The 60948-nt window shown below is 49.8% G+C and overlaps 1 pseudogene; it reads left to right on the top strand.

The window, feature by feature from the left end:
- Positions 1-787: 787 nt before the first annotated feature.
- Positions 788-57733, top strand: LOC128849161 (zinc finger protein 436-like; annotated as a pseudogene).
- Positions 57734-60948: the final 3215 nt, after the last annotated feature.

The following is a 60948-nucleotide window of genomic DNA, read 5'->3' as shown; positions in this document are numbered from 1 at the left end:
TTTGCCATGGTCCCTCTGGTTGTGGTTGGTGATTCAGAGGCACCTTTTTCCTTCTATCCACATTCACTTGTGCACATGTTACACATCTTTTGAGAAATTGTAAAGCCATTTTTTTATGGCTGGCCACCACCAGTATTCCAGGGCGGCCCTCATTTGTCTCCACCCCAGATGAGCTGGAGAGTGGATGGCATGGAGCAGTAGAGCCCGTATGCACTCCGGGGCTACCAGCTCCTCCCCCCCGGCCCATACCAGAGGTGATTTTTATACACACAGCCTTGTTTTTCCAATTTACTTTTCTCTTCTGGGCTTATGGTTGCATATAGCTTTCTTAAATTCACTTCCTCTTCTGGCACTCTAGCTGCACAAACCTTAATAGGACTTGATTGTGCAATTTCTTTGGCACGTTTATCTGCCCAAAAATTTCCTTTTTGTTCCTCACTTGAGATTTTATTGTGTGCTTTCATCTTTACTACTGCTAGTCTTGATAGTAGTTTGGCAGCTTCTGTTAGTCCTTGAACTGCTTCCATATTATTAATTGGCTTGCCAGTTGTTGTTATGAAACCTCTGCGTGACCACACGTCCATGTAGTCATGCACTACTCCAAATGCATATCTGCTGTTGGTATAGACAGTGAGCTTCTTGCCTTCCCCCACTCTTAAAGCTTCTGTGAGGGCTGTTAGCTCCGCTTCTTGTGCTGACTTTGATCCTTCCATCTGACCTGACGCTATCACTGTCCCATCACTGAGTACCACTGCCCATCCGGTGTGTGGCACTCCTTTGATCCTTCTACCTACAAAACTATATCTGGATTCTCTAATGGCTCTTCTTTAATTCTTCCCAACACTTCCTCTTCTCTATTTATAAGACATGCGTGTACCTCTCCCTTTATGTTCAGACATTTGGCTACATTTATTTTTTTGTTTTTTTACTATGGAGAAGTTAGGGTTTTGCAAGCACAATATTGATTCCCACTGACTCCTGCGGTCATCTGGTACAGATCTTAGTCGCCCTTTGTTAAGAGATCAATAAGTGTATGGGGTGTATGGAGCACTAATTTCCCTGTGAGAGTGTATGATTCACAAGCTTTCACAGCCCACGTAGCACAATCTAGAGCTGCCACGCACTCCGGTAATTCCTGGGATACAGGGGGTCTTACGGTGTCTGTCTCCGTGAAGCTGAGTTGGTACAGCAGAATACTGGGTCCCGCTATGGCTACAGTAAAGGTGGAACAGCTTTCCCATATCGGGTAAGCCTGTTTTATTTTTATAAATGCCTCCTCTTATTCTGTGCCCCATATTACTAACTAATTTGCAGGCTTTCCCCCTCTAGTGAGGTTTTGAATTGGTTCCACCATCTCTGAGTACTCCGGTATATAGGTTCTACAGAAATTAAGGAGTCCCAGGACCTTCCAGACTTCCTTAACTGTCCGTGGTTTCTTTAACCCTAAAATTGCCTGCTTTCTGTCTGTTGTGAGTGCCTTTTCTCCCTGGGAGATGTTATGCCCTAGGTATAAAACCTGCTGCTGTTGCAGTTGAGCTTTCTTCGGGCTTAATTTAAATCCTGCCTCTCGAAGATACATGAACAGTCTGTTTAAGGTTTTTAAATGGTCCTTTTCATTTGAACTGGCAATTAGCAAATTATTTACATGCTGTAGTATTACAGTATCCCCTTCCAAAAGCACTTGTGCTATTACTTCTGCCATTGCCCTGTGGAATATGGAGGGAGAATTATGGAACCCCTGAGGTACTCGGGTCCAAGTGTACTGCTGGTCTCCTACTGTAAATGCAAATTTCTCCTGAATCTCCTTTGCAAGGGGAATACTCCAAAATCCATTAGCTACATTCAGGACTGAGAATACTGAGTGTTCTGGTGTTAGCAAATTAAGAATAGTGGCAGGGCTTGACACAATAGGATGTGCCTTTGGAGTCACCCGGTTAAGGTGGTATAGTGTATAGTTAACCTCCAGATCCCGTCTGGCTTCCTGACGGGCCAAATTGGGGAGTTAGTTGTGGAGGTGGTTTTTTTTAATTACCCCTTTAGATTTTAAATTAGTGACTATATCTTTAACTGCCTCTAAGGCTTCTGGTTTAATTGGGTACTGCCTGTGGACTTTGTGAGTTGGTCCTTCTACAGATATAGGCTTTATGTTTACTAGCCCACAATCTTGTTTATCTGTTGCCCCCACTCTGGTATTATTACCCTATTACTGGCAATCATGGCTATATTTTGAGATTTTGTTTGTTTGGACCCTTTGGCACATTCAATGCAGCTAGCTCTGGGACTGATTACTCCCCCGAGCTCCTTAAGGAGATCTATGCCGCAAATTGTGTCTCCCTGCTCAGGGCAAACCCAGATTTGACAGACTGTGACTATATCTTAAAATTCTATTTCTACTGGCTGGTTTAGGATTGCTTTTAATTTTCCCCCTCCCACTCCTTCAATCCATATTGTTCTATGGGTGAGGGGGAGATCTTGGCTGGTTATCGATACCGAGGCTCCTGTGTCTTTTAACATGTTGCACCGTCGGCCCCCCACTCGTGCGTTAAGAAACATCCTGGGGTCGCCTTTGGTTCCAGCCACAGAGGCCGCTGATACCTATTTGCTAGCCAGGAGTTTGAGCAACTCCTGGATTTGTTTGTTCTTATTTTGTTCTTGGGTACTAGTTGTATTAGTTTTATTTTGCTCATTTGGCCACTGCCCTTCTTTACCCCTTCCGGGGTGGAAGCAGTCTTCCTGTAAGTTGTTGCGGATTGTGGGGGAGTTAGGGCCCTGCACCCCTCTTCCCGAGATTCACTGTGACTCTCAGCCAGCCAGTAAAGCAGAAGGTTTATTTAAGGACAGGAACACAGTCTCAAGCAGAGCGTGTAGGTACGACCAGACCCCCTCAATTAGGTCCCTCGGGGAGGTTCAGGGAGCTTGGACCCCAGCTTGGGGTTCCCTGCGTTGCACCACCCAGCCCCAACCGAAACTAAACTCCAAGCCCCTCCCGCTGCTCCTCTCCTTTGTTCAGTCTCCCGGGCAGAAGGTGTTAATTCTCCCCACCCCCGTTCCTGGCTCAGGTTACAGCTCAGGTAGCTTCCTTCAAGGGAAGTCCCACATCCCCACTGCAACCCCCCTGCAACATTCCCAGGTCAAATCTGCCCTGCTCCCTGCTCCGTCACATCTCTCCCCCCTTCGAGACTGAACTGAGCGGGGTCACTCTGACCAGTGACCTGGGGAAGTTCAGGGCTCCCTCTCCGGGACAACGCGTCCGCTATCACGTTGTCACGTCCCTTCACATGGACCACGTCCATGTCATAATCCTGCAGGAGCAGGCTCCACCTCAGGAGCTTGGCGTTGGCTCCTTTCATCTGGTGCAGCCAGGTCAGGGGAGAGTGGTCGGTGTGCACGGTGAAGTGACGCCCAAAGAGATATGGCTCTAGTTTCTTGAGGGCCCACACCATGGCCAGGCATTCCTTCTCGATGGCCGCGTAGTTCTGCTCCCGGGGTAGCAACTTCTTGCTCAGGTACACGATGGGGTGTCTCTCCCCCTTTTCATCCTCCTGCATTAACACCGCCCCCAGTCCTGTGTCTGAGGCGTCGGTGAACACCATAAAGGGCTTGTCAAAGTCTGGGTTTGCCAGAACTGGGCCACTGACCAGAGCCTCCTTCAGCGCCCGGAGAGCCTCCTGGCACTCCTCGGTCCAGACCACTTTGTCTGGCTTCCCCTTCTTGCACAGTTCAGTGATGGGGGCGGCTATGGCGCTAAAGTGGGGCACGAACCTCCGATAGTACCCTGCCATCCCAATAAAGGCTTGGACCTGCTTTTTGGTTTGAGGAGCGGGCCAGTCTCTGATCACCTCCACTTTGGCTGGTTCCAGCTTTAGGCAGCCGCTTCCCACCCGGTGGCCTAGGTAGGATACCTCAGCCATCCCCACCTTGCACTTCTCCGGTTTTACGGTCAGCCCAGCCTTCTGGAGTCGGTCCAGCACTTGTCTAACCTGGGATATGTGGTCCTCCCAGGTCTGGCTAAAGACACAGATGTCATCGATATACGCCACGGCAAAACTCTCCATCCCCCTCAGTAGCTGATCCACCAGGCGCTGGAAGGTGGCCGGCGCTCCCTTGAGGCCGAAGGGCAGGGTCAGGAACTCATAGAGCCCCAGAGGGGTGACAAAGGCCGATTTCAGCCTGGCATCTGCATCCAGCGGCACTTGCCAATAGCCCTTTGTAAGATCCATGGTGGTAAGGTACCGAGCACCTCCCAGCTTGTCTAGGAGCTCGTCCGGCCTGGGCATGGGGTAGGCATCGGCTACAGTGATGGCATTGAGCTTCCGATAGTCCACACAGAACCGGATCGACCCGTCCTTTTTGGGGACCAGCAGCACCGGCGAGGCCCAAGGGCTGGAAGACGGCTGGATCACCCCCAAAGCCAGCATGTCATTGACCTCTCTTTCCAGGTCCTGAGCAGTTTTCCCTGTGGCTCGGAAGGGGGAGCATTTTATAGGCGGGTGCGATCCTGTCTGCACCCGGTGGACAGTCAGATTAGTGCGTCCAGGCTGGTTGGAAAACAGCTGCTGGTACAGATGCAGCACCCCTCCGATCTCAGCTCGCTGGGCAGGGGTTAGCCGATCAGAGAGGGGAATTGCTTCCAGGGGGAAGCCAACTCTTGTCCCAGGGAATAGATCTACTAAAGGGTCATCTCCCTGCCCCTCCCACTGTCCACACACGGCCAACACCATATTCCCCCTGTCATAATATGGCTTCATCATATTCACATGGTACACCCGGTGGTGGTGTGCCCGGTTCGACAGCTCCACCACATAGTTTACCTCGTTTAGTTGCTTGACAACCTTGAAGGGCCCTTCCCAGGCGGCCTGGAGTTTGTTTTTCCTCACGGGGATGAGGACCATCACCTGATCCCCAGTGGCGAAGGTGCGGGCCCGTGCTGTGCGGTCATACCAGACCTTCTGCTTCCTCTGGGCTCTGGCCAGATTCTCCCTGGCCAGGCCCATGAGCTCGGCAAGTCGTTCCCGGAAGGTCAGGACATACTCCACCACCGACTCTCCGTCAGGAGTGGCCTTCCCCTCCCATTCGTCTCTCATCAGGTCCAGGGGCCCCCTTACCCGCCTTCCATATAGCAGTTCGAAAGGCGAAAACCCGGTAGACTCCTGGGGTACCTCCCTGTACGCAAACAGCAGGTGAGGTAAGTACTTGTCCCAGTCCTGCGGGTGCTGATTCATAAATGTTTTCAGCATCATTTTTAGCGTCCCATTGAACCTTTCCACCAGCCCGTTGGATTGGGGGTGATATGCTGAGGCCCAGTTGTGCCGGACCCCACATCTCTCCCACAAGCACCGGAGTAGGGCCGACATGAAGTTGGACCCTTGGTCCGTCAAGACTTCCTTGGGGAACCCCACTCGGCTGAAAATGGTCAGCAGCGCATCCGCCACAGTGTCTGCTTCAATGGACGATAAGGGCACTGCCTCGGGGTAGCGGGTGGCGAAATCTACCACCACCAGGATGTATTTCTTCCCAGACCGGGTCGTCTTGCTGAGAGGTCCCACTATGTCCATGGCCACCTTCTGGAAAGGCTCCTCTATGATGGGCAAAGGTCTCAATGCTGCCTTCCCCTTGTCCCGGGCCTTCCCCACCCTCTGGCAGGGGTCACAGGATCGGCAGTACTGCCGGACGTTGGTGAAGACCCCGGGCCAGTAAAAGTTCTGTAGCAGCCTCTGCCTGGTGCGCCGGATCCCCTGGTGCCCTGCGAGAGGGATGTCATGGGCCAGGTACAGTAGCTTGTGGCGAAACTTCTGGGGAACCACCAGCTGCCTCCTGATCCCCCACGACTCCACTTCCCCCGGGGGAGCCCACTCTCGGTACAGGAACCCCTTCTCCCACAGGAACCTCTCCTTGCATCCTCTCCTCATGGTCTGTACCACACTGAGGTCAGCCAGGCCCCTTAGCTTCCGCAGGGAGGGGTCCTTCTGCAACTCGGCCTGGAACTCGGCGGCTGGGGAAGGGATGGGGACCTGCTCCCTCTCGTCGGCTGGGTCGGAAGCCCCAGCCACCCCGTGGCCTGTCCTTGGGTGTTCCCTCCCCACCCGGGAAGGGTTCGGTGCCTCCGGTGGGACATCCTTCCCAAGGTCAGGGCGTAGTGCCCCTCGCCGGCTCTGGCTACGGGTCACGACTAAGGCGGTCTGGGGGCTGCTTGGCCAGTCCTCTAGGTCCCTCCCCATCAACACCTCAGTGGGCAAATGGTGGTGCACTCCCACGTCCTTGGGGCCCTCCTTGGCCCCCCATTTCAGGTGTACCCTCGCTACGGGAACCTTGAATGGGGTCCCGCCCACCCCGGTCAGGGTCAGGAAGGTGTTGGGCACCACCTGATCTGGGGCCACCACCTCGGGCCGGGCCAGTGTCACCTCTGCGCCCGTGTCCCAGTATCCATAAACTTTCTTCCCATCCACCTCCAGGGGAACAAGGCACTCGCTCCGCAGGGACAGCCCCGCGCCAACCCTGTAAACGGAGAACTTTGAATCCGGAGCATCTGGCCCCCCAGAGAAGCTGGCCGGGGGCCCTTCTCTCTCTTGAGCAGTTGATAAGCTGCCAGCCCCTCTCGCGTGGGAAGCCGGCCCCTCGTCCGTCTGGGCCTCTACCAAGTTAACCCGGTGCGGGTTCGGTCTGCTCAGTCTGTCCTTGAGCTTGGGGCACTGGGCCCGAACGTGGCCTCTTCGGCCGCAGTAATAGCAGCTCAGGTCCCGTGGGTCCCCTCGAGCCGGTCGGTTGTCCCTGATGCTGGGCCTTCCCCGTGGGAGGGGATTCCCCATATTCCCCCTTTGGGAGGTCCCAGGGTGACTCTCTCTCTGCATCGCGGCGGGCCTGTTCCTTTGGGGCTCCTCCCTGCCACCCCCTGACCGGCTCTTTACAAACTCATCAGCCAGCTGCCCGGCGTGTCGCGGGTTCTCTGGCTTTCTCCAACCACAGCCTCAGGTCGGATGGGCACCGCTCATACAGTTGCTCCAGTACCAGCAGTTTAATCAGGTCCTCCTTCGTCTGGGCCCCACCAGCCCACTTGCTGGCGTATCTTTCCATGCGGACGGCTAGTTGCAGATATGAGATCTCAGGGGTTTTATCTTGACTCCGGAACCTTTCCCGGTACATCTCAGGAGTCGGCCCAAACTCTCGTAGCAGGGCCTTTTTGAATAGTTCGTAGTCCCCTTTCTCTGCCTCTCCCAGTTGGCGGTACAATGCCACGGATTTGGGGTCCAGTAAGGGGGTAAGGACCCGGAGTCTGTCCGCGGGATCCACCCGGTGCAGCTCGCAGGCCGTCTCAAAGGCCTCCAGGAAGTCATCCATGTCCTCCCCCTCCTTGTATGGGGCCATGATGCACTTATCAAAGCTCCGTGCAGTCCTGGGTCCTCCCTCACTCACCGCAGCCGGGGGTTCGCTGCCCTTCAATCTCGCCAGTTCCAGGTCATGCTGACGCTGTCTCTCATTCTCCTGTCTCTGTCTCTCATTCTCCTCCCGTTCCTGCTGACGCTGTCTCTCTTCACACTGATGCTGTCTCTCTTTCTCCTCCCGTTCCTGCTGACGCTGTCTCTCTTCACACTGATGCTGTCTCTCTTTCTCCTCCCGTTCACGCTGATGCTGTCTCTCTTTCTCCTCCCGTTCATGCTGTCTCTGTCTCTCTTTCTCCTCCCGTTCATGCTGTCTCTGTTGTTCACGATCCTCCAGCTCTCTCAGTTTTAGCTCTTTCTCCCATTCCAGCCAATTCCGCTCCCCGGATGCCGAACGTCGCCGGGAGGATCCTCTGCTGGCCGGCGAGCTTCGCCGGGGGGACCCCCTGCTGGCCGGGGGGGCCACGGCGCCTTCGGTATTTGCTGGGCTCCTCCCCACCCTTCCCCTAGGCATAGGAAGGAGGGGTCTCGGGACGCCCTCAGCAGCCGGCTGACCACTCCCAGCTGGGACAGACACTGGGGCCTGCGCTGCATTTGCCAGGCTGCTTCCCTGAGACACAGGGATCAGTTCATTCGCGCGATCTTCTGCCTCCAGCTGGGCAATGAGCTGTTCTTTGGTGAGCCTCCCAATGCGCAGCTGCCTCTGCTTGCACAGCTCCACCAGGTCGCTCTTAAGCCGCTTGGCATACATCTTCCTGCTGGCCACTCACCGGCCTGTGTGCTCACAGCTCCCCACAGTTCCCAGGGGGCCCCCTAGTGTGCCAACCCTTCTCGAGGTCACCACCTCTCTGCCAGGGTCGAGCTGCAGACTCCTCCGCCCCTGGGACCACTCGCTGCGATCCCCTCGGGGGACCCTGTTACTGCAAAAGTCCTTCTCGCTGGTCACACACTCCCAGGGGTAATAACCGTCTCTCTCTCACTCTTCAGTGCGCCTGGTCCCCGTCAATCCCCCTTCGTTTTACTGCTCCCCAGTCACTTACTGCAGGAAGCGCCGTCCACGGGGTGCAGTAGATCCCGCCGCTGCCACCAGTTGTTGCGGATTGTGGGGGAGTTAGGGCCCTGCACCCCTCTTCCCGAGATTCACTGTGACTCTCAGCCAGCCAGTAAAGCAGAAGGTTTATTTAAGGACAGGAACACAGTCTCAAGCAGAGCGTGTAGGTACGACCAGACCCCCTCAATTAGGTCCCTCGGGGAGGTTCAGGGAGCTTGGACCCCAGCTTGGGGTTCCCTGCGTTGCACCACCCAGCCCCAACCGAAACTAAACTCCAAGCCCCTCCCGCTGCTCCTCTCCTTTGTTCAGTCTCCCGGGCAGAAGGTGTTAATTCTCCCCACCCCCGTTCCTGGCTCAGGTTACAGCTCAGGTAGCTTCCTTCAAGGGAAGTCCCACATCCCCACTGCAACCCCCCTGCAACATTCCCAGGTCAAATCTGCCCTGCTCCCTGCTCCGTCACATAAGTGGCCGCTCCTTTTACAATTACTGCATGTTTTGATTTTATTTTTATTTTTATAGTCACGTGCCAGATGTCCAGGCTTATTGCAAGTGAAGCAAGTAGTGGTTCTGACTGCATGAACCGCTACAATTTCCTCAGAGGGTGTGGTTGCTGCTACTTTCCTCTTTTTTTCTGTTTTCTATTTCTGTGGCCCATTTAATTACTGCTGAGTATGTCTCTCCCACTGAGATGCCTAATGCCAGGAGTGCTTGGTGATCTGCAGACAGCCCTTCCTTTAGGATTTGAAGGGATACATCATGGTCTCGGGATGTTATATTCTCCAGACATGAATGAGCTCAGAATGCATTCCATTTATTTTCAACATAGGACATGGCAGACTCCCCCTTCTGCTGAACCACAGACTGCAGAGCCCCCCAGTTAGTGGTCTGGGCTCCTAGAACAACAGATAGTGCATTCCTGAATTCTGTTACAGAGCCTGCATCTGGGTTTGGGATTCCTGCTGGTTCTTCAGCCTGATCCCCTCCCACTGGGTTGGGGTTCTGATCTTCAACCCAGCGCCCTGTCTTCCATTTATTATCTAGGTTCTCCCACACATCCCTGGGGCACTTGCACTTGACCAGGATGTAAACGTCCTTCCTATGAAGGCCATGTATTTCAGTCAGGCCATCCAGCTTGTCCCAGAACTCAGTATTCTTGTTTTCACACTTGAGTTCGGGTAAATCAGACAGTAGTGCCTGTTTTTCCTGGGGGGGTGAGGGGACAGTAAATTTTAGTTGTGTAAGCAGAGTCAGGATGAACTCTACCCTGACATCTGGTGGTGAATTATGGCGAGTGTGGAAAAGAACTCCAGGGGCTGATCTTGTTTGCATAGGCACACCCGCTCGCTTGGCATGAAACAACAGCAACTGAAAGTGGTTACTTTGGCTGGTGTGGGATCCCCAGTTTTCTCTGTTATTGGGGCAGGAAGAATGAAGTTTTGTTACCCTGATTCTGTGAATCAAGGCCAGTGGAACTGTTGTATGACAGAAGGACTGGGTGAGTCCTTCATCATTACCTAAGTAGCACTTGCTTGACAAGGGGCATGGGTTACAAAACCCAGTGAATGGAGAGAGGATGGGGACAGGTATTTGCACCTGATGGTATGGGCCCTGCTCTGAGGGCTCAACACACCAATTGCACTACCTCCTCTCTTCACTGTTGAATGTTAGAGCTAGCTTTGATTCCATTAGGAGTCTAGTTACAGGCTGCTGAGCTTAATTCACTTTGGGCCAATGGTGCACTAGCACTGGGGCTCCCCTACTATGAGCTGAAATTGCTAAGAGCTGAAATCACAAAAGAGCTAAAGTTATTAAGAGCTGAGTGCTGTGTTAACTAGTGGGGGAGCCTGAACCTATATTGTTAAGCAGCTGGCGGAGCAATTTGTGGGGACGACTGGAGGAACAGCGCGGGGCCAGTTGGAGCGGCCCAAGGAACGGCGAGCGGAGCGGTTTGCGGGGACGGCTGGAGCAGCTCACAGGTCGGTGAGCGAAGCGGAGCAGCTTGTAGAGCGGATCAGTTTGTGGGACGGCAGGAAGTGGACTGGCTCGTGGTGAAGGCTGTGGCGGAACCCCACGGAGAGACGGCCAGCTGGCCTCGGATCACGTAAGGTGCCCCTTAACACCCTGCGTGCCCCCCCTTTTACTCTGGGGCTGCACTGACCAGGGACAGAGACTTTGGGGTCTGTTGGACTTTTGGAACTTTGGGTGGTTGCTGGACCCACGAGACTTTGGGGTTGTTGGACTTTTGGGACTTTGGTGATTCTTGAGTTGCTGGTTTCAAGAACCAAAGGGAAAGGACACAGCCCAATTTGCTGGGGTGGGTTTTTTTGCTCATGGTTTGTGTTATGAATCCTGTTTGTGGTGTTTTCCCAATTTAATGCTGATGTCATTTACCTCATGTTATTAAACATTTTCTGTCACACTCAGACTCCGTGCTTGAGAGGGGAAGTATTGCCTCTTAGAGGCACCCAGGGGGTGGTATGTAATTGTCCCAGGTCACTGGGTGGGGGCTCGAGCCGGTTTTGCATTGCGTTATTGAAACGGAACCCCTAGATACAGAACCCGGCCCTTGTTGCTGCCAACTTAGATGGGCAGAAGGGTTACAGTTGTTTCTGTCCTGAGTCCCCTTACTGGTTCACCCTCCGCATTAACATTTCTGAACCTCCTTTGCTGTGTTTTGATTGGAGTCATATGCTGTACTTGCTCCCCTGGGACAATTAATTCTTGTGGTGCTTCTTTATTATCTCTGTGGGTGCTCAAATCTGGCCTGTCATGCGAAGAAATGTATGGAGGGGGTTCTGATTCTTCCCCTTTGCTTTGTGCTGCTGAGTTTTCCCACAGATAGTTAATCGGTGGAGCAGTTGGCTGACAAATGCCAGGAGTGTGCTGTTCCCCTCCCAATCTGGAGGTGTGTCCCAGGCATGGTGAATGTGATTCTTTTGCTCTGGGATTTTTTCCAGTTTCTTGACAATTACATATTTTAGAGCACAGGCTCTTATTTTTCAGAGCCTGATTTTTAAATCTTAAAATTACATTTTAATTTTTTTGTTAAGAATATTTAGTAAAACTATTACTGCTTTGTCTGTTTTGTCACTTTTCTGATTATTCCACCAAGTAACCAGATCTGCCTCTGGTCCGGCAGCAGAGTAGTTTGCTTTTTTAGCTGCTGCCTGCCGAGTTTTGACATGTTTATATTCCAAGTACTCTCGAGGACTGATTATCGCTTCTCCTTTTGACGCCATGGGTTTTTAGTCACCCCGGCTGCTGATCTTGTTGGGAACGTACGTCTTCCCCCCCTAAATGCTGTAGTCTCAATCTCCACAGCCTGTCAGCCTTGATGAGGATTTATTTCCCCCCCATTTTTATGCTATGGTCTCAATCTCAACAGCCTTGACAGTTTTTTATGAGGACGTCTCCCCCCTTTTTAAATACAGCACGGTCTTTAAAAAATGGAGATATCCTATCTCCTAGAACTGGAAGAGACCTTGAAAGGTCATTGAGTCCAGCCCCCTGCCTTCACTAGCAGGACCAAGTACTAATTTTGCCCCAGATCCCTAAGTGGCCCCCTCAAGGATTGAACTCACAACCCTGGGCTTAGCAGGCCAATGCTCAAACCACTGAGCTATCCCCCCAGTTACACACAATTGCTGGTCTTATTGGTTGGAGACTTTATGCTATTCAAAAGCATGTACGTCACATGCCTGGGGGGGGGGGTACTCCCCTAGGACTTGCAATGTTACATGCAATGAGGAAATGGACCACCAGTTTGCACTGCCTACTGCTTGCGTACCCAGCCAATCCTGGGCTTAACTCACGGCCAATCACTTGCTGGGGTTTATCCAAGTCCTCCGTAACACACCCCTTAGTTTAAATAGTACATAACCCTCTTGCACAAGTCTTCCCTCCCAAGTGGTACCCTTATTTAACCCGTTTGCTTGGACTACATGTGTCTAGGTTCCTTTATACAAATTAAAAAAAGGGAATAAGATGTGTCTGAAAGGGGATGAAAGGCTTCTATCCCTGGCCTAATGAGGTGGTAAAGTAAACATACTCACCTCCTTTGGATTTCAGTCTCAGATCCTCAGCCAGTTCACAAGCTTGAATCCCGGACAAGCCCCCAAACTGAAGGACATAAATCCACACTGTGTAGAGGTCAAGCATAGGAGTTTATTACACACAGCGCGGGCGGAGTGTCACCTTGCTTATTAGGTTCAGAGACACTGTCAATCAATTGATTACAATAGAAAATATGGATTTTCCATGGGCGGGGGAAAGTGACGGGGTAGGCAGTTCCACACTCCGGGATAGGTCTGGCCGCAAGAAAAGATAGCACAGTAGCCAATGGTTAACAGGTTACATAATGTCTCTGCCCATGGTCTTAAGTTAGCACGTTAACATTTAATTAATACTTTGATAAAATGTTATTAGGATAAAATATATATGTTGAATTCTGATTTGGGGTACATAGGAATGGAGTAGCTCCTCTGATTGTCCAGCAGATACATTCCGAGGGGTTAAAACAAAGAAACAGTGACCGTATATGGCAATAAAGATGGTCTCCTGTGTGTTTTAAGGCAGGCATCGGTCCCTGGGAAAGGGAGGTGGGAGGAGGCCATATCTTATACTGATATGTGCCATTCTTTCATAAACTCAAGGTTGGACGTGGGGGAAGAACTTCTCCCTACAAAAGAAACTAACACAATAGGTACAGGGATTCTTTGTTTTTAATCTGAAACATTGAATGAAACATAATTATTCAGTTATTGCTTCAACATCTGGCATTTCTACTGATTAAGCTGTTGCGGAGTGTGGGGGAGTTAGGGCCCTGCACCCCTCTTCCCGAGATTCACTGCGACTCTCAACCAGCCAGTAAAGCAGAAGGTTTATTTAAGGACAGGAACACAGTCTCAAGCAGAGCGTGTAGGTACGACCAGACCCCCTCAATTAGGTCCCTCTGGGAGGTTCAGGGAGCTTAGACCCCAGCTTGGGGTTCCCTGCGTTGCACCACCCAGCCCCAACCGAAACTAAACTCCCCTCCTCCCGCTGCTCCTCTCCTTTGTTCAGTCTCCCGGGCAGAAGGTGTTAATTCTCCCCACCCCCGTTCCTGGCTCAGGTTACAGCTCAGGTAGCTTCCTTCAAGGGAAGTCCCCCCTCCTCACTGCAATCCCCCTGCAACATTCCCAGGTCAAATCTGCCCTGCTCCCTGCTCCGTCACATCTCTCCCCCCTTCAAGACTGAACTGAGCGGGGTCACTCTGACCAGTGACCTGGGGAAGTTCAGGGCTCCCTCTCCGGGACAATGCGTCCGCTATCACGTTGTCACGTCCCTTCACATGGACCACGTCCATGTCATAATCCTGCAGGAGCAGGCTCCATCTCAGGAGCTTGGCGTTGGCTCCTTTCATCTGGTGCAGCCAGGTCAGGGGAGAGTGGTCGGTGTGCACGGTGAAGTGACGCCCAAAGAGATATGGCTCTAGTTTCTTGAGTGCCCACACCATGGCCAGGCATTCCTTCTCGATGGCCGCGTAGTTCTGCTCCCGGGGTAGCAACTTCTTGCTCAGGTACACGATGGGGTGTCTCTCCCCCTTTTCATCCTCCTGCATTAACACCGCCCCCAGTCCTGTGTCTGAGGCGTCGGTGAACACCATAAAGGGCTTGTCAAAGTCTGGGTTTGCCAGAACTGGGCCACTGACCAGAGCCTCCTTCAGCACCCGGAGAGCCTCCTGGCACTCCTCGGTCCAGACCACTTTGTCTGGCTTCCCCTTCTTGCACAGCTCAGTGATGGGGGCGGCTATGGCGCTAAAGTGGGGCACGAACCTCCGATAGTACCCTGCCATCCCAATAAAGGCTTGGACCTGCTTTTTGGTTTGAGGAGCGGGCCAGTCTCTGATCACCTCCACTTTGGCTGGTTCCGGCTTTAGGCAGCCGCTTCCCACCCGGTGGCCTAGGTAGGATACCTCAGCCATCCCCACCTTGCACTTCTCCGGTTTTACGGTCAGCCCAGCCTTCTGGAGTCGGTCCAGCACTTGTCTAACCTGGGACACGTGGTCCTCCCAGGTCTGGCTAAAGACACAGATGTCATCGATATACGCCACGGCAAAACTCTCCATCCCCCTCAGTAGCTGATCCACCAGGCGCTGGAAGGTGGCCGGCGCTCCCTTGAGGCCGAAGGGCAGGGTCAGGAACTCATAGAGCCCCAGAGGGGTGACAAAGGCCGATTTCAGCCTGGCATCTGCATCCAGCGGCACTTGCCAATAGCCCTTTGTAAGATCCATGGTGGTAAGGTACCGAGCACCTCCCAGCTTGTCTAGGAGCTCGTCCGGCCTGGGCATGGGGTAGGCATCGGCTACAGTGATGGCATTGAGCTTCCGATAGTCCACACAGAACCGGATCGACCCGTCCTTTTTGGGGACCAGCAGCACCGGCGAGGCCCAAGGGCTGGAAGACGGCTGGATCACCCCCAAAGCCAGCATGTCATTGACCTCTCTTTCCAGGTCCTGAGCAGTTTTCCCTGTGGCTCGGAAGGGGGAGCATTTTATAGGCGGGTGCGATCCTGTCTGCACCCGGTGGACAGTCAGATTAGTGCGTCCAGGCTGGTTGGAAAACAGCTGTTGGTACAGATGCAGCACCCCTCCGATCTCAGCTCGCTGGGCAGGGGTTAGCCGATCAGAGAGGGGAATTGCTTCCAGGGGGAAGCCAACTCTTGTCCCAGGGAATAGATCTACTAAAGGGTCTCCCTGCCCCTCCCACTGTCCACACACGGCCAACACCATATTCCCCCTGTCATAATATGGCTTCATCATATTCACATGGTACACCTGGTGGTGGTGTGCCCGGTTCGACAGCTCCACCACATAGTTTACCTCGTTTAGTTGCTTGACAACCTTGAAGGGCCCTTCCCAGGCGGCCTGGAGTTTGTTTTTCCTCATGGGGATGAGGACCATCACCTGATCCCCAGTGGCGAAGGCGCGGGCCCGTGCTGTGCGGTCATACCAGACTTTCTGCTTCCTCTGGGCTCTGGCCAGATTCTCCCTGGCCAGGCCCATGAGCTCGGCAAGTCGTTCCCGGAAGGTCAGGACATACTCCACCACCGACTCTCCGTCAGGAGTGGCCTTCCCCTCCCATTCGTCTCTCATCAGGTCCAGGGGCCCCCTTACCCGCCTTCCATATAGCAGTTCGAAAGGCGAAAACCCGGTAGACTCCTGGGGTACCTCCCTGTACGCAAACAGCAGGTGAGGTAAGTACTTGTCCCAGTCCTGCGGGTGCTGATTCATAAATGTTTTCAGCATCATTTTTAGCGTCCCATTGAACCTCTCCACCAGCCCGTTGGATTGGGGGTGATATGCTGAGGCCCAGTTGTGCCGGACCCCACATCTCTCCCACAAGCACCGGAGTAGGGCCGACATGAAGTTGGACCCTTGGTCCGTCAAGACTTCCTTGGGGAACCCCACTCGGCTGAAAATGGTCAGCAGCGCATCCGCCACAGTGTCTGCTTCAATGGACGATAAGGGCACTGCCTCGGGGTAGCGGGTGGCGAAATCTACCACCACCAGGATGTATTTCTTCCCAGACCGGGTCGTCTTGCTGAGAGGTCCCACTATGTCCATGGCCACCTTCTGGAAAGGCTCCTCTATGATGGGCAAAGGTCTCAATGCTGCTTTCCCCTTGTCCCGGGCCTTCCCCACCCTCTGGCAGGGGTCACAGGATCGGCAGTACTGCCGGACGTTGGTGAAGACCCCGGGCCAGTAAAAGTTCTGTAGCAGCCTCTGCCTGGTGCGCCGGATCCCCTGGTGCCCTGCGAGAGGGATGTCATGGGCCAGGTACAGTAGCTTGTGGCGAAACTTCTGGGGAACCACCAGCTGCCTCCTGATCCCCCACGACTCCACTTCCCCTGGGGGAGCCCACTCTCGGTACAGGAACCCCTTCTCCCACAGGAACCTCTCCTTGCATCCTCTTCTCATGGTCTGTACCACACTGAGGTCAGCCAGGCCCCTTAGCTTCCGCAGGGAGGGGTCCTTCTGCAACTCGGCCTGGAACTCGGCGGCTGGGGAAAGGATGGGGACCTGCTCCCTCTCGTCGGCCGGGTCGGAAGCCCCAGCCACCCCGAGGCCTGTCCTTGGGTGTTCCCTCCCCACCTGGGAAGGGTTTGGTGCCTCCGGTGGGACATCCTTCCCAAGGTCAGGGCGTAGTGCCCCTCGCCGGCTCTGGCTACGGGTCACGACTAAGGCGGTCTGGAGGCTGCTTGGCCAGTCCTCTAGGTCCCCCCCCATCAACACCTCAGTGGGCAAATGGTGGTGCACTCCCACGTCCTTGGGGCCCTCCTTGGCCCCCCATTTCAGGTGTACCCTCGCTACGGGAACCTTGAATGGGGTCCCGCCCACCCCGGTCAGGGTCAGGAAGGTGTTGGGCACCACCCGATCTGGGGCCACCACCTCGGGCCGGGCCAGTGTCACCTCTGCGCCCATGTCCCAGTATCCATAAACTTTCTTCCCATCCACCTCCAGGGGAACAAGGCACTCGCTCCGCAGGGACAGCCCCGCGCCAACCCTGTAAACGGAGAACTTTGAATCCGGAGCATCTGGCCCCCCAGAGAAGCTGGCCTGGGGCCCTTCTCTCTCTTGAGCAGTTGATAAGCTGCCAGCCCCTCTTGCGTGAGAAGCCTGCCCCTCGTCCGTCTGGGCCTCTACCAAGTTAACCCGGTGCGGGTTCGGTCTGCTCAGTCTGTCTTTGAGCTTGGGGCACTGGGCCCGAACGTGGCCTCTTCGGCCGCAGTAATAGCAGCTCATGTCCCGTGGGTCCCCTCGAGCCGGTCGGTTGTCCCTGATGCTGGGCATTCCCCGTGGGAGGGGATTCCCCATATTCCCCCTTTGGGAGGTCCCAGGGTGACTCTCTCTCTGCATCGCGGCGGGCCTGTTCCTTTGAGGCTCCTCCCTGCCACCCCCTGACCGGCTCTTTACAAACTCATCAGCCAGCTGCCCTGCGTGTCGCGGGTTCTCTGGCTTTCTGTCCACCAACCACAGCCTCAGGTCGGATGGGCACCGCTCATACAGTTGCTCCAGTACCAGCAGTTTAATCAGGTCCTCCTTCGTCTGGGCCCCACCAGCCCACTTGCTGGCGTATCTTTCCATGCGGACGGCTAGTTGCAGATATGAGATCTCAGGGGTTTTATCCTGACTCCGGAACCTTTCCCGGTACATCTCAGGAGTCAGCCCAAACTCACGGAGCAGGGCCTTTTTGAATAGTTCGTAGTCCCCTTTCTCTGCCTCTCCCAGTTGGCGGTACAATGCCACGGATTTGGGGTCCAGTAAGGGGGTAAGGACCCGGAGTCTGTCCGCGGGATCAACCCGGTGCAGCTCGCAGGCCGTCTCAAAGGCCTCCAGGAAGTCATCCATGTCCTCCCCCTCCTTGTGTGGGGCCAGGATGCACTTATCAAAGCTCCGTGCAGTCCTGGGTCCCCCCTCACTCACCGCAGCCGGGGGTTCGCTGCCCCTCAGTCTCGCCAGTTCCAGTTCACGCTGATGCTGTCTCTCATTCTCCTCCCGTTCCTGCTGACGCTGTCTCTCTTCATGCTGTCTCTGTTGTTCACGATCCTCCAGCTCTCTCAGTTTTAGCTCTTTCTCCCATTCCAGCCAATTCCGCTCCACGGATGCCGAACGTCGGCGGGAGGATCCCCTGCTGGCCGGGGGGGTCACGGCGCCCTCGGTATTTGCTGGGCTCCTCCCCACCCTTCCCCTAGGCATAGGAAGGAGGGGTCTCGGGAAGCCCTCAGCAGCCGGCTGACCACTCCCAGCTGGGACAGACACTGGTGCCTGCGCTGCATTTGCCAGGCTGCTTCCCTGAGACACAGGGATCAGTTCATTCGCGCGATCTTCCGCCTCCAGCTGGGCAATGAGCTGTTCTTTGGTGAGCCTCCCAATGCGCAGCCCCCTCTGCTTGCACAGCTCCACCAGGTCACTCTTAAGCCGCTTGGCATACATCTTCCTGCTGGCCACTCACCGGCCTGTGTGCTCACAGCTCCCCACAGTTCCCAGGGAGACCCCTAGTGTGCCAGCCCTTCTCGAGGTCACCACCTCTCTGCCAGGGTCGAGCTGCAGACTCCTCCGCCCCTGGGACCACTCGCTGCGATCCCCCCGGGGGACCCTGTTACTGCAAAAGTCCTTCTCGCTGGTCACACACTCCCAGGGGTAATAACCGTCTCTCTCTCACTCTTCAGCACGCCTGGTCCCCGTCAATCCCCCTTCGTTTTACTGCTCCCCAGTCACTTACTGCAGGAAGCGCCGTCCACGGGGTGCAGTAGATCCCACCTCTGCCACCAGTTGTTGCGGAGTGTGGGGGAGTTAGGGCCCTGCACCCCTCTTCCCGAGATTCACTGCGACTCTCAACCAGCCAGTAAAGCAGAAGGTTTATTTAAGGACAGGAACACAGTCTCAAGCAGAGCGTGTAGGTACGACCAGACCCCCTCAATTAGGTCCCTCTGGGAGGTTCAGGGAGCTTAGACCCCAGCTTGGGGTTCCCTGCGTTGCACCACCCAGCCCCAACCGAAACTAAACTCCCAACTCCTCCCGCTGCTCCTCTCCTTTGTTCAGTCTCCCGGGCAGAAGGTGTTAATTCTCCCCACCCCCGTTCCTGGCTCAGGTTACAGCTCAGGTAGCTTCCTTCAAGGGAAGTCCCCCCTCCTCACTGCAATCCCCCTGCAACATTCCCAGGTCAAATCTGCCCTGCTCCCTGCTCCGTCACATAAGCATATCTTAGCAAAGGCAAGGTTATCTTGTTTATTCTGCTTTTTCTTAACTAATCACTATTTGCTAGACCTCTGACCTCTTGACCAAACTCTGGACTTTGGGCCTGTACACAATCCATATGCCACTTGCATTTTAATCCTTCATACATCATTTCCCTCCATAGGTGAACTGGAACTACCCTCACAGGGAAAGGACCTCCTGTATACATGAGAACTCCATCTACTACCTGTAAATGCTGCTCATGTCTTCTGTACAAAGGCAGAAGTCACTGCTGTTAGTGACCCGTCTTTTTCTGTCTTGGAAAGCTCTAGGATTACTCTCACTATATCCCTATCCAATTTCTGCATATCTTTTAAATCTGGTATGTCAGTAAAAATTAATTGTGGCTATAGGGCATCTGGGACTAGGGGTAGTAACAGAATATTCCTGATCTTTTCCTTTCCAGAATTCCCCTAATCAGGTTCCTTCTCAGGCTAATTTATCAGCCTTCCCATTTTCTTTAGCATAAGAGTCTAATTTCCTGTGAGCTTTTACTTTTTTCACTTTAATTGGCCACCCTGGAACAGTGATTACTGCTAACCAATGGATGTATTTCATCATGATGCATACCTAATAGGTGTGCCATCAGAAGATGTAAACCCATTTTGTTTCCCAACATGGTAGAAATTCTGTGAGAGAATTACATCCCCACGCAGAGTCTAAAAACAGACACACAGTATTCCAACACGCAAGCCACTGCAGCTAATTCAGCATATTGACCTGAATGTGGAGTGCATGAATATGCCTTCTCCCAAGGCTCTCCTTTCCCCTCGGGAGGAACTGCGTAGATTCCAAACCCGGTATATGGTTTGCCTTGATAGTAATAACTAGAACCATCAACAAAGAAATGATACCTATTAATGGAATCTGTCTCCTGGATCAATGGTTGGAAAAGCTTTTGTTTTGCCTCCCCCCTTAGATCCAATTGATCAAGATCAGGACACGCGTGTGGCTCTCCTTGATACAGTAGAGCAGTTGGTAACAAGGATGGTGTCCTAATAGGTTTGACTGCAATATCCTTCCCTTGCAACAGTAATGCCGAGTGGGCTAGGTGAGTATTTGAAACTTGCCCATCTTTTACCCCATTGGACAGTAAGAACTGAAGGGGAGTGTGCGATGAGCATAATATGATTGGGCTGAGGCCAATTAGAAAAGAAAAGTGTTGTATGACCCAACTGGTGGCCAATAGGTACTTTTCACAATTGTCATATTTAAGTTCAACTGATGACATTAAATGTGAGGCATAAGCCACAGGTCTGATTTTCCCATGCCTTTCTTGTGAGGCCACAGCTGCTAACGCATTAACACTCACCGCTATCTCTGGATGATCGCGTATCTCGGGATTTGGAGTGATCAACACTGGAGCCTTGACAATGGCCTGTTTTAGCTGGGACACTTCGTCTGTGTCTGCTCACACCATTTCCATTGGGCACCTTTCTTTAGTCGTTGGTACAAGGGACCTGCAATAGAAGCAAAATTGGGACTGAAATCCCTGTGGTACCCCATTAAACCCCAAAACAATCTTAAAGCCGTTGGGTCCTGTAGTAAAGGCAATGTTTGGATTGCATCTACTTTCTGTTGTGCCGGGGTTCCACCCCATTGTCAGGGTGAGGCCCAAGAAAGAGAGACAATTGGCCATTAGCTGTGCCTTGGCCGGATTGCACTTTAACCCTGCTTCCTTTAGGATCTGCAGGAGCTCGTCAAGTCTTTCTAAATGCTCCTTTTTAGTCTGTGTAGCTAAACACATAGAATCATAGAATATCAGAGTTGGAAGGGACCTCAAGAGGTCATCTAGTCCAACCCCCTGCTCAAAGCAGGACCAATTCCCAGCTAAATCATCCCAGCCAGGGCTTTGTCAAGCCGGGCCTTAAAAACCTCCAACGAAGGAGACTCCACTACCTCCCTAGGTAACGCATTCCAGTGTTTCACCACCCTCCTAGTGAAATAGTTTTTCCTGATATCCAACCTGGACCTCCCCCACTGCAACTTGAGACCATTGCTCCTTGTTCTGTCATCTGCCACCACTGAGAACAGCTGAGCTCCATCCTCTTTAGAACCCCCCTTCAGGTAGTTGAAGGCTGCTATCAAATCCCCCCTCATTCTTCTCTTCTGGAGACTAAACAATCCCAGTTCCCTCAGCCTCTCCTCATAAGTCATGTGCTCCAGACCCCTAATCGGCCCAATCCTCTAATTTGTTTAGGTCCCTCTGTATCCGATCCCTACCCTCTAGTGTATCTACCACGCCTCCTAGTTTAGTGTCATCTGCAAACTTGCTGAGAGTGCAGTCCACACCATCCTCCAGATCATTAATAAAGATATTAAACAAAACTGGCTCCAGGACCGACCCTTGGGGCACTCCGCTTGAAACCGGCTGCCAACTAGACATGGAGCCATTGATCACTACCCGTTGAGCCCGACGATCTAGCCAGCTTTCTATCCACCTTACAGTCCATTCATCCAGCCCATACTTCTTTAACTTGGCGGCAAGAATACTGTGGGAGACCGTATCAAAAGCTTTGCTAAAGTCAAGGAATAACACATCCACTGCTTTCCCCTTATCTCATCATAGAAGGCAATTAGGTTAGTCAGGCACGACTTCCCCTTTGTGAATCCATGCTGACTGTTCCTGATCACTTTCCTCTCCTCTAAATGTTTCATAATTGATTCCTTGAGGACCTGCTCCATGATTTTTCCAGGGACTGAGGTGAGGCTGACTGGCCTGTAGTTCCCCGGATCCTCCTCCTTCCCTTTTTTTAAAGATGGGCACTACATTAGCCTTTTTCCAGTCTCTGGGACCTCCCCCGATCGCCATGAGTTTTCAAAAATAATGGCTAATGGCTCTGCAATCTCACCTGCCAGCTCCTTTAGCACCCTCGGATGCAGCGCGTCCAGCCCCATGGACTTGTGCACGTCCAGTTTTTCTAAATAGTCCCGAACCACTTCTTTCTCCACAGAGGGCTGGTCACCTTCTCCCCATACTGTACTGCCCAGTGCAGCAATCTGGGAGCTGACCTTGTGCGTGAAGACAGAGGCAAAAAAATCATTGAGTACATTAGCTTTTTCCACATCCTCGGTCACTAGGTTGCCTCCCTCATTCAGTAAGGGGCCCACACTTTCCTTGATTTTCTTCTTTTTGCTAACATACCTGTAGAAACCCTTCTTGTTACTCTTAACATCTCTTGCTAACTGCAACTCCAAGTGTGATTTGGCCTTCCTGATTTCACTCCTGCATGCCTGAGCAATATTTTTATACTCCTCCCTGGTCATTTGTCCAATCTTCCACTTCTTGTAAGCTTCTTTTTTGTGTTTAAGATCAGCAAGGATTTCACTGTTAAGCCAAGCTGGTCGCCTGCCATATTTACTATTCTTTCTACGCATCGGGATGGTTTGTTCCTGCAACCTCAATAAGGATTCTTTAAAATACAGCCAGCTCTCCTGGACCCCTTTGCCCTTCATGTTATTCTCCCAGGGGATCCTGCCCATCTGTTCCCTGAGGGAGTCAAAGTCTGCTTTTCTGAAGTCCAGGGTCCGTATTCTGCTGCTCTCCTTTCTTCCTTGTGTCAGGATCCTGAACTCGACCATCTCATGGTCACTGCCTCCCAGGTTCCCATCCACTTTTGCTTCCCCTAGTAATTCTTCCCTGTTTGTGAGTAGCAGGTCAAGAAAAGCTCTGCCCCTAGTTGGTTCCTCCAGCACTTGCACCAGGAAATTGTCCCCTACACTTTCCAAAAATGTCCTGGATTGTCTGTGCACCGCTGTATTGCTCTCCCAGCAGATATCAGGGTGATTAAAGTCTCCCATGAGAACCAGGGTCTGCGATCTAGCAACTTCTGCTAGTTGCCAGAAGAAAGCCTCGTCCACCTCATCCCCCTGGTCTGGTGGTCTATAGCAGACTCCAACCACGACATCACCCTTGTTGCTCACACTTCTCAACTTTATCCAGAGACTCTCAGGTTTTTCTGCAATTTCATACCGGAGCTCTGAGCAGTCATACTCCTCTTTTACATACAACGCAACTCCCCCACCTTTTCTGCCCTGCCTGTCCTTCCTGAACAGTTTATATCCATCCATGACAGTACTCCAGTCTCTGTTATTCCCACCAAGTCTCTGTTATTCCAATCACATCATAGTTCCCTGACTGTGCCAGGACTTCCAGTTCTCCCTGCTTGTTTCCCAGGCTTCTTGCATTTGTGTATAGGCACTTAAGATAACTCAACGATCGTCCCTCTTTCTCAGCATGAGACAGGAGTCCTCCCCCCTTGCGCTCCCCTGCTTGTGCTTCCTCCCAGGATCCCATTTCCCCACTTACCTCAGGGCTTTGATCTCCTTCCCCCGGTGAACCTAGTTTAAAGCCCTCCTCACTAGGTTAGCCAGCCTGCTGGCGAAGATGCTCTTCCCTCTCTTCGTTAGGTGGAGCCCGTCTCTGCCTGGCACTCCTCCTTCTTGGAACACCATCCCATGGTCGAAGAATCCAAAGCCTTCTCTCCGACACCACCTGCGTAGCCATTTGTTGACTTCCACGATTCGACGGTCTCTACCCCGGCCTTTTCCTTGCACAGGGAGGATGGACGAGAACACCACTTGCGCCTCAAACTCCTTTATCCTTCTTCCCAGAGCCACGTAGTCTGCAGTGATCCGCTCAAGGTCATTCTTGGCAGTATCATTGGTGCCCACGTGGAGAAGCAGGAAGGGGTAGCGATCCGAGGGCTTGATGAGTCTCGGCAGTCTCTCCGTCACATCGTGTATCCTAGCTCCTGGCAAGCAGCAGACCTCTCGGTTTTCCCGATCGGGGCGGGCAGATAGATGACTCAGTCCCCCTGAGGAGGGAGTCCCCGACCACCATCACCCTCCTCCTCCTCTTGGGAGTGGTGGTCGTGGAACCCCCATCCCTAGGACAGTGCATCTTTTGCCTTCCAATCGGTGGAGTATCCTTCTGCTCCCTTCCCTCAGATAGGTATCTAGTCCACTCTCCGCATTAGTACCTGTAGAGAGAACATGGAAACGATTGCTCACAGGTCATCTACGTATTGAAATAGAACATTTGGTTTAGAAAATTGCGACAGTACCCGCCTCATTTGCGCATGGAATAAAGCTGGAGAATTTTTATACCCCTGAGGTAAACGTGTCCAGGAATATTGGACTCCCTGGAAACTAAATGCAAAGCGGTACTGTGAAATGTGGGCCAATGGCAATGTCCGAAAGGTGTTACTGATGTCTTGGACAGTAAACCACACAGCCTCTGGATCAAAGGACTTGATTAGATTTGGCATTTTGGCCACTGTAGGGGCACAAGTGGGTGTGACCTGATTCAGGCATCTGTAATTTATTGTGAGATGCCACAAACCATCTGGTTTCTTTACAGGACAAATAGGGGAATTCACAGTGGAAGTACATCTACGTAGTACTCCCTGTGTCAGTAAAGACTTGATAGTCTTTTCTATGTATGGATTTGCTTGTTTTGGGTAAGGATACTGTCTCTGGGCTGAAATCTCTCCTCCTTCCACAACAATAGTGACTGCCATGCATCCACAATCGTGTTTAGCAAAGGCATTTGCCTGCTTGCGAAGTAACGCCTGTAACTCAGGTTGGTCTGCATGCTTAGCCACTATTTTGTTCAACTCATACCCCTCAGGTTCAGAGTCCTCCACTGGAGACACCAGGCTACACTCAGGTATGATCACTGGTGAGTCATCCTTTACCTGTTCTACGGTAAGACACGTCTGCAGAGACCCAAGTCTCTGGTTACCCAGATCAAGAACACATCCCTGTTTGTATAGGAAATCAGTTCCCAATAGACAATTCTTTGGGTCTGCTAATTTCATCAGTGCAAAGGTATGAACTTTTCTTAGGTGACCTATCTGTATTTCAATGGGTATAGGAAGTGTGGTAACAACCTGATTACTTGCAAAAGTTGCAAGTGTCTTTGTACGCCCTGATGACAGAGAAGAGGATCTAGGATCCTTGACATGGAAAATGCTAATTGCTGCCTCAGTATCTATAATAAAATTCCTGTGGATGCCCCCTACCACTGCAGATACTCTGGGTCTCCCGCTTGCATCCCTGCCTAACGGGGTGTGGAGGAAAAATAGTCTAAGGCCTAAACTTTGGTCAAGTGAACTATATGTAGGGTCAGGTGAACTGTATGTATGGCCTGGAGGAAGGAGAAAAGGGGGGGGGGAGAGTGTAAGTAGAAGGATAGACAGAAATCATAAAAGCAGAATTAACTGTAGAAATTATAAAAGTAGAATTAACCTTTGTAACAGACTTTGATTAATAGATGTCCGGTGACAGAGCAAGAAACCGCAAAGGGCAGACTGTGAAAAACAGGAAAGCTTGCTAAGCTATATTCCCTTTTTTGGGGAATGTAGTCCAAATATGGCAATAATGTTGATAAGGAAGTATGCATTACCTAATTGTGGTTTTATGCTATATAAGCTATTTGAAAATCTGTAGTCGGGGGGCTTGCCAGTTCGCTGGTACCCCCGTGCATGCATGAAAATAAAGAGGCCTCATGCGATTCTGATCCAAACACAATGCGTGGTCGTTTTTCCATGACAGGGGTTATGACTACACTCGGGGTTGATTGACATCATGCAGCATATGCAGACAAATAATCTATTGGTTCTTCCTCTATCTCTTTGGAGACAGCCAACTCTGGAGGTGGAGAGGCTGTCCACCGGAGAGAAGGAAATGGGTCAATAGAGGCCACTGGATGGTTCAAGGGTGCTGGGCCCTGGCCTACCATCATCAGCTCATTCACACGGGCTCAGAGTTCCTGGATATCCCGTTGTTGAGCCTCACGCGTCTGCTGCGCTGTCTTAAACATCCTTACAACTGAGTCCTCATTTTTGTGGGGAGGTGGTGACTTGGGTCTCTGCAGACGTGAATTGTTCTGTGCGGTAATCTGAAAAAAAAGGAACACAGTCCCGGGCCCCTACATAAGATCCAAATGCATAACCCTGTCGAGGGGCCTGCCCACTCGAAGGTCCAGGGTTATTATGTGGGTTAGGGTCATTTTGCCAATGCTCGTACCGAGGGAATTTAGGAACCCCTCAGCCTAACCCTGGTTGAAGTTGAGGTCTCTCAATCCTCACAGTGGGATTAGTTCGTGATTCCTGAAGTATTGGAACAGGGGCTCCACGCCGACCTATCTTAGAGCCCCCCTGCGCATATGCCTTGGCTAGTAAGGCTAATGCCTTCTTTAAAGAAGTATCATCAATTATATGCATGTTAACCATTTCCCGTAAATGGGGAAGAGAGTTATTAACTAGCAAACTAACGGATGGTGGCTCATCTGTTTCCTCTTTCATATGACTGTGGAATGCTGCACTTAAAGCAAAGATCTAATGAGTCTCCACATCAGTTTTACCTGCAGTTAAGTTAGACACAATTGCCACTCCAGCTTGCCCCGGATGCTGATTATGTGCCAATAGGGCTACCGTTTTGTTAAAAAAAAAATTCTCCTACCCTGTACTCAGGTGGCAAAGTACTCCACAATGCTAAATTCACTGTGAGTTGTAAAATTTTAACCCAATCTTCCCTTCACTTTTGCTGTTTCTTGCACACGTTGTGCATGCATTGCGACTGACTAATCTTCCATCATCCCGACTTACTTAGTTACCAGATCCAGGGTCTTAACGTCTGTAACAACTGCTACAGGACAGTCAGAATTAGAGTCTGAGGATCCTCCTTCTGGATCAGGATCTGGACTTCTACCAGAGCTTGAATCTATAATTTCTCTGTTTTGATTTCTCCTGCCCAAAGTCACATTTTCCTCGGCTGAGCCATCAGAACTTTCCATTGGAGAGAATTCTGGATATGCAGGACAATTTTCCATAAAACCTCTATGTCTTACACTCAGGGCGTCTCCACACTGATGCAGGACCTCTCTTAGGCTACATCTACACTACAGGGGGGAGTCGATTTAAGATACGCAAATTCAGCTACGTGAATAGCGTAGCTGAATTCGATGTATCGCAGCCGACTTACCCCGCTGTGAGGACGGCGGCAAAATCGACCTCCGCGGCTTCCCGTCAACGGCGCTTACTCCCACCTCCGCTGGTGGAGTAAGAGTGTCGATTCGGGGATCAATTGTCGCGTCCCGACGGGACGCGATAAATCGATCCCCAAGAGGTCGATTTCTACCCGCCGATTCAGGCGGGTAGTGTAGACCCAGCCTCAGTCCACTAAGGTCTGTGTAGTAGGATGTTCTACTGGTACACCGGGTGATACTAACATATACCAAGGGGATGTAGAGGTTCCACGGGGTCAGCGGCGGCTCCAGGCACCAGTGCAGCAAGCACGTGCCTGGGGCAGCAAACCGCAGGGGGCAGCCTGCCGGTTGCTGTGAGGGCAGCAGTCAGGCGGCTTTCTGCGGCATGCCTGCGGGAGGGCCGTCGGTCCCGCGGTTTCAGCAGCAATTAGGCGGTGGGGACGCTGAAGGCGTGGCACCAGCGGACCTCCCGCAGGCATGCCACCGAATCGGCGTGACCAGCGGCGTGCCACTGAAAGCCGCCTGACTGCCGTGCTTGGGGCGGCGAAAAACAGAGCCACCCCTGCATGGGGTCTAGGCAATGTTGATTGCCCAAATGCTAATAAATGTCCACCCAAAAGGGGCTGGATCTTCCACTCTATATGGTGCTAATGTAATATTGGGTGGAGAAGCAGGAATTCTATTCCTTGGTTGTTGTAACTGCACCTTCTAGTCCCTGAATAATGACAGTCTCTAAAGGCACTGACTCTTCACTAACAGGGGAGAGGATATTTCCTCCCCTTTTGCTTTGCTCAACTCCTCCTTTACATCACTAGCTGCCTTTTCTAGGGCACTCAGCTCCACTTCCTGTGGTGCCACCCTGGGACTTCCTTTTTCTATCTGCAAACTGCCGGTATCTCCTGCACTGCTAACTTCCTCTTCTGACTCTCCCAGCGGCTCTTCAGACTCAATCACCAACTCCACTCCTAAAGGTACTGTATCAGCCTGAGCTCATTCTCGTACCCTGCTTCTAGTAGTTGGCCCTGCAGAGTTTTCTACCTCCGTCGGCAGGGCTGGGGCAAGGATATTTCACGCCCTAGGTGAAACTTCCACCTTGCGCCCCCTCCCCCGGCCCGGGGAGCCAGGGCCGTCCCTAGCTATTTTGGTGCCCTACGCAGCCCCAGGCCTCCACAGGAGGGGGGGGCTGGCCCCAGGCGTCTGTGGGAGATGGGTGGGAGGGGGGCTGGCCACTTCCTGCGGGAAGTGGAGTGACCCGGCCCCAGCCTGCTCCGCTCCCCTGGCTCCCAGCTGCGCCGCCAGTGACTGCGGGGGAGGGGGTGGTTTCCCCCTCCCCCCAAGCCTGGGAGCCAGGGGAGCAGAACAGGCTGGGGCCAAGTCACTCCACTTCCCGCAGGAAGTAGCCAGCCCCCCCAGCTCCCCCTCCATGGAGGCCTGGGGCCCCAGCCTGCTCTGCTCCCCTGGCTCCCAGGCTTGGGGGGAGGAGAGAAGGGGGAACCACCCCCCCACATTAGCTGGCGGCGCGGCTGGGAGCCAGGGGAGCGGAGCAGGCTGGGGCCGGGTCGCTCCACTTACCACATGGTGAGTGCAGGGTCAGGCCTGGCTGCAGTCTTCAGGAGAGGCTGGGGCGGAGCAGGGGCGGGAAGCCCCCCCTGCAGCAGTTACCAGCCCTGCGGCAGCTCCCCCCCCCCGCCCTGCGGCGCCTCCCTGTGGCAGCCCCCCACTCTCTCTCCCCCCAGGCAGCCCCCCCTGCGGCAGCTCCCCGCCCCAGCTCACCTCCGCTCCGCCTTCTTCCATGAGCACGCCGGCGCCGCTCCACTTCTCCCGCCTCCCAGGCTTGCCGCGCCAATCAGCTGTTTGGCGCGGCAAGCCTGGGAGGGGAGGAGAATTAGAGTGGGGGTGGTGTGCTTAGGGGAGAAGGCAGAGCAGAGGTGAGCTGGGGCGGGGAGCGGTTCCCCTGCACGCCCCCCTGTTACTTGCGGCTGGCAGCCCTCCCAGCGTCCCCCTGCCCCAGCTCACCTCCACTGCACCGCCTCCCCTGAGCGCGCTTTTTAGTGCCCCCAACCACTTGGCGCCCTAGGTGGCCGCCTAGTTCGCCTAGTGGTTGCACTGGCCCTGTCCGTTGGTTCCACCATACCGATAGGGACGGGAATCGATTCTTTATCCTCCTCTGACACATCTTCTCTCTTTTCTAATTCTCTGATTCTGTCCAACAGCTGACCACGGTCTGATCTAGAGCCCTCCAGCGATTTTAGGCTGGCATCCAAAGTTCACTGGGCTTCCCTGGGTAACCCTATTTTTTTATTCAATTTCTTTGCCAGCGAACTACAAGCCACGAGCAGGCATTCAACAGCTCTTCCTTTTACCAGTTTAGTCCTGATCTTTTTCTGCTCTGTTTCTACATCAAATACCTCACTCACAAAACCCCATGGGTTACCATGCTCAGAAATCACCTCGCTATTTCTCAGCTGTTCTAAACCTCCTCCATGTTCCTGAATGTATTTTCTGGCAAAGTTTTCTAAAGCCAGACTGCGGGCAACTCCAACAGACTCCACTCTTGCCCTTACTCCACTTTTAACACAAAATATAGAACTCATTTCAATTCTACAACTTCACTAGCTTATTCAATCAACTAGAATGAATACTCTGTTGTTTTACTCTGAAACTGAAGGCGTCCCTTCACAGAAACACAGGAAATAACACCCCTAACCATTTTTTACACTTGGTTCAATAAGTCCCAAGTAAATAATAGAGGGATGGGAGTATGTTCCCTCTGTTTCCTCGATGGCTCATAGCTAATCGAGAGGTCTTTTCCCTCTGTCGGGACCTGCCAAATACTGGGAAATGCTAAGGCAGACGGATCAGAGGTGCAGCCCGGGAGAGTTAAGGGGACTGAGATAAGGTATCTTGAACTGTTCAAGTTCTGAACTATTGCGGCCTTTTGGCAGCAATTAATACCTAGATTTGTCAGCTCCCCCGCCACCACTAGTGTGGGTCACCAGATCCAGTGCTACTGCTAATATCTTATCGGTACTATTTGTTATAACTTCAACCTTTACAAAACCCCTTAGACGCACGTATCACTTTAAATAATGTTACTTTAACAAGAACACTATTACTTTATAATATTACTTTTTATCTTGCACTATTATATTCAAAAACCTTAAAATTAAACTTCTAAGTCAAAACTGGAAATACTCGGACTGCTGCCAAGCTGCAGTCACAGGAAATTAGGTTTGTTTTCTTATGAAAGCGTGGGTGAGACACACAATTTGTAAGTCTCTGTAATTTTAACCATTTACTTATGCCTCGGGTGAGATTTCTAGGGGTCTAAGGGTGCCTGGAATCCCTGACAATCCCTGTCACACGCTCCTTCAGTCTCCTGGCTAGTTGAAGATGAAGAGATCTAGAATAGATGATGAATGAAGCTCTTTTATATGACACAAGTGCCGGAAATCCTTCCTCTTATTCCCAAATTTCATTCCTCCCCCACAGAAATGTTAGGGTACACTTACCCCATAGGCTAGTATGTACGTGTGTATTGCTGACAGGTATGTACACACTTGTGGTGTACTTATTAAGTCTGTGGGTACAACTTTGAAAAATCCCCTTTGCCATCCTTCATTGTATATTGGTTTAGGTAAAAGGTCTCTAGACATCTATATAGGTCACAATATAGATATGCTAACTTTGCCTTAGCTTATCATACAGGATTTTAGCCTGTAGGTCTCTTGCATTACAGCCAAACTTATTTTGAATATAAATCTATAAACCTATTACAATACATCAAATACTTAAACTTATAAGAAAAGATATATCTATGCAAGCAAGCAGATTAATCCTTAGGGCTACACGCTGAGACGCGTGTTAATCCGGAGTCACTGCAAGGCAGAACAGGGAGTGACTCCAAATTAACATGGGGGCAGATAAGATCAGGGCGTGTCCCTGTGCGGAGGGGGTTTCAGTTGTTGCTAAAGGGAGGAAAGTGACTCAGTTTCTCTCTTTCTCTGCCTCAGGATATTGGGGTTGAGCTTCCTGGTTCAGATGCTGCTGCCCCGATTGTGGTCTGGGGGCCCAGGCTGAGCAGCTGCTGCTCCCCCAGCGGGATCGGGGCTGGGGAGTGACCGTGAGTAAAGCTTCCTCTGTGCCCAGCCAAGGTGAGGATTTTCTCCAGCTGTAATTAGCCCCATAGGTCAGCCCAAGGCTCTGCCCACCCCAACATCTGAGCCAGAGACACCAGGTGATTGTTAGAGACCTCAGGGAACTGGGAATGGACATGAAAGTGACTCTGCACAAACAGCCCCTCCTCCCCCCACATCTCTCCTCCCCTTAGCAATTGCAGGAGCCGATCCAGCCATAGGAGAGCGAACCCCCAGGATTGGTTGTAGGCCAGAGGAAGGGAGACACAAGGAGAAAAAGGAGAGAGAGAGACTGAAAAGAGCACTGGGAGAAATAACTGGGGAGAGAGATTCCCAGATCTCTGACCGGCCCACACACACTTATTGCAGCATCCCTGTGCAGATTCACTTTCCTGAGAGCAAGGGGAGGTGCAAGGGGAGGAAAAGCCAGTTCCTGTAGCCCCTGCTGTAGGATTGTGCTGCCCTGGGGACAGTGTCAGGGGGAATCCCCCAGTGTCGCTCCTTGTGTACTGCGCTTTTCTCCCATTCGGTTCCCAGACTTTGTTACTGGGAGGGTTTCAAAATGTCTCGGTGGTTTAGTGCTAGTGGGAGGGGCCGGTCAGTGCTGTAATAAAGTGACCAAACGTTTCACCCGCATAGAATCATAGATATGTAGGACTGGAATGAACGGTGAAAGGGCATCTAGTCCAGCCCCCAGCACTGAGGTGTTTGTCCAACCTGTCCTTAAAAACCTCCAGTGATGGGGATTCCACCACCTCTCTTGCTAATCTATTCCAGTGCTTAATTAGTTTTTTTCACAATTGACTCAGATTCAATTTGTGATCCACTATAGCCCCCAATCATTTTCAGTAGTACTAATCCCTAACCAGCTATTCATAGAATCATAGAATATCAGGGTTGGAAGGGACCTCAGGAGGTATCTAGTCCAACCCCCTGCTCAAAGCAGGACCAATTCCCAACTAAATCATCCCAGCCAGGGCTTTGTCAAGCCTGACCTTAAAAACCTCTAAGGAAGGAGATTCCACCACCTCCCTAGGTAACCCATTCCAGTGCTTCACCACCTCCTAGTGAAAAAGTTTTTCCTAATATCCAACCTAAACCTCTCCCACTGCAACTTGAGACCATTACTCCTTGTTCTGTCATCTGCTACCACTGAGAACAGTCTAGATCCATCCTCTTTGGAACCCCCTTTCAGGTAGTTGAAAGCAGCTATCAAATCCCCCCTCATTCTTCTCTTCTGCAGATTAAATCCCAGTTCCCTCAGCCTCTCCTCATAAGTCATGTGCTCCAGACCCCTAATCATTTTTGTTGCCCTCTACTGGACTCTTTCCAATGTTTCCACATCCTTCTTGTAGGGTGGGGCCCAAAACTGGACACAGTACTCCAGATGAGGCCTCACCGATGTTGAATAGAGGGGAATGATCACGTCCCTCGATCTGCTGGCAATGCCCCTACTTATACAGCCCAAAATGCTGTAAGCCTTCTTGGCAACAAGGGCACACTGTCGATTCATATCCAGCTTCTCGTCCACTGTAACCACTAGGTCCTTTTCTGCAGAACTGCTTCCTAGCCATTCGGTCCCTAGTCTGTAACAGTGCATGGGATTCTTCCGTCCTAAGTGCAGAAGTCTGCACTTGTCCTTGTTGAACCTCATCAGGTTTCTTTTGGCCCAGTCCTCTAATTTGTCTAGGTCCCTCTGTATCCTATCCCTACCCTCCAGCGTATCTACCACTCCTCCCAGTTTAGTGTCATCTGCAAACTTGCTAAGAGTGCAGTCTACGCCATCCTCCAGATCATTAATGAAGATATTGAACAAAACTGGCCCCAGGACCGACCCTTGGGGCACTCCGCTTGAGGCTGCCAACTAGACATGGAGCCATTGATCACTACCCGTTGAGCTCAACGATCTAGCCAGCTTTCTATTCACCTTATAGTCCATTCATCCAGCCCATACTTCTTTAACTTGGGAGACAGTATAAAAGCTTTGCTAAAGTCAAGGAATAACACATCCACTGCTTTCCCCTCATCCACAGACCCAGTTATCTCCTCCTAGAAGGCAATTAGGTTAGTCAGGCACGACTTCCCCTTGGTGAATCCATGCTGACTGTTCCTGATCACTTTCCTCCCCTCTAAGTGCTTCAGAATTGATTCCTTGAGGACCTGCTCCATGATTTTTCCAGGGACTGAGGTGAGGCTGACTGACCTGTAGTTCCCTGGATCCTCCTTCTTCCCTTTTTTAAATATGGGCACTACATTAGCCTTTTTCCAGTCATCCGGGACCTCCACCGATCTCCATGAGATTTCAAAGATAATGGCCAATGGCTCTGCAATCACATCCGCCAACTCCTTTAGCACCCTCGGATGCAGCGCATCTGGCCCCATGGACTTGTGCTTGTCCAGTTTTTCTAAATAGTCCCTGTCATAAACAGATAGTTAAAGGTTAATGCCTCTTTTACCTGTAAAGGGTTAAGAAGTTCACCTAGCCTAGCTGACACCTGACCAGAGGAACCAATGGGAGGACAAGATGGTTCAAAGGGAAGGAGGAAAGTTCCCTTTTTCTGTTGAGTTTCACTTTGGACCGGAGTGGGAAAGCCCCAGAATTCAGCCTCTTATTAAGTAGTGGGTATTAGTGAAGAAAATAAATAGGTTTATGTTTATTTCTTTGTAACCTGTCTTGTGCAATTAGAGGAATAGTCAAATTGGGTATCTGGGTATTTATTTTTGTGTGTAACTAAGGGTTTGCCCAGGGGAACATCCTCTGTGTTTGGAATCTGTTGTCTGTGAGAGTAGCTGGTATGCTAATCTCTCCCAGAGGGTTTTCTTTTACCTTTCTTTTCTTTAATTAAAAGCCTTTTTCTTAATACCTGATTGATTTTTCCTTGTTTTTAGATCCAAGGGGTTTGGATCCGGATCCACCAGGAGTTGGTGGGAGAAAGGGGGGGGGATGGTTAATTTCTCTTTGTTTTAAGATCCAAGGGGTTTGGATCTGTATTCACCAGGGAATTGGTGAAGAGTCTCCCAAGGCTACCCAGGGAAGGGAATTAGCACATTGGGAGTGGTGGCAGCGGACCAGATCTAAGCTGGTAGTTAAGCTTAGAAGTTTTCATGCAGGCCCCCACATCTGTACCCTAAAGTTCAGAGTGGGGAAGGAGCCTTGACAGTCCCAAACCACTTCTTTCTTCACAGAGGGCTGGTCACCTCCTCCCCATACTGTGCTGCCCAATGCAGTAGTCTGGGAGCTGACCTTGTTTGTGAAGACAGAGGCAATAAAAGCGTTGAGTACATAGCTTTTTCCACATCCTCTGTCACTAGGTTGCCTCCCTCATTCAGTAAGGGGCCCACACTTTTCTTGACTTTCTTCTTGTTCCTAACATACCTGAAGAAATCCTTCTTACTCTTAACATCTCTTGCTAGCTGCAACTCCAAGTGTGATTTGGCCTTCCTGATTTCACTCCTGCATGCCTGAGCAATATTTTTATACTCCTCCCTGGTCATTTGTCCAATCTTCCACTTCTTGTAAGCTTCTCTTTTGTGTTTAAGATCAGCAAGGATTTCACTGTTAAGCCAAGCTGGTCGCCTGCCATATTTACTATTCTTTCTACACATCAGGATGGTTTGTTCCTGCAACCTCAATAAGGATTCTTTAAAATACAGCCAGCTCTCCTGGACTCGTTTCCCCGTCATGTTATTCTCCCAGGGGATCCTGCCCATCAGTTCCCTGAGGGAGTCAAAGTCTGCTTTTCTGAAGTCCAGGGTCCATATTCTGCTGCTCTCCTTTCTTCCTTGTGTCAGGATCCTGAACTCTACCATCTCATGATCACTGCCTCCCAGGTTCCCATCCACTTTTGCTTCCCCTACTAATTCTTCCCTGTTTGTGAGCAGCAGGTCTAGAAGAGCTCTGCCCCTACTTGGTTCCTCCAGCACTTGCACCAGTAAATTGTCCCCTACACTTTCCAAAAACTTCCTGGATTGTCTGTGCACCGCTGTATTGCTCTCCCAGCAGATATCAGAGTGATTAAAGTCTCCCATGAGAACTAGGGCCTGCGATCTTGTAACTTCTGCTAGTTGTCGGAAGAAAGCCTCGTCCACCTCATCCCCCTGGTCTGGTGGTCTATAGCAGACTCCCACCATGACATCATCCTTGTTACTCACACTTCTAAACTCAATCCAGAGACTCTCAGGCTTTTCTGCAGTTTCATACCAGAACTCTGAGCAGTCATACTCCTCTCTTACATACAACGCAACTCCCCCACCTTTTCTGCCCTGCCTGTCCTTCCTGAACAGTTTATGTCCATCCATGACAGTATTCCAGTCATGTGAGTTATCCCACCAAGTCTCTGTTATTCCAATCACATCCCCACTTTGTAGTTATGCATTTGGTTTTCCTTCCCTAAATCTAGTAGTTTGCACTTGTCTTTATTGAATTTCATCTTGTTCATTCAGCCCACTTCTCCAATTTGTAAATGTTACCTTGAATTCTAATCCTGTCCTCCAATGTGCTTGCAGCCCTTCGCAGCGGCTGTTATCTGCATATTTAGACAGCATGCTCTCCAGTTAGGGTGACCAGCTGTCCCGATTTTATAGGGAGAGTCCCAATTTTTGGGCCTTTTTCTTATATAGGCTCCTATTACCCCCACCCCCCGTCCCAATTTTTCACACTTGCTATCTGGTCACCCTATCTCCAGTCCATTATCCCAGTAATGAGTGAAAATATTGACTCTATCAGATCCAGGACTGGCCCATGGGGACCCCATTGTATACATCCTCCCGTTGGACAGTGAACCACTAATGATTACTGTCTGAGTACAGCCTTCCAACAACATTGTCTCCCATTTTATAGCACATTCATGTACACCACATTTCCCTAGTTCACTGTGAGAATATCATGGGGGCCTGTGTCAAAAGCCTGACTAAAATCAAGATATGTCCTGCCTACAGTGTCCCCCGGATCCAGTACCCCTGTGAAGTCCAGTACCCCTGTGAAAGCAGGAAATTAGATTGACTTGGCATTATTTGTTTTTGCAAATCCATGCTTATCACCTTACTGTCCTCTAGGTGCTTACAAATTGATTGTATAATAATTTGTTCATTCCAGGTATCTAAGGAAGGCTTGACTTTATTCCCCAGTCCTCTTTGTTCCCCTTTTAAAAGATGGGTAGAATGCTTGCTCTTCTCCAGTCTTCACCGTTTTCCAGGCGTTCTCAAAGATAATTGCTAATGGTTCCCAGATTGCCTCAGCTAATTCCTTGAGCACCCTAAAATGAATTTCGTGGCTGACATTAATATATCTAACGTATCTACATATTTTTAACCTGTTCTTTCCCTATTGTGGTGTCTGTTTCTTTCTCCTCTTGGTTAATAATAATTAAGACCCTACCTGAAACGCGGGATGATCTTCAAATAATTGCAGCTGAGTTGCAAAGATGTCTTGGACAATCGGAGAAAAGTAATAATGGACCTTTATGAATTGCCATAATTTGGAAAAGCCACAGCAGACCTATTTGTTTAAGAAAAATCTGCTGGAATAATATAAACACTCAACTATGATATTACGCCTGTGAATTGTTTTGGTAACCAGACAGTTTCGTGCAGCTACAGGGCCATAACACGAGTGGGGTGAGTGGGGCAGCCACCAAGGGCACAAAGCAGGGCTGGGGAGTAGAAAAATGGGGCATAAAAATGAGGGCGGAAATTTGCATCACGGACCATGAAATCGGGTCTCCGGCTGCCCAGCTCTGAAGGCAGAGTGGAGAGCGGCAGCTGCCGGCTGGTGCCTAGCTCTAAAGGCAGCGCCGCCACAGAACAGAAGTAAAGGTGGTAATTCTAAGCAACCCCTACTTCTCTGCCTTCAGAGCCGGGCACCGGCCAGCGTCCACCGCTCTCTCGCCACCCAGTTCCAGGCAGCACTGCTGCCAGCATCAACTCAGGAGTAAGGGTGGCAATACCGTGACCCCCCTGGTGGGCTCCTAGTGTGAGAAACACTGTGGAGAAATCACACTTTTTCGTGGGTTACTCACTACATAAATAGCAAATGTTGCAGGTGTATAACACATCCACGAAGTTCACTATTTATGCCATGACCAACCCTTGAAAATTGTATGATTCCCCCTCCCCACCGTGATTTAAGTAGTACCCTACTTATTGCCTTCTATGTCCCTTGCTGGGTGTAACTTATTTTGTGAGTTAATTTTTCTGATTTTGTCCCCACATGCTTATGGTACTCAGTGAGGGGGTGGGGAGGAACAATAACAGAAAATGTGGAAATGGCAGAAATGCTAAAGGCCTTTTGTTTCAGTTTTCACCAAAAAGTTTAGTAGCAATTGGACATCTAACTTAATGAATGCCAATGAAAATGAGGTAGGATCATAGGCTAAAATAGGGAAGGAACAAGTTAAAAATTACTTAGGTTAGATGTCTTCAAGACACCAGGGCCTGATGAAATGCACCCTAGAATGCTGAAGGAGCTGACTGAGGAGATATCTGAGCCATTAGCGATTATCGGTCTCGAAGGGGGGAGAGATGTGACGAAGTGGGACTGTTCTTAATGTTTCCTCTGAATACTGTAGGGGTGCCTCAGTTTCCCCTATGCATTTCTTAAGTCTCTAGGTGGTGGGATAAAGGCCAGTGTGCACAAATGGCCGACACTCTGTTTCCTGGCAACTAATGGCCAGGGCCTTTCCCCCCCTGCAAGGGGATAGCTAAAGGTGTTGGAGAACAAAGAGATCAGGTGAACTCCTGGCCCGGGAAAGAGACAAAGGCCAGAGAGGAGGGGCTGGAGCGTTTTCAGTTTGGGACTAGTTGGGAAAGAGGAGAGAAGTGCAGAGGGGGGTTGTCTGGCTCACTGCCCCCCAAAATGGCCCCAGCTGAGGGGTCCTGTTCTCTGTACGTACAAGCTCTGTTTTAGACCGTGTTCCTTTCATCTAATAAACCTCTGTTTTACTGGCTGGCTAAGAGTCACATCTGACTGTGAAGTGTGGGATGCAGGACCCTATGGCTTCCCTGGGACCCCGCCAGGGTGGACTCGCTGTGGGAAGCGCACGGAGGGGCAGAGGATGCTGAATGCTCCAAGGTCAGACTCAGGAAGGTGAAGCCATGTGAGCTTCTTGCCCTGACGAGAGAGGAGGCTCCCCCAGAGTCCTGACTGGCTTTGTGGGGAGCAGTTCCAGAGCATCGCCCGGGCACTCCGTGACAGTGTTATTTAAATGACTGTCCACTGAGCCAGGGCCAGAGGGGTGCAGCCGGTAGTCGCATTGGGCACCCTGTTAGAATTTCATGAGGGCTGAGTTTAGTTTTTCGATTGGGAGTGGCCCTCATATTCATTAATGCTAATGGGAGGGCATTTGGCCACTTTAAATTAGTTTCAGCACAGTCTTGGCCAGTTTATTTTTCAAAATCCCATTTTGACATTTCAGTGTCCCGGCAGACTGCGGGTGGGGGGGCAGTGAAGATTGTGTTGGATCTGTAAAGCTACACATAACTTGTTACAATTTGTCCAGTAAAATTAGGTCCACAGTCACTGTTGCTACTCACAGGTATGTCAAATCGTGGTACAAAATCCTTAAACAAAGTTTTACAACAGTTTTGGCATCTGCCTTTTTACAGGGAAAGGCCTCAACCCATTTGGAAAATACGGTAACTAAAACTAACACACTTATCATTACAATATTTAAACATTTAAATAAAATCAATCCAAATATTTATAAAAGGTCCCCAGGAAGGGGGATCTGCTGCCTGCCTAACCTTGACAGCTTTACCAACCTTATGTTGCTTGCATATTACACCCTGTTGGCAGTATTGCTGGGCCACAGGAGAAAAATCCGGTACAAACCAGTCTCATTTGACTACAGCAATCATTTCCCTTTTGCCCACGTGCGCCACTCCATGGTGCATGTGAGCCAAATAGGGCAAAAGTACCCTGGGCGCAACCAGGCGGCCGTCTGGGAAGCGCCAAAGGCGATCAGGATGCAAAGTGTACCCAGCAACACTCCAAGAACATTTTTGGCTTTTCAGTCAGTATCAGCTTTTCCTATTTTTCTGAAAGACAAAGAGAGCATATTTTTACCCCCTTGGGGTTAGCAGATTATTGCTTAAAATATTATTTTTTTTACAAACACCCTTGCTGATTGCAGGCAAAACTGAGGAATTACTCCCCGTATTTTTCTGTATTCGTTTTATAGGCAGCTCACGTTTTAATGGCTTCTATCTTTATTATTTAGGTGATTTGCATTAACACAGATATTTTCGGCTTGCTTTAAAGTTATCATCCGCTTAGGGACTTTGTTTTAAAAGGGCACAATTAACTTCTAACTTTTAACTTATGCTTTCAAACACGCATTGATTTGAAAAGGAAAACAATCCATTTTGGCTCCCCTTTGGCAAAGTGACCGTTGATTACACAGAGCCACCTTAAGGCTTAGCGTGGGGCACTGACTACAGCTTCTATCTGCTATTTGTTGCCAAAACAGATTTAAAATCTTTTCCCCATTCTCCTGGCCTTGACTGCCCTGCTGCAGCCACAACTTTGGTTTTTATTAAAAAACAACATTTTAAATCTTGTAAAGCATTAAGTTACCTTAAGGATTAAATGCTAAATACCAAAATTAAACAACACTCGTTTCTTTTGTTTGGCAAAAGTATTTCTCGGTTTCGCAACCTTAAAACAACACCAATTCATCTCAAACTTATAAAACAAAGATTGTATACACCAGGAATGTTCTTTAGCAAATTTGACTAACTTGTTCATAGTTAAATGATTCAACTTAAATAACCGCTTGCCTGGACTATTTACAGACACTCCTCTGGAGAAATGGGCCCTTTTTTCAAAGGAATAGCTGCAAAGAAACCAAGAATTTTCTTTTCATGACACCTTCTTTTAACATTTGTACAAAGTTTCCTCCAGTAACTACAGCGTTAACTTTTTACTTTCTTTCTTTTAACTTCCTCAAACTGCTGTTGCCTGCTTGTCTGGGCCCGATCCTTTTTCCTTGTTGCATTATTATTATTATTTTTTGCAGGCACAGGCATTGTTTCACTACCAATTTAGCGAGGAGGATGGGCTTTTGACTAACCCCCCTTTTATTTATTTATACACACCTATTAACCCCTCGGCACCGGTGCATTGTAGGAAAGGATAGTAGCAGGGCTGGGAACAATGGGAAAGGTAGGAAGAACAGCAGCATTAACAGCACGGTAAAATGGGGGAGTTACACGCACTGACTGTAGAAATAATGACTCCTGGCTGAATTGAGGAGGAGATTACAGGTCAAATTCCTTCCTCGGCCAATTTTGAGAGAGGATGCGGGTGAATTTTAGCTGGTTGGGCAGACGAGGAAGGGCTGGGGTCAGTCTCCTCCTTTGGAGTGTCCACATACAAAACGGTCAGGACCTCATTGTGAGCGAGATCAGGCACGTCCAGATACACGCCATCTGGGGTACAGTAGATTGTGCAATTCAGTTTACACAGCAAGTCTCTTCCCAAAAGGTTAACCGGTGAACAAGGACTGAGGAGGAAAGCATGTCAGTCAGACAGGGGACCGATAGAAACGGGCAGAGGTGGAGAGACTGGGTAGGGCACAAGAACATTACCCACCCCTACCGCTTCGGGAGCGGCCAGGGCGGTAGGGACATTCCCTTTGCCCATCTGTTTGCAATAGTGACACGCACCAGCGCTGGTCCCTGGGGAGGTGGGTGGTGGGGACCTTCGTTTGGCCTTTCCCTTCTCCCCCGCAATAGGCGGCTATTGTGGGGTCCCTGCATGTTCTGGAGCTGGATTGTCATTAACTTAGTTTCAATGTGGCAGTGATAGTGTTGGGTAGCTGCTAAAATTTCATTTAGATTCATAGAATCATAGACTTTAAGGTCAGAAGGGACCATTATGATCATCTAGTCTGACCTCCTGCACAATGCAGGCCACAGAATCTCACCCACCCACTCCTGTATCAAACCTGTGTCTGAGCCATTAAAGTCCTCAAATCATGGTTTAAAGACTTCAAGGTGCAGAGAATCTTCCAGCAAGTGACCCATGCCCCATGCTGCAGAGGAAGTAAAAAAAAAACCCAGGGCTTCTGCCAATCTGCCCTGGAGGAAAATTCCTTCCTGACCTCAAATATGGCAACCTGCTAAACCCTGAGCATGTGGGCAAGACTCACCAGCCAGACACCCAGGAAAGAATTCTCTGTAGTAACTCAAATCCCACCCTATCTAGTGTCCCATCACAAGCCACTGGGCATATTTAATGCTAATAGTCAAACACCAATTAATTGCCAAAATTAGGCTATCCCATCATACCATCCCCTCCATAAACTTATCAAGCTTAGTCTTGAAGCCAGATATGTCTTTTGCCCCCACTGCTCCCCTTGGAAAGCTGTTCCAGAACTTCACTCCTCTGATGGTTAGAAACCTTCATCTAATTTCAAGTCTAAACTTCCTGATAGCCAGTTTATATCCATTTGTTCTTGTGTCCACATTGGTACTGAGGTTAAATAATTCCTCTCCTCCCTGGTATTTATTCCCCTGATATATTTATAGAGAGCAATCATATCTCCCTTCAGCCTTCTCTTGGTTAGGCTAAACAAGCCAAGCTCTTTGAGTCTCCTTTCATAAGACAGGTTTTCCATTCCTCGGATCATCCTAGTAGCCCTTCTCTGAACCTGTTCCAGTTTGAATTCATCCTTCCTAAACATGGGAGACCAGAACTGCACCCAGTATTCCAGATGAGGTCTCACCAGTGCCTTGTATAATGGTACTAACACCTCCTTATCTCTACTGGAAATACCTTGCATGATGCATCCCGAGACCACATTAGCTTTTTTCACGGCCATATCACATTGGCGGCTCATAGTCATCCTGTGATCAACCAATACTCCGAGGTCCTTCTCCTCCTCTGTTACTTCCAACTGATGCCTCCCCAGCTTATAACAATAGTTCTTGTTATTAATCCCTAAATGCATGACCTTGCACTGTTAACTATTAAATTTCATCCTATTACTATTACTCCAGTTTACAAGGTCACCCAGATCTTCCTGTAGGATATCCCGGTCCTTCTCTGTATTGGCAATACCTCCTAGCTTTGTGTCATCTGCAAACTTTATTAGCACATTCCCACTTTTTGTGCCAAGGTCAGTAATAAAAAGATTAAATAAGATTGGTCCCCAAACCGATCCCTGAGGAATTCCACTAGTAACCTCCCTCCAGCCTGACAATTCACCTTTCAGTATGACCCGTTGTAGTCTCCCTTTTAGCCAGTTCCTTATCCACCTTTCAATTTTCATATTGATCTCCATCTTTTCCAATTTAGCTAATAATTCCCCATGTGGAACCGTATCAAATGCCTTACTGAAATCGAGGTCAATTAGATCCACTGCATTTCCTTTGTCCAAAAAAATCTGTTACCTTCTCAAAGAAGGCGATGAGGTTGGTTTGGCATGATCTACCTTTTGTAAAACCGTGTTGTATTTTGTCCCAATTACCATTAACCTCAATGTCTTTTAACTACTTTCTCCTTCAAAATTTTTTCCAAGACCTTGCATACTACAGATGTCAAACTGATAGGCCTGTAGTTGCCCAGATCATGTTATGTTAGCAATGTATGTAACTATATTAGCAATTCTCCAGTCGTATGGTACAACCCCTGAGTTTACAGATTCATTAAAAATTCTTACTAATGGGTTTGCAATTTCATATGCCAGTTCCTTTAATATTCTTGGATAAAGATTATCTGGGCCCCCCGATTTCGTCTCATTAAGCTGTTCGAGTTTGGCTTCTACCTCAGATGTGGTAATATCTACCTCCATATCCTCATTCCTATATGTCATCCTACCATTATCCCTAAACTCCTCATTAGCCTCATTAAAGACTGAGGCAAAGTATTTGTTTAGATATTGGGCCATGCCTAGATTATCCTTAACCTCCACTCCAGCCTCAGTGTTTAGCAGTCCCACTTCTTCTTTCTTTGTTTTCTTCTTATTTATATGGCTATAGAACCTTTTACTATTGGTTTTAATTTGCTTTGCAAGGTCCAACTCTATATGGCTTTTGGCCTTTCTCACTTTATCCCTACATGTTCTGACCTCAATGAGGTAGCTTTCCTTGCTGATCACTCTCATCTTCCATTCCTTGTAGGCTTTCTGCTTTTTCTTAATCACTTCTCTGAGATGCTTGCTCATCCAGCTTGGTCTACAACTCCTGCCTATGAATTTTTTCCCCTTTCTTGGGATGCAGGCTTCTGATAGTTTCTGCAACTTTGACTTGGCATCCCCTCTTGTTGGTTCAGCAACTACTTGGTGAAGGAATCCATCAGCTATCACATCTAGGAAAATCTGAACCCTATTATTACTAGCACTTGTCCTCCAGTCTATATCTGGGAAGTTAAAGTCTCCCATGATCACACAATTCCCATTAGTGTTTACTTCATTAAAAACATTAACGAGGTCTCTCTCCATATCCAGATCGGATCCCGGTGGTCTGTAGCACACCCCAAGCACTATCTCAGGGGAGGCTCTAGTAGCTTTCTTCCCCAATGTGATTTTTGCCCAGACAGACTCGGTCTTATCCATTCCCTCACTTCTTATTTCTTTACACCAGGGGCCGGCAACCTTTCAGAAGTGGTGTGCGGAGTCTTCATTTATTCACTCTAATTTAAGGTTTCGCGTGCCAGTAATACATTTTAACGTTTTTAGAAGGTCTCTTTCTATAAGTCAATAAAATATAACTAAACTATTGCTGTATGTAAAGTAAATAAGGTTTTTAAAATGTTTAAGAAGCTTCATTTAAAATTAAATTAAAATGCAGAGCCCCCCAGACTGGTGGCCAGGACCCGGGCAGTGTGAGTGCCACTGAAAACCAGCTCGCGTGCCACCTTCGGCACCCGTGACATAGGTTGCCTACCCCTGCTTTACAGTCTACCTCATCATTGATATACAATGCTACTCCACCACCTTTGCCTTTATTTCTATCTTTCCTAAACAGCACATACCCTTCAATACCTGTACTCCAGTCTTGACTACTATTCCACCATGTTTCTGTTATCTCTATAATATCCGGTTTCACTTCCTGCACCAGTAACTCTAGTTCCTCCATTTTGTTACCTAGGCTCCTTGCATTGGTGTGCAAACATCTTAATTCTTGCTGTTTGGCTTCACTCACATTCTTTACCTGATTAGGCCCAGACATTCTACCACCAGTATCACCTATTAGAATTGTATCTACACTACCCTTCTTCCTTATGTCCATTCTCCTACCTACGACAGTATCCTTTTCTTTACTTTGTTTACAGGTGCTAATTTTGGCCCAATCTGCTTTCTTTGGGAAGACTATGAGAACTGCTTCCCACCACCTGTTTCTAATCCTATTTATTGTGTCCTGGTCGTGGCCTGGGTCCTCCATGGGCCACCGGGCTGCCTGATAAAGGCGATTTAATGTTTTCCTGGGCAGGACTCCCTCCAGGAGTTGGTTTAAGTCTGCCCAGGTAGGGTTGTAACAGTGCATGACAGTTTTTAATTCTCCTTGGAATTTAACAGGGTTTTCTTTTATTTTTGGAAAAATTTTAATTAAATTATACAATTCCATGGGAGACCAAGGTGCATGCACAGACACCAAGGTCTCCTGACCCAAAGCACCAATGCCCGGGAACTGGCGCAAGGGGATTGTTTCCTCAGTACGGGGAGACACTGACTGGGGGGTGAACATAAGGGGCTTTTTTTTTTTTTTTTAAATTAATGGAGATATCCCAGCTCCCAGAACTGGAAGGGACCTTGAAAGGTCATCGAGTCCAGTCCCCTGCCTTCCCTAGCAGGACCAAGTACTGATTTTGCCCCAGATCCCCAAGTGGCCCCTTCAAGGATTGAACTCACAACGCTGGGTTTAGCAGGCCAATGCTCAAACCACTGAGCTATATTATGCTTTTGTTGCATAAAGTTTCTTGCCAGTGTCACGGAGTTTGGGGGAGACAAGGCCCTGCACCCTTGGCTTCCTGTGATTCACCATGACTCTCAGCCAGCCAGTAAAACAGAAGGCTTATTTAGACGACAGGAACACAGTCCAAGACAGGTCTTGCGGGTACAGACAACAGGACCCCCTCAGTTAGGTCCATCTTGGGGGGGCCCCAGGGAGGCCAGAGCCCTGTCTGGGCTCCCCTCCATTTTCCCAGCCAGCTGAAAACTGAAACTCTCCAGCCCCTCCTCTCCCTTTGTCTCTTTTCCGGGCCAGGAGGTCACCTGATCTCTTTGTTCTCCAACACCTTCAGCTGGCACCTTTGTAGAGGAGGGGCCCAGGTCATTAGTTGCCAGGAGAGAGAGTGTGGGCCATTTTCTGTCCAGACAGCATCACATCTGCCCTCTAGGGCTCTACAACAATCACACCCCCTTCTCCCACCACCGAGATACTTAAGAACTGCATAGGGGAAACTGAGGCATCCACACAGTATTCAGAGAAAACATTAAATTCAACTAAGTTGGCTGTGATAAAGTGGGACTGTTCTTAAATTCTTTGCCAATTCCCCTTTTAACTCATTTAATTGTGTGGTAAATTTCTCCTGGGAGGCCTTGAGACTCCTCATTTGAGATTCATGGCACCATTTTCTGTTTCTTCATGCCAATTAGAATATGCATCGAACTGGCTTTGTGGGGATCCCATTCTCTTAAAAGCTTACAAGTGAAAGGACTGCAATTTACTTACATACAAACATACAATACTCAGGTGTGCCCTTTTGGCAGGACGGTGATCCCTTTTGTCTCACCAGCCCCCATTTTCCAAATCACTTTCACTCGGGTCTCTCACACAGGGAAAGGTTTATATAGGGTGTCCACAACTGTCCTTACAGCCAATCACCTTTCAGCAAAAAGCGTCAGCTAGTTTCGGAGAGAGGAACGCCGCATACTCTATTGCTTCAAGCGAGGTGATCAGAGCAGTTATTGGCTCATCAGATCACCTTTTACCGACGGAGGAGGAGAACCAGAGAAAAGATGGTAAGAAAACCAGACTGTTCAAAGACGGTAGAGGATAGGGACACACAAACCTAGACCCAGGCAGTCCCCTCGCCGGTCAAGCCAGCAGAGTGAGGCTACTTCAGTCAGGGCCTTTCTGTTTCGGCCCCAGTAGGTGGAGTCACAGGGCTTGCTTTAGAGGCATCTCCGGTCATGAGCCAACGGCTTCGCAGAGAGCTCTGGGTGTCTTCCTGTGACCCTTATAACAGCTCACTTTCATGCAGGCATTTACACTGGCACACAAATCAATACAGAGGTTTATTTAGGCACAAATAGGGCACTTCCCGGGGAACAGAACAAAAGGGCGTCAGGCTTGCCTGGCAGCAAAAAGTTCTGGCTAGAGCGTGCAACTCACCGAAACCCAGAGCCTACGGACGATCCTCCACCAGAAACCCGAACTACAGAATTCAAAAAGGTCTCTTACTGTTCTGATGGGCCCAGGGTCTGGTGGGGAACAGCTTGTGGTCCTCCAGTTCGGGGGTCGCTGTCTATCCGAGTGATGGCACCAATTGATGTGGAAAAATGATCCACCTGTTGTGTTTGGAATCAGATTAGCCTGAGGTACCTTTATTGATTACGAGCATGCAAGGGGTGACAGCTATTCGGAGCTGCCCCCCCGATTCAAGGAACACACAGCTTTTTAAAGCTTAAAACCACAAACAAATTACACATACTTCCATATCAATTATCTTATTTGGAATACATTGCAAAATCAATACAGGTCAAAAGCAAAAAGAACAATCATCTCCCTTATTTGGTCCTTCCTGTTATTGTTATTCCCAGTCTGGTCCTTTTGCGGTTTGACTTTACTAACGCTTCTATTGTGGTTATTTATGTCTTAAACTTGGCTATTGCAAATTGTTCTGTTTGGGGACTTTACACTCCGCCTTCTCCTGCCCCCTATACACAGAAAGCCATTGCTCGGTTTTGGGGACTTTCCATTTGGCTCTTCATATACAAAACTAGCTTGGCCAGTGCTTCAGGCCTACTAGCTTGACCAACGTTGAGGCCTACCAAATTTTCCTTCACATCTAAAATGCCTGGTGCCTGGTTAAAATCCCCCTGGTTCTGAAGCAAACAGGTGTCCCCAACACATTCCAAGAACTCATTGGACACTGTGTTTGTTTAACTACCCAGACACCTGTTAGAAAAGGAAGTCAGAGTCCCATGTTCCCCCTCCCCATTACTAATTGTGTTTTGAATATTTATGTTATTTGCATGACAGAGTCGAGAACATCCGTCTGCGAGGAAAGAGCCGGGGGGAATTGAGATGTGACGTTATTGTCCTGTTCTGACACGTCCCCTTCTTGCCCTGACAGGCTGCAGCGTTACGTCCCATCCTGCCAGGAAAGGGAAATGGCTGCCGTGGAGCCAGCTCAGGTAGGGATTATCGGGGAGTTGCTTGTGGGCTCCTGTTGGCGGGAGAAGGGCAGTAAAGACACAGAAGGTGGGTGCTTCTGGGGGTGGTCAGGAGTGGGTGGGGGCAGGAAATACACAGGGTGGAGAAAGGGGGGGGACAGGGTGTGACAAACCTGCTGGGATTTGTTTACGGTGGGGCCTAGATTTTAACAGACCCATCGGGTTTGTGGGTGGAAATTCCCTAATTTCTCAAGCAGGTAACAACCCCCCTGGACTGGGCTAGGGAAACGTACCAGCCTCCAGTACTGGAGTCTGAACCTACTAGCCAGAGGGCAACCGCCAGTGAGGCCCGGGGAAGACACCCCATCCCGTCCCATCCAACTACTGGCACTGGGGAGGGTGTTTGGATTCCTGCCAGGGGGCTGTCCCTGGACCCTGCTGGGGGCTCCATCTCCTGTATCAGCTTCTGGCTGGTAGGTGAGTGCTGAATGGGAAGACCCCTGCCATCTCTGTCTGCTAGAAGGGGCGAGGGGCTCTCTCTCTTTCGCTCCTCACCCTGATGCCTCCTGGCTGCTCTGATGGGGAGGGGGTGGGATCCTGCCTGCCTCCCAGAGCTTCCATGTGATTGGCCCTCCTCCAATGTGAGTGGTGGGGATGTCGCTGGGCAGCAGGTGCAGAGTGGGGCGCTCTTGCTTTTTCAGGGGCCGGTGACTTTCGAGGAGGTGGCTGTGTATTTCACCAGGGAAGAGTGGGCTCTGCTGGACCCCGCTCAGAGAGCCCTCTACAAAGACGTCATGCAGGAGAACTATGAGAACATGACCTCGCTGGGTAAGGATTCCTGTCCTCTAGGTTCTTAGAAGGGGAAATGAAGAGTTAAGGTTCACAGTGCAGCCTCAACTTTGCCCTGTTTCAGCAACACCCCGATAGGCCAATGAGACACTGACCAGCGCTCTGCCCTCCCCGCTACAGAACACTTTGGGAACAGAGCACAGGTGCAGGACAGCGCAAACGCTAACACTGCAAAACTTGGGGTTAGGTCCGATGTAGGGAACAGAAGTTGCCTGCCCCTGGCCTGCACTCAGACACTGAGCCTACGGCACACAATCCATCTTGGACTTTCATAATGTCACCACCCCTTTACCCTTCCAATGAGGATTCCGTCTGAGTCGTTGCCTTCACTTACCCCTCCCTGAGCCCTGGGGACCCTGTGCACGTATGGCACCAGCCTGCTGACAATCCCTGTGGCAAGAACACACCCTTGTGTGCCTTTATTGACGCCGCCTACACCACTCCGCACTGAAATGAGGAATACTTGTTGTGAGGGTTGGATCACAGAAACCCCCTGGGAGCTGCCAACTGATGTGCCAAAACTACTTCTGACCCTGCTTTCCCTGCCAGCTTAGGCCTCCAGCACCCTGTCTTGCTGAGCCAGACACGCCAGTCTGCTCCAACGCAGACCCAGGGCCTGATCCATGTGCCCCCAAAGCTGCAGGTTTAATTGGAAAGCAAGTTACAGAAGTGTTCCTGACTTTAACACTCAGAAGCCCAACTCCCAACGGGGTCCAAACCCTAACTAAATCCGTTTTACCCTGTATAAAGCTCATAACTCATAGATTGTTCACCGCCTGTAACACTGATAGAAAGAGATGCACAGCTGTTTGCCCCCCCCAACTATTAATACATACTCTGGGTTAATTAATAAGTAAAAAGTGATTTTATTAAATACAGAAAGTAGGATTTAAGTGGTTCCAGGTAGTAACAGACAGAACAAGGTGAATTACCAAGCAAAATAAAATAAAACAGGGAAGTCTATGTCTAAGAAATTGAATACAGATAAAAACCTCACCCCGTAAGCTTCCTTTTACAGACTAATCTCCTTCTAGTCTGGGTCCAGCAATCACTCACACCCCCTGTAGTTACTGTCCTTTGTTCCAGTTTCTGTCAGGTATCTTTGGGGTGGGGAGGCTCTCTCTTTAGCCAGCTAAAGACAAAATGGAGGGGTCTCCCAGGGGTTTAAATAGACTTTCTCTTGTGAGTGGAGACCCCCTCCTCTCTCCTATGCAAAGTCCAGCTACAAAATGGAGTTTTGGAGTCACCTGGGCAAGTCACATGTCCATGCATGACTGAGTTCCTTACCAGCCAAGCCACATGCCTGGGAAAGCTCAGATGTGGATTGGCGTCTCCAAATTCATTGTTGGCTTAAGGGCTTCTTGATTGGGCACTTACTGAGAATAGTCTTTTCTCAGGAAGCTGACCAACTGCTTCACTAAAACCTACTTAGAATCAGACAAGTATACAGCCAATATTCATAACTTAAAATACAAAAATGATATGTGCATACAAATAGGATTAATAGATTCAGTAGATCATAACCTTTACATAGATATGTTACATGGCATATGTAGCATAAAACATATTCCAGTTATGTCATATATACATTCATATAGGGTGGGGCGGAGGGTCCTGGGCGGTCAGGGGACTGGGGGGTAGTGGATGGGTCATGGGTCACTGGGGGGCGGGGCCATCAGGGAACGGGGGTGTTGGATGGGGTAGGAGTCCCGGGGGTACCGTCAGGGGCGAGAAGCAGGGGGGGTCAGATAGGGGTCAGGGGCCTGGCCACGCCTGGCTCTTTGGGGAGACACAGCCTCCCCTATCCGGCCCTCCATACAATTTTGGAAACCCGATGTGGCCCTCAGGCCAAAAAGTTTGCCTGCCCCTGCCTTACTACTTCTCCCTACCCTAACCCTAAGTAGGAGAGGTTAACCGGCTTGTTCTGCAGCATGGGATGTTTAGGTTGGATCTTAGGAAAAACTTTCCAGCTGTGCGTATAGATGAGTACAGGAATACGTTACCAAGAGAGGTTGTGGAATCCTGGTCACTGGAGGTTTTTAAGAAGAGGTTAGACAGATGGTCTGTGTATACTTGGTCCTGCCTCAGGGCTGGAGCATGGACTAGCTGACATCTTGAGATCCCTTTACCCCGTGTGTTACTGTGATTTTATGATTCATGGTCCTAGCCCTTCACTTTCACCTTGTCTCCCTCTGGAGAATGGGGGCTTTATTTAGTAGGATTTTTAATGGAAAGTATGCATGGGTCAGCTTCCCTCTCAATTTGCTTTGTTAGTCACTGGGTGTGAAGCAGTGAATTCCTCTTCTGGGATGGGGATGTAATTCCTGTTGAAGCAGCATAGGCCTGTCTCCATTTACATGGAAACACTATCAAGGACTGTCCACATATGAATGCAGCACACTGGATGGTGTAAGTGTCAAAGACTGGAGGTTAATGTGTAATGACTGGGTCCAAGGGAAGCAGAACGTGAGAACACAACTGTACTGCACTTTGGGATGTCTGTGCTGCCTCTGGGAGAGACCCTCCCAGCCTGGGTCCCCAAACTGCCCTTGGCGGGCTATATATAACTGCATCTATGTTGCAGATTGGGCTGGAGCTCAGTCTCTACACCAGCAGTATGTGTACCCCTGGGTGTGTACGCAGAGTTCTTCCAGAGTTAGGGTGACCAGATGAGAGGAAGAAAATATCAGGACATCGGGAAATATCCGCCGGCGGAGCAAAGAAAAAAACGGTAGTAGTAGTACCGCGAAATATCAGGACAAATTGTATCCCTGACCAAACATCGGTTGGGATGTGGGACAAACGCCACAATATCGGGACGGTCCCGATTTTATCGGGACGTCTGGTCACCCTATCCAGAGTTGCTACGGAAAAATCACTAGCCAAGTCAGCACAAAGTAAAATTTCATACAATAACTTGTTTATACTGATCTATATAATATACCCTGAAATGTAAGTAAAATATTTATATTCCAATTATTTATTTCATAATGATATCGTAAAAATGAGAAAGTCAGCAATTCATGGTGTGCAGTGACACTTTTGTATTTTTATGTCTGATTTTATAAGCAAGTAGTTTTTAAATGAGGTGTAACTTGAAGGTACGCAAGACAAATCAGACTCTTGAAAGGGGCACAGTAGTGTGGAAAGCCACTGGTCTACACAGCTATTGTTAATGTGCTAGCACGTTCAATGGTGCACCCATAGGGAGACACATCTCAAAGAACTATCGTTGATGCACAAGTTGAGTAACTTCTTCTTTTGCGTGTTACCTGATCTCACTGGTCTTCTTTCCTCTGAGCAGGGTTCCCAGTTTCCAAACCCGGTGTCATCTCCCAACTGGAACGAGGGGAAGAGCAGTGGGCCCCAGATCTCCAGGGCTCAGAGGAAAGAGAGAGCTTGAGAGGCAGCTGCGTGGGTGAGGGATCATTAAACCTTCTCAGTGTTTGAAGGAAACAGCTGGGATTCCCAACAAAGACCTTGTGAGGTCTCTGGGTTCAGGATGGCCCCCAGCAGGTGTCATATCCTTAGGGCAGACACTGTTCATGGCTTCCTATCCATCCTAACTCCTGGCAGTAGTTCCCAGCCCAAACTCTCTTCTCCCTGAGTGTTTGGGTGGGAACTGGATGCAGAATTGATCCTCTCCTCGCTCCCCTTTGGGAGAAATTCAGTCCCTGATTTTTTTCCATCTCCAGCTATTCTCTTGGTTTGTTCTCTCCTTTTCCTTTCCGCTTTCTGAGGTTTTTCTTTCTCTGTCCCAGCAGGTGAGGGGATGGTGAGAGAGACCGTGGAGCAGAATCCTCAGCAGGAAGAGGAGCAAGTGGAAGCGCATGGGGCATTGTTGCAAAGATGCAAAGGGAGTGTGTCCAGGAGTTGTGAGCAGGGAAAAGGCTCTCGGGGGCAGCATAGACCAGAGAAGCAGCAGGGAAACAAGCCAGCACAGAAAGTTGGAATATCTGTTAATTATCGGGGAACTCATAAAGGCCTCAAGGGAGCCACGGCCCAGCAGAGAATCCTGACGGGAGAGAGAAATAACATGGGATTTGAGTGTGGGAAAAAGTTCAGGAGGCGCTCACACCATCAGGGAATCCACACCGGAATGAGGCCCCATGAATGCTGCGAGTGCGGGAAAACCTTCACTGAGCGCTCACACCTTATTAGCCATCAGAGGAGCCACACAGGGGAGAAACCCTATAAATGCTGTGAGTGCGGGAAAACCTTTGCTCAGAGCTCAAACCTTATTCGCCATCAGAGGATCCATACAGGGGAGAAACCCTATAAATGCTGTGAGTGTGGGAAAACTTTTGCTCGGAGCTCAGGCCTTATTAGACATCAGATGAGCCACACAGGGGAGAAACCCTATGAATGCTGTGAGTGCGGGAAAACCTTTGCTCGGAGCTCACACCTTATTACGCATCAGAGGAGTCACACAGGAGAGAAACCCTATGAATGCCGTGAGTGCGGGAAAACCTTCACTCAGATCTCAGGCCTTATTACCCATCAGAGGAGCCACACAGGAGAGAAACCCTATAAATGCCGTGAGTGCGGGAAAACCTTCGCTCACTCCTCACACCTTATTACCCATCAGAGGAGCCACACAGGAGAGAAACCCTATGAATGCTGTGAGTGCGGGAAAACTTTCGCTCGGCGCTCACACCTTATTACACATCAGAGGAGCCATACAGGAGAGAAACCCTATAAATGCCATGAGTGTGGGAAAACCTTCGCTGGAAGATCAGGCCTTATTACACATCAGAGGAGCCACACAGGAGAGAAACCCTATAAATGCTGTGAGTGTGGGAAAACCTTCACTTGGAGCTCACACCTTATTGCACATCAGAGGATCCACACAGGAGAGAAACCCTATAAATGCTGTGAGTGCGGGAAAACCTTCCCTGGGAGATCAGGCCTTATTGCACATCAGAGGAGCCACACAGGAGAGAAACCCTATAAATGCCATGAGTGCGGGAAAACCTTCGCTGGGAGATCAGGCCTTATTACGCATCAGAGGAACCACACAGGAGAGAAAACCCTATAAATGCTGTGAGTGCGGGAAATTTTTCCATCACAGCTCTTCTCTTATGTATCACCACAGAAGCTGCAAGAGAGATAAACACCATGAAAATCTTGTCTGGGTCTCAGAAAAGATTGTTTTTTCCTTTTGCTAATTCCCAAGTAGTGAACTCTAAGGCAGCATTTGTGGCGTCTCAGCTCCTTCAGGCGAGTTGTCTGCTTTTCCTTTTTGCAGCTCACCCTTCCTTGGAGTGAAGTCTGTGAAGAAGTGGGACTGTTCTTAATGTTTCCTCTGAATACTGTGTGGGTGCCTCAGTTTCCCCTATGTAGGTGGTGGGGAAAGGCCAGTGCACATAAATCACTGACACTCTGTCTTCCTGGCAACAAATGGCCAGGGTCCCTTCCCCCCCCCTGCAAGGAAATAGCTAAAGGTGAACAAAGAGATCAGGTGACCTCCTGGCCTGGGAAAGAGACAAAGCCGGGAGAAGGAAGGGCCGGAGGGGGTTTTCAGAGTTGGAGCTACCTGGGGACTAGGAGTGAGGGCAGACGTGGGTGTCTGGCTCTCTGAACCCTATAATGGACCCTGCCGAGGGGTCCCTTTTGCCGCTGTACCTACAAGCTCTGTTTTAGACCGTGTTCCTGTTATCTAATAAACCTCTGTTTTACTGGCTGGCCGAGAGTCACGTCTGACTGCGAAGTGGGGGGTGCAGAACCCTTTGGCTTCCCCAGGACCCTGCCGGGGTGGACTCGCTGTGGGAAGCGCACGGAGGGACATATGCTGAATGCTCCCAGGAAAGACCCAGGAGGTGAAGCTGTGTGAGCTTCTTGCCCTGAAGATGGTTTGCTCCGAGGGAGAGGAGGCTCCCCAAAGTCCTGACTGGCTTTGTGGGGAGCAGTTCCAGAGCATTGCCCGGGGACTCCGTGACAAAGCCCACAGTGTTTTTCATCAACTCCTTTGTTCTGTGTCATGGAAGTGTGGATCCCTCCAACGGGAATGTCCCTCAGTCCCAGGTGGGGGAACCAGGAGTGATCTTTACTAGGTAAATGGAGGTTAAATCTACCTGGGTTTTGACTCCACTAGGGTTTTCCATGGAGTTAGCTAAATTGAGTTAGGGATCCTCATGTAAAAACACAACTATTTTTTTCAATGAAGAAAATAGCCCATATAGCGGCCAGGATAACATAGCAAATTTCCTCACCACCAGACACAACCTCCATCACTTTTCCTAGTCTAACTAAATTTGGAGCATCACGTTTATACTTTTCCTCCCACTGCAAAGTGATTGTTAGTCACCAGGTTCCCCCATTAGGGACAGATTGCCTCATTCCCAGTTGTTCCCACGTTGCACTGGGTTCTGCTGAATAGCAGTTGGGTTTTGTACCCTTTTTCTCAATGTAAATATAACCGAGAAGGAGCAGGGATAGAGGGTGTGATGAAGTGGGGATTTTCCTTTGTTCTGTTGTATGTGAGTCTTACTGTTGAGCCTATGTGAGTTTTACTGCTTTGCATGAATACTGCGTGTGCCTCAGTTTCTCTGTGTGCTGCCTCTGTGTGGTGGGAATAGGGGTGTGTGACTGTGGCTGAGACCTCGGGGGCACGTGAGGCTGCTCCCACTGCCTGCACCTATGCTATGACCGGTGTGTGACGTTGCACTCCATATGCTTTATGGAAATATGCTTATAAATATGACATAACTGGAATATGCTTTATATTAAATACTTGTATGGTGTCATTAGAAAGCTTGTAATCTACTAAGTATGTTCATCCTATGTGTTTGCATGTATTATCTCTATATCTGGAGCTAGGAAAATAAGAGAGGTTTACATCAGTGATACAAGTTTATATTAAGTGGAGGCCATTAAGGGTGCTCCAGAAAGAATCAGTCTGGAAGAGAGACAAAGACAAGGAGTAGGAGCAATGGGGGTGTCTGAGTTCGGGTCGCTGGAAGCTGGCAGTCTGCTTGGGGGGACTGGAAGAGGGAGAGTCCAGGGCATCTATCCCACGACTCCCCAAGATGGACTTGGCTGAAAGCACAGAAATCAGTGACTAACGAGTTCTGTTCTATGCCGTGTTCCTGTCAAATAATAAACCTTCTGTTCTCCCAGCTGGCTGAGAGTCATGTCTGAACGCGGAGCTGGGGGGCAGGGCCCTCTGGTTTCCCCAGGAGCCCCGTCCGGGTGGACTCGCTGTGGGAAGCGCATGGTGTGGAAGGGGATGCTGAATGCTTTGAGGTCAGACCCAGGAAGGTCGAAGTTGTGTAAGCATCTTGCCCTGGTGACAGTGTGTTCAGAGAGAGGAGACTCCCCCAGAGTCCTGACTGGCTTCATAGGGAGCAGTTCCAGAGCATCGCCCGGTGACTCTGTGACTGAGGATAAAAAAAGTGTTTTTTTCAACCTCTGTGACACCTGAAGAAGTGGTGAGTCGGACGGCTTCCCACCTTCTGAATTACCCCAGCAGTGTTTCCTCTTTTTGAGCCATGTGGAATTGATCTCCACTTTCTACAGTTCCTCCACTGAATGTGTCCTATGATTCAGGGTTCTCAGCCCTCTGTCTGTGGATCACAATTTGTTTTCTTTGCTCCTAAAACAGTAATTTAGGGCCTGAGATGAAAGTGTCACTGACCTGGACGGGGAATTTGAATGGATGTCAAATACAGTGAGATCATTTGGAGTTTGAATCCCAGTTTCCACCTGTTGGCAAAGCCTGTTGCAGGACTTTTTCTAATGAGATGGTATTGTTTGCAGATGGGGAGGCTGGCTGATTGGTTTGTTTTTTGTTTTTTTCCATTACGATGATGCTAGAACTTTTGTAAATAATATGACTCAAAACTAATGAGTGAAGGAGGTTTGAATGGCTCAGAGGAGAATGCAATGGGAGAATCTCTTGTCCTGATTCTGAGTCGTGTAGACTATAGGACTAACCTGCTTGCTTGCATAGATATATTTTTTCGTATAAGTTTAAGTATTTGGTTTATTGTAATAGGTTTATAGATTTATATTAAAGTAATCTTGGCTGTAACGCAAGAGACCTACAGGCCATTTCCTGTATGTTAAGCTAAGGAAAGATAACACATCTATATTAAGACCATTTACCCAGAAAAGTAAAGTTAACCTATATCTTGTTACCTAAATAAATAAGTATCCATGCCTATGTCTATAACCTTCTACCTAGACCAATAGATAATGAAGAATGGCATAGAGGGGTTTTCAATGTGGTACCCACAGACTTAACAGGTACACCAAAAGGAAACTTATGTGTGTATGCTGTATATGTGTCATCAATACGCACAAACCTACTAGCCTGTGGGGTAAGTGTACCCTAACGTTTGTGGGTGAGGAATAAAATGTGGGCATAGGAGGAAGGATTTCCGGCACTTGTGCTCTATAAAAGAGGTGACCCACCTCACTAGAGCACTTCACTTCACTGCACTCCACTCTATCATTTTCACTTACTCGATCTTACTCACACTCACTCACTCACTCTATTCTATCTGCGATGGCTACTGCTATTAGTAGGCTGTCCTTGTTCTTCTTAAACTTTAAGGTTCAAGGGAATTAGGCTAAGCTTGGTTTCCCTAAGCTTTTCTTCTTAGGGCTGGTCTACACAGCGAGGGGTGGTCGATGTAAGCTACGCAACTTTCAGCTACGGGAATAGCGTAGCTTAAGTTGACATATCTTATTTTGACTTATCTTGGGTTCTCATGGCGTGGGATCGACGGCCGTGGCTCCCCCGTCAACTCCGCTACCGCCCCTCACCTTGGTGGAGTTCTGGAGTCGATGGGAGCGCGTTCGGGGATCGATATATCGCGTCTAGATGAGACGTGATATATCAATCCCCAATAGATCGATTACTACCCGCTGATTCGGTGGGTAGTCTGGACGTACCCTTAGTTTTGTTTATTAGGGTTTACTTGACTAACAAACTTAAAATTAAAACCTAAGTTAGCTCTTAGCATTAGTTTTTCTAAGCTCTGCATCAAAAATTGAGAAACTTGAACTGCAAGGCTGGTCCTGTGTCTCTTACCCCCAGGTTATCAAGGAAGGGTGTGAGTATGTTAACCAAAGCTTTGTTACATATAATACTATATTATCATATGTATCTTTTGAATAGCAGTAATGCAATTGTAACTCTGTAACTCTGGGTATTTTACCATTGACTTACTAGTTCATTGATTTTAATAAAAAGTCTTTAAGGCTCTATCTGTCTCAGTGTGACCTTCCTGTCATACCCCCGAGGGTCCTTTGTAAATTCTGTGAAGCCTGATTCGAAACAAAAACTTTTATCTTCTAGGTTTCAGAGTAACAGCCGTGTTAGTCTGTATCCGCAAAAAGAAGAACAGGAGTACTTGTGGCACCTTAGAGACTAAGTGCCACAAGTACTCCTGTTCTTCTTTTATCTTCTAATCAAACAAATTGGCAAGCCTAAAACCAATCCTATTAATATTGTAATTAATAAAATAAAATAAATACATTAAATTAATGTTATTAGCACACCCTAAATCAGGCTACAGTCGTCATATTTAACCTGCTCTGGAATTTCTAGTTGTATGAAGCTGGATGTATCTTGTTTGATGTGGGGTTTTTCCTCTTGGGGGACATTTGGTCACATAATCAGATATGAATTTTATTTGCCAGACTGTAGCTCAGGTTTACTGGGGACTTTGAGAACAGGACTATTTACTGAAATAGTCATTTCTCATTTTATTTTATGCCTTTTCTCTGCTCCCTCCATGATGACATGGAGAAACTTCAAGTGCAGTTCAGTCAACAGGAGAGACAACTCCAAGCTATTGGACATGCTGTTTAAAAACCAACTGTTTTTAAATCTCCATTCTGAAATGGTGAACTAGAGCACATCCCAAGTTGTGCAACTAACTGAAGTGACTGCACACAATCACACTGCTGCTCAATTGTTTTTTAGGTCAATATTGTCTCTGATCCGGGGAGAGAATTCCACAGTAAGTACCGAAGAACTGGGCAAAAGGCCCATGTATTTATTTCCCAAGGCAGTTGTGAAAGAGGTTTTTGTGACAGACTAACACTCATGTTCACACCCTGCACCAGGGGTTCTCAACCTTTTTCTTTCTGAGGCCCCACCCCATGGTAGAAAAACTCCAAGGCTCAGCTGGGGTAGGGGGGCAGCTCGGGTCTCTGGGCTACAGCTGCTGGGCAGGGGGCAGCTCAGCGCTACAGCTGCTGGGTTGTGGAGACTTGGGGCGTCTGCTCTGTGGAGTGGGGAGCATTGGGGCTCCAGGCTTCTGCCCTGCGGGAGGCGTGGGGCCCCGCAGACCCCCTGAAACCAGCTCACACACCCTCGGGGGTCACGCTGCTCTACATGCTATTGCAGTAATGTTTGTACAAGGTGTGACGCTGGCAGTGCAGGTTATGTCAGAGTGTATTCAGGCCAATTGATGTGTGTATTAGTATCGAGAAAAGCGACTGTTAAATGTACAAGTGTATTAGGTGTTTAAACCTCCTGAAAACTAGTGGAATGTTGTTTGCCCTGTTGTCACTTATCCGTATCCTGTTACAATGTAATAGCAAACAGTTACATTGTGTATACCCCTGTCCCTAAATAACCCATCCAATGCAATGGACGTTTGTGGAATGCAGCTCCAGAGTCCTCCGTGGCTGCTGGGAGCTGCAGGGTCTGTCCATGATGGCTGGGAGGCGTGGGATCCCCCTGCTGCCCATGAGAGCTGCCAGACTGGGGCAGACCAAAGGTCCATCTAGCCCAGTATCCTGTCTTCCAACAATGGCCAATGCCAGGTGCCCCAGAGAGAATGAACAGAACAAGGAATCATCAAGTGATCCATTCTCTGTTGCTCATTCCCAGCTTCTGGCAAACAGAGGCTAAGGACACCGTCCCTGCCCATCCTAGCTCATAGCCAGTGATGGACCTAGCCTCCATGAATATTAGTTCTTTTTTGAACCCTGATCTAGTCTTGGCCTTCACAACATTCCTCCACCAATGTGGCAGCTGGGAGCTACGGGGTCCATCTGCAACAGCATGAGGCTGCGGCTTCTCCCGCCGCCCATGGTGACTGGGAACTCCAGGGTCTGCCTGCACGGTTTGGGAGCTGGGGGCTCCCTCTGGTGCCTGCAGCGTCTGAGGGCTGCCTGTGGCAGCTGGGAGCTCCGGGGTCCCCTGCCACTTGTGGTGCTTGGGAGCTTTGGGGTCCACCCATGGTGACAGGGAGCTCTGGGGTCTGCTTGCAGCAGCTGGGAGCTGTGGGATCCATCCAGGGTGGTCAGGTGTGGCAGTGCCCTATTTGTATCCCCCCACCATTGTCACAGTGACCCCTGGTGACAAGCTAAGAGCATACAATCCTCCAACCCTCCCATTTAACCCTGACCCCACTCCCCAGGGCACCGCACCCTGTAAACCCAACAGAGCCTGAGGATCGGGGGGTGCCCGTTTTGGTCAGGGTCCACCAGCCAGGGCAGGTGTAGGGTCCAAGGCTCAGCACAGCATCCCGGACTGATGTGCTCTGGCCTGGGTTCCTGAGTCCTGCTCCCCGAGGGCTGTGCTGGCCCCGTAGTTGGACCCCGCACCAGGGAGGCTCTTGTGGGCGGTGAGCAGTCAAAGGGCAGTAGGGAGCTGAGGAGCAGCCATAGCCCTGCGGTCCCAAGGAGGACAAGATGGGGAAGCTCGGCAGCTGCCTGCACTCTGACATCAGCTAGTGCAGCAACTGCTTCACCCTGCCCGACTCTGGCTTCTGGCCTCTGGCATGGCCATGGGCCATGGCCTTGGAGGAGAGGAGGCAGGGCTGGCACTTCACTGAGGAGGAGCAGGGGGTGGAGCCACAGGAGGGTCAGGGCCTCATGGCAAGGAGGGTTGCAGCTGCCACCATTTTCTGTCTTACCCTCCGCCACCAGAAGAGGCTGGCGCTGCCCACTGCTGTCCATGGGGTATTACTGTTTTTTTCTGAGAAACCCTCTGTGCATTACCTTGACTAGCCACTGGGTGTCACTACTGCTCCATGGAAGAGACAGTCCATGCATTACCCCTGACTAGCCACTGGTGTCACGGCTGCTCCTGAGTATGCATCCGAAGAAGTGGGCTGTAGCCCACGAAAGCTTATGCTCTAATAAATTTGTTAGTCTCTAAGGTGCCACAAGTCCTCCTGTTCTTTTTCCTGAGTAAACAGTCTGTGCATTATCCTGACTGCCCACCACCGGGTGCGCCAGGGCAGATGCAGTCTGTGATTTACCCTGACTGGCCACCGGGTGTCACGGCAGTGCCAGGGAACACCACCAGTGCATTACCCTGACTGGCCTCTAAGATAAATGTGTGGTAAAGGCTGAGTACAGACTCCTGCTTCCCTCTAGCTGCAGTTTGGTTTCTAATAAAAGGTTTCCTGCTCATTCTGGGTGCAGGGGGAGAATTTCCCCATCTTGGGAGTAGCTGAT

Source organism: Malaclemys terrapin, chromosome 15 (assembly GCF_027887155.1).
Source record: "Malaclemys terrapin pileata isolate rMalTer1 chromosome 15, rMalTer1.hap1, whole genome shotgun sequence".
Lineage (NCBI taxonomy): Eukaryota > Metazoa > Chordata > Testudines > Emydidae > Malaclemys > Malaclemys terrapin.
The sequence above is the reverse complement of the archived record's forward strand: the minus strand, read 5'-3'. Positions and strand labels throughout refer to the sequence as shown.